General features: G+C 39.7%; 1 protein-coding gene across 2 annotated transcripts; it reads left to right on the top strand.

Annotated features, from left to right (window-relative positions):
* The first annotated feature begins 16,185 nt into the window (after positions 1–16,185).
* LOC146691351 (polycystin-1-like protein 2) lies at positions 16,186–60,698 on the top strand. 2 transcript variants are annotated; one of them, XM_085434728.1, is made up of 40 exons: positions 16,186–16,468; positions 17,043–17,201; positions 17,286–17,471; positions 25,456–25,566; positions 27,899–28,046; positions 31,606–31,835; positions 31,995–32,185; positions 33,704–33,920; positions 34,549–34,691; positions 34,836–35,949; positions 36,731–36,876; positions 36,977–37,138; positions 37,745–37,882; positions 38,144–38,275; positions 38,453–38,577; positions 39,637–39,757; positions 39,880–40,011; positions 40,660–40,773; positions 41,317–41,431; positions 41,527–41,717; positions 41,801–42,031; positions 42,497–42,598; positions 44,831–45,009; positions 45,333–45,479; positions 46,319–46,518; positions 46,611–46,822; positions 47,013–47,199; positions 48,282–48,522; positions 50,272–50,512; positions 50,684–50,780; positions 50,872–50,994; positions 51,177–51,362; positions 52,450–52,777; positions 52,912–53,045; positions 53,252–53,379; positions 54,445–54,605; positions 54,727–54,937; positions 56,112–56,213; positions 56,336–56,467; positions 60,182–60,698. In XM_085434728.1, exons 1-40 carry the CDS (start codon positions 16,186–16,188, stop codon positions 60,383–60,385), a joined length of 7,704 nt encoding a protein of 2,567 aa, XP_085290854.1. In that variant the 3' UTR covers positions 60,386–60,698. The 2 variants fall into 2 exon arrangements, with proteins under 2 accessions (XP_085290854.1, XP_085290853.1); XM_085434727.1 differs by lacking the exons at positions 16,186–16,468; positions 17,043–17,201; positions 17,286–17,471 and adding an exon at positions 22,767–23,030.
* Positions 60,699–71,418: the final 10,720 nt, after the last annotated feature.

Genomic DNA, 71,418 nt, shown 5'->3' on the forward strand with positions numbered 1-71,418 from the left:
GTTGTCACGCGGACTCGTTGAATACAAGTATTTAAGTTAAAATCACCAAATTATTATTGTCATTGTTTCCTGTCGTATGATGATTAGACTTTGATTCTTGTGTGTTTGTGTTCAGAGGCAGAGATGTTTGTCACTGTTACAGACGCACAGTCGTGTCTCTTTCAAACACTGGAAAACTAAATAAACACAAAAATAAAATAAAATAGAAACTGTGAGGATAAATCGATTAGGTTTATTGTAAAATGTCCTAATTTATGCTGTTTACCTTAAAATAAGGGAAAACCTTTTAAATTAAGTAATACTTCATGTTATATTGTCTCTTTTTAAGTGTTTATTTTTAATAAGCAGTACTTGATATTATAATAACAATTTTGTTTTTTTAAGTAAAACTATTTACCTTAACAATGTGTTAAGTTTAATAATCAAATCAGTGATCCTGCTGACTCGCTACTTGATATACTTACAATTGTAAATATCAGACCTGTCAAGCGTTACTACAAGAAGTTTTTACTTTACTTTTGGCACTTTTGCCATGTTTGGTTTTGCTCAAGAAAGAGTTCTTAAATCTATCACACTCATTACAGAAGAGGCTTTGAAGGTCATCTGTACAATGTTTGCTTTGTTGTGAATAATTTAGACACAGTCTTACTGTGATGTAATGTCACTTTACATTTAAACTATAAATGTAAAATAACGTGTGTCTACACTGATGGTTTTACAGGTTACTTGTGTGTTTGTATCCAGTATTCATGCTGTCATTCTGAGCTGCTCTATACTGTGGATGCTGACCAGTGTGTGGGTGGTGTTGCAACAATCATATTCTTAATTTTTCATCTTTTTATTTTTTGCAGTATTTGCAGCTACTCTCTTATTTCCCAGGGTGATGCCACAGCAGTTGGATCCACATATTTGATTTGGCACAGATTTTACACCACACGCCCTTCCCTGACACAAGCCTCACATTCATCGAGGCTTGAGAAAGCTAACAGGAGTACACTAACTTGTGTTTCCCTGAGGCTGGATTCTGTGTGTTGAAGCACAGAAACAGCAAAGAGAGGGTTAAAGACTAATAGAAGTCATTTCTGTACCTCAGTGTATTTTCTCACCTCCTATGATTACATTTCACACTTTTGCATCATCATCATCTCCGACCTGCACGCACACTGTTCTGCAAAGGCTCCTGTGCATTAAGAACACCACAAAGTGACGACAGAAAAATGGGAATTTATCTCTGTGTCTGCTTTGGAGTTTATAGCAGTTGTAAAACACTTTTACATCACCAAGTAAGTGTGAATGAATTATTCTATCAGGAGTAGAACTTCACAGACTAATGTTTAATGCCTTTTAGTTGGCAGATAGGCCTCTAGGAGGAATAAATCATGGCACCGAAGCTATTCATGTAACCACTCCAGTCTAGAGCTTTGACAGCTTTCCTGCTGGGCTGGAAAGCTGACTTTACAGAAACTAGGAGTCAGTCTCTGAGCTATGAGTTTAGACTTTCATTTAAAATCTACCTCCAAACCCAACTCTTCCAAATGCAAACGATTCTGTACTGATTAACATCTAAAATTGTGTGTATGCACAAAAGGCAGCAAAGTGCAAAGGCACTCTTTTTTCAGATTTTTCCAGTCACGTCTACACACAGATCACTTTTGTAGAACTTATCATGAAATCTGGTGCACATGCACGAGTCTCATTTCTGCTCCAATCTTTAGTCAAGAAATGTAAGTAGGCAGTCACTTATGTCACCTTTTGCATATAAAATCATCGCTTGCATCTCAAGTTATTAGACAAATTCAAATTCAAATTCAAATTCAAATTCAAATTTTATTTGTCACGTACACAGTCATACACAGTACGATATGTAGTGAAATGCTTGGACAACTGCTCGTGACCTAAAGAAAACAAAAAAGGAAAAGGCTATGAATACGATAGGAAATAAATATGAAAAATTAAAAAGGGTAAATTTAACTAGGAAGGAATAAAATATAAATTAAGGTTAAAAATGAAATAACTGTACAACACAAATTAGAATGAAGGGTAAATTTAACTGGGAAGAATAAGATAAAATATATAAATTAAAGTTGAAAATAAAATAACTGTACAACAAAATACACAATACACAATATAGAACTATATAAGAATGTATGAAGAAATCTAAATATAAATAAATATATACACAATAACAGCAGCTGTACAAGTATTAACTGGAAATGAAGAATATAGTGACCAGTGTTGTGCAAAAACAATGTCCAGAAAGTCCAGTGTGTGTGTAAGAACCATATGTGTGGGTCAGTACTGTGTGGTGGTGTGATTGAGAGACCGTATTGCCTGCGGGAAGAAGCTCCTCCTCAGTCTTTCTGTGTTGGTCTTCAGGGAGCGGAATCGCTTTCCTGACCTCAACAGAGAGAACAGTCTGTTGTTGGGATGGCTGAGGTCCTTCACGATCTTCCTGGCCTTGGTCCAGCACCGCCTGCTGTAGATTGAGTGCAGGTCAGGACATGGCAATTAAGACAACATCAAAGAAGAAGTGCTTCACTGGAGGAAGGAACGTGGGTTCTGTTTGTCTCAGTTTTGGAAACACAAACAAAAAAATAAGCACTGAAGGAAAAGTGATTCATGATCGACTGTGAAGTTCACTGCGAAGGACCCAAAGACACGAAGTGAAGGAGAATGGAAGAATCCATCTCCACCTATTTCTTTTTTTGATCTTCACTTCATGTTATTGACCTCGACCTGCCTTTTTGCATGCATGAAATCTGCACAAACCAGTTAATGGGTAGAAAAACGCATAAGCATAGCTTCATACATCCATCCCCTGGAAAAGGGAATGAAACCTGAAGACACCTGCTCAACCAGCTGGAACTGCATATGTGAGAAGCTGTTGTACTTTGATCCTAGAGCAGATCTTTATGTAGTGTGTAAAGAGATATGCATTACACTGTTTGATTTTTTTTAACATCCCTGTAACAGGTAGATTCATACTTTCCGTAAGACTATTTGGTTTTTAATGAAGTCTCTAAAGGCAGAGCTGCGAATCAGAGCGTGCTAGGATCTCACACTGCTGAAAAACTGGAGAGCCGACTGCTGGAAGCCCCAACTACATCTGTGCATCCAGTCATGAGGTCCTAATACTAAAATGGTAAGTTTCACACACAGAGAACTAAGGACGCAAAGCAGTGCTGACACACAGGTTTAATAAGCTCTGTTATTCATATCCTAGCTGGAGCATGTTGCTGTTCTCTTCCATGTACTCCATGCACTTCGAGGTATAAGGTAAATGGCGTTAATGTGAGCATGAATAGCTGTTTGCATCTACGCATGAGGCCAGAACATTGAGTGTACTCTGCTTAGAAGTGGCTGTAGGAATAAATGGATAAATAGACAAAAGCTGCTTTTGAGTCTTGCACCACATGCAACACCAAAGGGGAATTGCATCAGTAGCTGGAACGAACCTTGTGCAATCCGCCACCTCCTCGAGCTCATCTGGGAAAAACCATGACATTCCCAAGTCAGACATGATCCCTCCAGTATATCCTGGGCCTACCCTAAAACCTTGCACAGGAGGCATCCTAGTCAGATGCCTGAGCCACCTCATCTGGGTCCTTTTGAGGAGAAGCTCTATTCTACACTCTGCCTGAAGAGGTGACATGTGCCCACCCACCAGTGGGCTCACCACACGCAGGAGGCCCCAGTAGGTGATGGGTGCATGTCGGGCAGCAGTCAAGGGCAGAGGCTCTGCTGAGGCTGGCTACTGAAACTCTATTTTCTGTAGATAATCTATCATAACAAATGCCTCAATACTAAAAATAACCACTGACCTCTCTGATGTCGGACTTTACTTTGAAAAATGTGAAGGTTGCAACTTAAGGGTCAGGAAACTGTCCGGGCCCTTCCTGTGCCAATGACACCTCAAAAACACTTTAAGTTCCCGGATTAATTAATGTATGCATTAATGTGTGATACATACATTATGAACTGATGCATCATTAACCTATTCATATGTTTGAAAGGTACTGTGATGCAGTTCTTTACTATCACCACATGGTGGCCCCCAACACCAGGATAATAAATGACAAACAAATCTAGCAGCAGCTCTCCTCCTGCAGACTTTTAGATGATACAGTTCACTGTTGTCTTTGCAGCTCAGTTATACAGGTGATCAAATTTCATAATTTGTTTGAAACCTTTTTTCTTCTTGACTTTTTGTATCCTTAAATGAATGCATGTCGAATGAAGAGGTACCCTTGAACCCGGCTAAAAATATGATTATGTGATCTGTATTGTCTTGACAGTAGTTTATAGCTGCCACTATCTCACAGAAATTCAGATTTCTTTGGTTATGTATTTTTTCTGTTTTCAAACTGACAGTAATTGTGTAACACCGCTCTTTCAGGGTCCACAGGACAGCAATTTCATGTTATTATGTCAGCTGTATGTCCTGTATATATGCCCCTAATTACACAGAAAAATATACAAGTGAAGCAGATAATTACATCGAATTATAAAGATGCAGTGCTGGTTTGTAATCAGTACTATTGCAACATACTCACTACAGTCAAAAGCACAATGAAAAACAACATAACATCAATTATGTTGTTTTTCATTCTATCCTTAGAATAAATAAATCTATCCTGTCATAAAAACCTTAAAGCTAAACCTCTACAGTATTTTATTATTCAAGGATTTTTCTAATATGAAACACCATTTTTTTTTCTCACTGACTGATGTAAATCACTCGTCTGAGAGAGAACGTATTGATTGTGTGTAAAACTTTAGAAATGAAACAGGATGTACTTTCTTCGTAGTCGAGGTTTGTGCTGTTTTTCATTTCAAGTCAAAGATGTGAAAGTCAAACATCTCAAAACCTGCATTAATGAACTTGAAGACTGAAATGAGCAACGCAGTCCAATCGTGAGTACTTTGGGTAAATTTTATCTCCGTGATTTTGTGTTTTCTTTTTAGACATTTAGCTTCTGATTTGGTCCTCTTTAATAAGTCTCCCTCATTAAATATTTAAGCCCAATCTGATAAATGTTACAGCTTCAGGACTTCATAATATTTTTAAAAAGGTCAGAAGAAAGAAAAATTATTTATATACATATACAGAGTTTTTCAACGACAAATAGCAAATCTGAACATTTCACATGCTTCAGTGAAGCAGTTACGAACTGATAACTTTTGAAACTCATACTTAATTTGCTCGCCTCAGATCCTTACATCAGTCGCAGAGACAATGTCGTGGTTTTCCACATAGGAATCAAAGTACTGTCCTCATCCATGGCATGAACATCCAGATAATCCTCTGTAGTCTTCCATGCAATGGCAAAGAAAGCCAGTGGAACTTTGCTGAAAAGAAGTTCAATGCAAATAATCTGGATTACACCTCTGAACTTGCAGACTACTCCATACCTGCAGCCCCATTAACGAAGATAAAAAAAAATAAAAATATAAAGAAAACATGAAGAGACAAAATATTTCCAATGCTTTAGGCTTGCAACACCTAAAGTGAGCAGTTGAAAGAAGGAAGTTTCTCAGCTGATGATGTGCCGCAAAGTCAGAAATGTCTGTGTTGGTGGTGTGTAGGCTCCTCAAAACAAGTCACAATCTTTAGCTTGAACTAAAAGCCTATCCCAGCTGTCTTAAGGTGAAAGATGGCTGTCAGTCTATTGCAGGACTGACATGTGACATTAACGAGTAAAGATATTAGGTGACACAAACATAATATTAATATTTTTTTTTTTGTCTTTCTCATAGCTAGACAGTCAGAGCCGTCTGGGACATGGTGTAGAACAGCGCTGGGATCAGATCAAGGCCACCAAATGGTCACGTTAGATTTGGTTTCAGGCTGAGGCTGCGTGACTGAAGTCTGGCTCATTTCCACGAGTCCAACACATGAATCATGCACCTGATTGACAGACACCAGCGCACCTGTGCACAACAATTATAAACCTAAGCAAAATCAGACTGCCTTCATACTGATCTACTCAGCTGTCAAACAATTACACAGTGATGCTATAAACTAACTAAACTGAAACAGAAGAATTATGTGGACGTCTGAGCATTGTAAACCTTCACTGCATGTTCCAGGTGGATTTGCATACATTTGCTGCTATAACAGTCTCCGCTCTCCTGTGAAGGATTACTAACAGCCAGATAGTACAGACTGGGATTTCCTTCCATTCAACCAGAGCATCAGTGAGGTTGGGGGCTTGTGTTGAACATTAAGCCATCAGTCTCAGTTCAGCCCAAGGAGATTGGACGCGGTTAAGATCAGATCTGTCAAGTTCATCCAAAGGAAAGAGCAACAAAGTACACACAGCACACACAGTAGAAACACAAAAGCAAAACTTTATACTTTTCACCTTACAGTCCACAAAACTGCTGCAGTGTTACTTTCCTCTATCAGTGTGGGCACATGTCTTTAGCTTTATTTGACTCGTTGGCTCGGTGTATGCCATCTATCTGCCTTAATAATAAAAAGTGCATTCGAATTTCCATAAGAGCGAGTTAGTAAGTCCAAGTCTATATGAGGATCAGGATGCTGAAATGCACTCAAAATACAGCAAAATACAGAAATGAATGTTTGAATTTATATGCAGGCATTCAGCCATGGAGGACAAGTTTGACTTAAGTCTGGTGTATGCTGGTCCAGCAGCTCGTTGTTCCTCACCTACACATGGCTCGTTTGCAGAAAGCTGAGGACCAGGACAAGTGCAACTTTATTTAACCTGGCATCTTTAATTTTCAGTTTGTCATAATTAAAATGTTGGAGCGTTCAGCGCTTTTGTTTTTTTATTTTTATACTATCATCTTCTACTGTCTACCTATTCTTTCTCATATCCTCTGAACCTGGTTTCATGTTTCCTAAAACATGACACGATCCTTTTTAATGTCGCATTTCTGCTTTCAGTCTCTTCTTAACTGACATCAGCTTTTATCTCTGAAACGATCTTCAGCCGACTCAGACTTTCATGGTCTCAGACGCTGGCTTATTGTTATTCCCCTGTCCGAGATGACATTACACGTGGTCATCTAACTGCAGGCACTTTTTCAAAAACTTTCTTTACCCTTCAGCTTTGACCTCAGATCAATCAAGTCATCATTTTACAAGAAAATCTCTCTGTAATTGCTGCTCTCTCTGTAGACCCGACTTTTCCGCTGGCCTCGTCTCTTGAGTTTTCTCTCCAATGAATCTTTTCAACTTCAGATTCTGTCCCCTGACCTCGTACGCTGCTGGCAGTGCAACTGTGAGAAATCAAATATTTTTCAAAGGTAAAAAAGGGGCCAAAACTGGGCAACATTGTTTGTCTGTTGCTTCCTTTTTTTGGCCAAACATCCAGCTCTGTTCAATCAAATACACCAGTAATGAATTTAATCAGAATTTGGGAAACAGCATATCTTAGCATCTTCTTGATACTTTCAGACTGATGATTAATGGTAAGATAAATGGACCCAGAGTATGCAAATCACTAATCCATTCTGGGCTTTGCCAGTCAGTAGGGTTTTTTTTAGGAGTTATCATAAATGTTGGATGTATATGTTAAATAACGCCTTGAATGAGCACTTATATGCAGACTTTTCCATATAAATCAAAATTATTTTGCATAACTGTCATGATCCGATCTTGATATTCACTCGCATTTGAACCAGGTTTTCTAAAGTACTAAATAAGTTTCTTAAGGCCAGATCAGACTCACTTCCACTTTTGAATGATGAGCCAGGAAGCTAGCTATCCTGGAAATGAATGCCAGAGGCAAAGACACAAAAGAACGAATGCACTAAAAATGTCAAACTAGAAAAATATTATGAAACAAACATTTTCCAAGTGCACAATACTAATATAATATGAAAAGGCCATGATTTGCAGTTTATATGATGCTATCATCACATTTCAATAAAGAGAGGTTGTTTGGAAATATTAAATGTGATTTGCTGAGATTCAGAATTCAATTAAAGTATCTTAAAGTATTAGACTCAGATGAATCGTCAGAATCCCAGCAGTGAGAGGAGGTGGGAGAAGACTCCTCAGAGTCTAAATACTGATGAAGAAGAAGATGAAGACTTGGGTTGGCCTCCGAGTGGTGAGGCAGAGATGTGGAGGAGGTTTGTTGCAAAGAATGACAGAAGAGCGCTGAGATTTACAGCACAAAGAATCGATTCTGTTTGGCTCGCAGAAGGCAGGCAAGAAAATGAATGGACCAGAGTAATGATGTCAGTATTGTCAGTGGAAGTGACGAGCAGTGACCCAGGAAAGCACGCAGAATGGGCCAGGATTGGGGGAACTGTTTGTTCCTGAAAAAGGAAACTCTGAATATCACTTTTTCTCTGTTGCTTTTGTTTTGTTCAGCAGCCTGCAGTGATTGCATTTGATGACTCATTTTTTCACAGACAATTATAAGTGCACTGATTGTAATGTTTGTGCAATCTGGTTAAAAAAAAAAGATAATGATAATAATTTGATATATCTATAATTGTCATTTCCTGGTTTCTGAATTACTTGAAAGCTTTTAAAAAAGGAAAGTGGGGCAGTCATCTCTGAAAGCATCTCCCAACAAAAGATCCAAATGTAATCACTCAACATGTCTCAGCATTAAATTGCAGATGTTGACACATATGATATGAATGCTGTGCAGTAGTGATTCAAAAAAATACAATTCTTTCTTAATCTTCCGTATGGCACATAAGAAAAATGCACACTGTAGATAAACCCCAGAGTAACACTTAAACCAAACTGGTAACAGTGTTACACTGTAACCAGGCCCTGCATGGCAAAACAGGAGAGTAGTGTGGGTGTTGACCAATATGGCTCCCTGTAAACTCTTTAAAACTGTTTTCCAAGAGTGTCAAAGAGTTTTGTGCCAAATAACTGCTCTGGGGTCACCAGATTTGTTCATGCACCAGAGTCACTGCAGACCTAGTTTTTGTTATTCTGCTAGATGGGGACTTTATTTCTGGCTGTCTCCAGAATGCAGTGAAAGTCCCTACAGCAATTTATCTGATACAGAAACTGTTTAGCGTCTGTTACTGTTGAGCATTCTTTTAATGTAAGGAACCATTTAATCACATCCTGAAAGCACAGGACACCAGTGCTATCTAAGAGAAAGGAATACGAGTAGCTACACCAGCTCAAACACCATGAAACACAACATATTTGTTTTCAGACCTGAGGGATGTCCTTTATGTGATGAGATGAACTGAGAAAACATGTGAGTTTAAAACCACTTTGGTCTCTGAAGCAGATAAAGATGGAGCACAAAGACCCAGCAAGGGTTAGTCCTCCAGATATGTTTCATTACTGGGAACAGAGTGAAGCACATTATTAAAGTTTTGCACTTTTTTCAGTTAACTACTTTTTAATCACATTTATTTTTAGTTTTTCATCTATGTTAGCCTAATATAGTTAAAGTGCACAATCAAGACCAACACAACAAGAGTCCAATTAAAAAGAACTGAAACTCCAGCGAGATTACTGCTCATTTTTTCACCCCATACAAAAAAATTTAAACAACCGATTTGTTTCGCAGTACCGACAACACGATTGACCAGACAGTCACCATATGATGATTATTATTCTACTAACTGATAGTTTACCATTAAAAGATGATAACTGTACTGGTTCTTATGTCTGTGAAGGTTCTCAGTCATCCAGGTCATCGTAGTCAAAGGAGCTTGCAAAGAAAAGCGTCTGGACTTCTTTAAGTTACTTGAAGACGTTTCACCTCTCATCCGAGAAGCTTCTTCAGTTCTAAGGTCAAATGGTGGAGAGTCCCAGATATGTACTGGTTCTTATATATCTGCACTTTCCTGCTCTAAATGAGCACTCAAAGCACTTTGAACAACTTGCCTCATTTGCCCATTTACACAAGCTATACATTTACACACATTCATGCTCCAGTGGATGCATCGAAGAGTACCTTCAGGTTAGTATGTTGCCAAAGGATATTTGGGATCCAGACTGGGGCAGACAAGGATCAAACTACCAACTTTCCGATTACTCGGTTTCCTGCTCCACCATCTGAGCTACAGATGGCATTTGTTACCTTCAGTTTCTCCACACACTGGGCATCCATCCAAAGGTGGCAGCAGACAAAAGAAAGATAAGATTTGTTATATTTTACATTATTAGATTAATTTACTCATGAGTGTACTTTTATTACTTAGTATTTTAATTACTGTCAATAAGGTGATGTTTTAAACACACACACACACACACACACACACACACACACACACACACACACACACACACAAACTGATGATGGACCACAGCTAATAATCCTTTGCCTGCACAGACCTGAGCTCCCAGTAGCACCAAGATTTGGTCAAATAAATGGTTGGAAACATGGCAAACTCATCTAAAAAGAAAATGCGTATTTTAAAAAAGTTTAGGTCTGAAACAATAAGAAATACCTTTACCTTAGATATCTGGTTTTATAAAGTTTCCATATTAAAACATGTCTTGTTATATATCTGGAGTTTGTTGGATTTTGTTCTCTACCTTCAGCTCCAGGAGTTCCTCTAAGTTAGCCACTTGTTCCTGCAGATGGAGAAAGCAGCTCCTTAATCATCTCAACTCTCAGCTGACCTTTTTCATTCTCTGACTCCATTTTTATCCAGAGTGCCTGTAATTCTACGTCGTACTCTTTCAAGTGGGGAGGCTGAGACTGAACGTTTAGTGTGTTAATTTGTCATATTAATCCCTTTCATTTTGCGATATCGAGAGGCACACGATTCCTCACAACAATGCTTTAGTTTATTGGGCCATTGCAGCACCTGGACTGTTTTCTTTTTCACTCATTCTTCTGTAGATTTGTTGCTGTGCTGGGAATCGTTGAACTGCAGATGTAGTTTTGTCTGAGCTTCAGCTGTCAGACAGATGGCCTCACATAAGCGTGAGAATATTTTGGTATACGGAGGACTTCATAGTCGATTCAATGACTACTACATGCCTAGCTCCTATGGTGTTTTCCTTTTGTACTGTTATGAATTGTATCTATCATTTTATCTACCATGCTAATTAGTCTTACTGAGCATTGCACAGTCTGACCTTGAGGTGTATTTGCTGTGATGTCCACTCCTAGGAAGGTTGGCAGGTGTCTTGAATGTTTTCTAGTTGTGAATACTGTCTCACTGCAGAGTGATAAACTTTAAATAGTTTGAAAATGGTCTGATTAGCCCATTCCTGATTGATGGGCAACAACAATGACTTCTCTAAGATCACTGCTGATGGTTTTCCTCCTTGGCATTGAGTTCACGCACACCCGACTGCTCCAGAGGTGCAAAAACATCTGCTTTCTATTCTATTTGTGTAGCACAAAATTGCAACGGTCACTTAGAAGCACTTTATATTGCAAGGAAAAGAGCCGACAACAATGCAGAGAAAACCCCAACAATCAGACCTATAAGCGAGTAAAGTAAACTAAAGTAAAGTCTTATTTATAGCTCCTTTCAAGACAAAGATCCCAAAGTGCTTCACAACAAACTACCAGAGCATAAAAACAGAAAAAGAGCCGACTGAATGCAAGTCTACAAAGTTGAGTTTTTAGAAGTTTCTTGAAAGAAACTACTGAGTGCACAGATCTCAAGCTCAGAGGGAGAGAGTTCCAGAGTTTGGAGGCCACTGTGACAAAAGCTCTGTCACCTTTAGTTTTCAGCCTTGTATGATGTACAACAAGTCGGCCCTGATCACATGGCCTCGCAGACCTGCTCGGGACGTATGGCAGTCCACTGATGTAAGCTGGTGCTTGTCCATGAAGAGCTCTGCAGATGTTCTATGCAGTTTTTTCTTAGACAAGTGAACAGTGAGTTACAGTAATGCAACATGATTAAATAAACACATGAATAATAATCTCCAGTTCAGAGCGTGACACTATGGTACTTCGTTTGGAAAAATGTTTTAAGTGAACAAGAGTGAACCTGAGATTTGACGGGAACATCGAGAGTGAAAGCAGATTTAAAATTACCCCAAGGCGCCTGAGAGACAATTTAGCAGTTGTTGCAGGGGGACCATAACTCTGTCAGGGGCTCAAACCAGGACTTCCTTTTTATAATATTTTTTCATTAAGTTGGAGAAAGTTGTGAACTATCCAACTTTTAACAGTGTTTAAATCCTGTTCAGGACTGCAGCTTAGAAACATCTGTGGGTTTAAAAGAGATATACCGAATGTCAACTGAGTGGCAGTGATAGCAGTTGTCCTTAAAGGTGCTCAAAACGTGCTGAAGAGGGAGGGGATATGACAGAAACAATAACTAATACCTAGAATAGAAATTTTCTCAAATTTCGTGACAGAAAATAGGAAAAAGTTGCACTGAATTTTTTTTTTTTTAAATATGTGAAAACATGCATGACAGTAGATGACATTAGGCATAAACACCGTTTGTATAATTCTAATGTGGATAAAGGTCAGCATTCTCTATCTTTAGTCCTCAATAAAGTAAGAAGTGTCTCAGACAAGGATCCTCGTCATTTTTTTAAGTAATCTTCAAGAATAGTTTCTTGAAAAGTTCCTTGAAGACATTCGTGGCTCTTATTTGAATGTTGGTTTCCTTTTTATCTTATCTCTGTCAAGATGATTCCACACTGCTTCAGTAATGTTGATGTCCAGGATCTGGGGACTGTCAGTGCTCCATTGCATGCTTTTCCATCCTGGTAGGCTTTTGGTTTTGTTGCACTGGCAGTGTGTTTGGAATCACTGAAAAATAATGTACTTAGTTAACATAAATTCATAACTTAAAAAGGCAAAACATTCAATTCCAAAACAATTCATTTTAACAAAATGTGCAATACAAAAGTCCAATCAGATAAACAAGGAAAAAAATAAACCGGAGAAACCAGAAGATAATAAGAGGAAGTATTTGGGTGCAGGTGGCAGACAGATACATAAGCACTAATAAAGATAATAGGAAACAGGTCAATTAAGATAAAAGCAAGGCTGGGAAAAGAAACAAAGGAGGAAGGTTAAAACGCAGAAATGCGCATTAAAAAATACAACAGGAAGTAACCTTAAACAGGCACAAAAGTCAACAGAATCAAGCAAACAGCAGACGGTAAAAAAAGAGAGACACAAAAACATCGGAAGAAAAGGCCAAGATTAAAAAAAAGAATTACAACTGAAATCATTTCTCAAAATATTTTATTTCTCTATTTAAAAAATAATAACATCAAATCTATCATTTTTGTGATGTAGGCTTCCTCTAAAACTTCTAGTGTTTTTAACACCCAGTTGTCCTTTTGCAGTTTTTTTAAAAGGCTGAACTGAAGACATGAAATGTGAAGCAGGACACGACATTTCAGCTCATGGAATAAATCTGCTTACCTCCACACACAGATTTATGTCATCAGCTGTCGGGTGAAATGGCTTTGTTCCCGGCACAATTGGAAAAATCTTTATTATTGGCTCTTGTGCCCATTTTTACTAAAGTGTTTCATTTCCATTTCTTAGTCTACAGGTTCAAGAACGTCCACATCCATCTGTTATTGAACACGGCCTGCATTCTTAATGGCCAGGCAGTATTGAGCATTAGGCGTTGAGCTACAAAAAGAACAGCAACGCGGGGGAAGACAGAAGTTTTGACATTTAAAAAGCTAATTTTTTTAACCTCCTGACAGCCAAGTCTTTTGTTTGGAATACATTTTACATTTAATTTCTCCTAGTTATTTGAGAAAAACTTGGCCTGATTAGTTCTATTATTGTTCTACTATTCTATTATTGTTTTTTTTTTATTTATTTTCTTTTTATATGGAGACAGGAGGTCTCTATATTTAAGTAAACCATAAAACTGACTGTTTAAAAGTATGAAAGGTCATTAAAGGTAAAAAACTGCAGCTGCTACTTCCCATGTTGTATACAAGAAACAACTGGTTTGTCTCAATATTTGAATTTCAACTTTAGACCCGGTCAGCTGGTTGCATTAGCTTGCTTTGGTGTGTTGCAGCTTAACATGTTCAAAAGTTCAAAATAAACTTCCAGGTTTACCAGGTTGAATTTACCTGCCATAATTTGGTAGGAAAACTTGCTCGTGACTCATTGTGTTTCCATGTTTTCTGTTTGTGTTCTTAGAAGATGATTGCAATAATTGGGTGAATGATAAAACAATAGAACAACCTACACAGAAGACGTTCAAGTATCTCTGACTCGTGGCAGAACCAAGCTCCACAGATCGAATCACTGCAGCAGAGTTGCAGGATCTCATTCATTCTGGAAACAAAGCCGCCCTCTTTTGGTGTTCTAAGTGGCTAAAAGCCTTTTACAAAGCACAGTGGCTGCAGGTGCACATGACTACTGACCACACATGACCAGGATGTAAAGACGGAATTTTAGCTCACAGCAGTGAATCACTACAAACAAGCCTTTTGTAATGGTTCAGTCACGCATTTGTAATGAAAAGCCATCAAGGATTAAATGAAGCATATTAGAAGGACACATGCTAGGACAGTAACACAGATTCACAATGAAAGATGAACAGAAACGAGGGGAAAGAAAGGGGGTGAGGAAGACTCGCCGTAGGTGCAACTGTGGAGAGAAAATTATTTGTGAGGAAAGATGTTTGTGCAGCATCCCAAGTAATATATAAATGTGACTCATAAGAACGTTTAAAAAAAGGCAGCAGCTTAAATAGAAAGGTGATATTTATTGTACCCGACCTTCTTTATAAATTGCAGTTTTACTTTCAAGACTATCTTCCTGAATAAAAAAAATTCCAATGTAAAATGTGCCTCCTTACGGGAATCAGTAACATCCTTGGGAGTTACTCTAAAGTAAGCCTCAATTTAATATAAAATATTGGTGCATCTTTTCAGAAACAGTTCTCGCTTTATTACAGCTGAAGGTCTTTATTGCTCTTTAAAAGGTAACATTGATCAGCCACAATACTCAAACCAGTGGAAGGTAAACCACATAAAAGTGATTTAAGGAAAACCTTGGGTCTTGGTGTTCATGTGTCACCAGCCACAATAACAGCACTCCCCAGTGATAGTTAGAAAGATGATGTGCACCATCACACAGAAAAACCTGCCCAGAAACAGTTTTAGTAAAGGGCATTGATACCCATCCCAGGATTCAGGGACATACCAAGGCACAGAGACAGACAGACAGACAGCATTTCATTTTACATCCTGAAGGATCCGAGTGTCCTGTCATTGCAGTTCTTGAAATTACTGTAACTACAAGCCACAACAGGGCTGTGGATAGCTGGAGACTATAGGTATTATGTCCATTATTCTTGGTCATTTGGTTGAATTCACACCTGCTGTGAAATCAATGACACAATCAAAGTGCAGCGCTGCTCTTAGTCCACCCAATTGATCCAAGCTACTGTGAAAAATATCCTGTGGTTTTCTTGTGTCAAAGACATACTCAGGTTTGTAAAAAAAAACAAAACTGGATGGACAGGCGCTATCAAAATGTAACATAGTTAAGTTTGTAGCTGCTAAATGCTTCAGAACATGCAACTACAGAACATACTGTAACATGGTTTTTAGAGCTATTTGCTGAAAAAGTGTGACAACAGAGTGGAAAATGACTAGAAAGTGGACGAAGAACTATGAGCTGAATGGTTTTAGGACAGATTTGGGATGAAATGTGCAGCAGGTTAATAATTATCTCTGGATTCATCACAGTGAAAAACACTTTCTTATATCAGTTGTAACTACTGCAGAGACAAATATAAAATAAGGTTGACATTTCTCTGTCTTTGTAGAGTGTGATTTTTTAAGACAAATACACACACACACACACACACACACACACACACTCATGTGTACTTTAAAAAAAGTTTCATTAGTGGGTGAAAAGAAACTATTTAACTAAAAAAATGAAGTAAAACATAATTTAATTGTTCGTTTTTCTTTAACATAGCGATGACTCGTTGTGTAAACCTTCAGACTTACTAGGCTTGCATTTTTTTTGTAAGTACTGTGTAATCAGTTTCATATTCCCTTTTGTTCCTGTTTATGTAACAAACGCAAATGCATTCGTTGGTTCTGAAGCTAGTATAGTACGTCAACAGTGTTCTACAGTAACTACAAAAGGGTGTGTGAGCGGTGCTTCTGTCAGACACGCTCAGCTGTAGGATGTCACTCGGTTGTGTTTAAAAACATCAGTTCAGACCTGAAACCTCCAAGAAAAGCTAAAAGAGAACTAGTGAGACTAACTTTTGATTTCGGAGGTGAGAGCAGAACGGATGTGCCAGGCAATTTTGCACCTGCTGATCTTGATGACACTCAGCTGTCACTCTTTGGCTGAAAATGAGACAAATGTCACCTGTCCAGAACACCAAAGGGCTTTCGGGGGCTCTTGCTTCGAATTTGTGGGTATCCGGCACTCTTTCTTCAGTGCTCAAGCTTGGTGTGAGGGGAATGGAGGACACCTTGCTTTTATCCCTGACGAGGACACCCAGTACTTCCTCGAGAGACACATGGACACTAAGGAAGACTTTTGGTTTGGTGTGGCACCATCTGCTGAAGGTAAAAAGTCACACTTGTTTTTATTGTTAGTGGATATTTCCCAGCAGACCTCTAACTGATGACTTTAAATCAAACATTAACAACAAAACGTTTGCATGGACGAACTGTGCATCAGTTCCAAAACTAAACGACCAAAGACGCCTTTTTCTTACTGCACTGATAATGCTCTCTTCTCCTGTGGTTAGAAAATCAATCAGAAAATCAATTCTGTATCTCGGATGGTGGAGAATGCTCAGATTAAACACGGCACAATACAAAGAGCTAGGAAATCAGCAGTCTGACAAATTATGGTAAATTTGTTCCCACTGAGATTTTCACAGCATAGAGAGAAATGGCTTCATATAACACACTGATTGAGAATTCTGCACAAAGTAAAAATATAAAGTACACTAAAAAAAAAAAAAAACTTACACCCACCAGGTTAGTAGTTGGAGTCAACTTGGACCACAGTTTATAATAATAAACTTTTTGTAAGCCCCAAATGGTAACAGAAACTGAATGAGCTCTGCTCTAGATGCATTATTGATGCGTGTATGTTCATCAGTGGGCTTTCATGGCTTTTTTGCATCATCAGGTCATCTCTCTTGGCTCGATGGTTCACCTGTCACATATTCAAAGTGGGTGAGCAGTCCAGAGCCTGGAGCAGCTTGTGGCTACGTCCTGAGAAACTCGGGCTTTCACTGGGAGGCCAGAAACAACTGCAGCAAAAACCGGAGTTTTATTTGCCAGTTTGGTAAGTATTCTGACGAAGACTGTGTTGCACACTGAATCACTCCATACGAAGAATTACTTTTACACTGCCTTGTAATCTTTTCAGAGTCTGGGAGAACCATTGTGTGTGAGGGTCGTAACACCACTCTGCAGTGTGGTTCGGGTCAGGTGTTGATGATAGACGGTGGCTTCTACGGTCGTAAGAGTATTCATTACTGTCGATCCAAGTTCCCTCCACCAGCATCCCCACAACATGAGTGCGGCTGGGCGGACGCTGTAGAATCAATTACAGGTAAAACACGGTCAAATGGCGTCTGAGTGCAGCAACTACAGAGATAACTTCATCATTATTTCATTGTTGATCTTGTAATTCTAATTTATGTGCGAGCGGTCTAATCTGCACAGTGATCATAGCGTCATAATGGTCCCTCTCATTAAACCTGCTGAACTCGGGTAGGAAAACAAACACTGGCGCCTTATAAAAGGTTCTGCATGAATGAAAACTGTGGTGAAATTCTATCCACGTAGAAGCCTTATCTCTTACATCACAAAGAACACACTGTCTCACTGGAGCCCCTTCTTTGTAAAGATAATTGCCCATCAGGACATTTACGTAAGAACGCAAACAACAATGGCTTAAAAGCTTAATTGTCAGTAAAGATACATAGATGATTTCCATCTATCAGAGTAAATATTGACTTTTGAATTTAACTGATGACTGAAGCAGGCGGCCGTTTGTCATCGTTTAACGTTGATTCGATTTCATCCTGTTCGGGCACTGGGAGGACTTTTCAGCACGCATTGTGGTTTGGAGCGCATTCACCTTTTTAAACTGCACATCCAATCTATAGCATCTTTAGTGACGTACAAAATCATTAAACACATACAATAAAAAGCACATTTCTACATATGGATTAGTACCAGGCACTGTCCCACCTTTTATCTACTATGCTGCGGATGTGCCTCAGCTAAAATGACTGACTAACTGCAGACCACCATTCAAAGTATCAGTTTGGAATATTCATGGCTTTCACTCAACTGCAAACAAAAGCCTTTTATCAGGCTTTACTGGCTATTTATAATTTCTACATCCATAAGTCTGGTAAGCCTTCTGGTATTCCTTGTCAAAATTAGAACAACCAGAAACCCGATATGGTCCAATCAAATCATCTTTTTAAAACAAGCTATCTGTGAAAATTTAGTTCGATTTAATTCAATTTAGTTTTATTCCTATAGTACCAAATCACAATAACAACCACCTCAAACTGTATACAGCGAAAACCTCAACAATCACATGAGCCCCAGTGAGGAAGCACTTGGTAACAGTGGGAAGGAAAAACTGACGCAAGCAGTTTGGAGTGAGAGGAAAGAGGCAGGACAAAGACGCACAGTGGAAGAGAGCCAGAGATTAATAATAATAACAACTAATGATTTAAATGCAGTGAAGTGTATAAACAGATAGAGAGTGAACAAAGGTGACTGAAGAAGAAACACCCAGTGCATCATGGGAGTCCCCCAGCAGCCTACACCTATTGCAGCATAACTAAGGGAGGATTCAGGGTCACCTGGTCCAGCCCTAACTATATGCTTTAGCAAAAAGGAAAGTTTTAAGCCTAATCTTGAAAGTAGAGATAGTGTCTGTCTCCTGAATCCAAACTGGAAGCTGGTTCCACAGAAGAGGGGCCTGAAAACTGAAGGCTCTGCCTCCCATTCTACTTTTAAATACTCTAGGAACAACAAGTAGGCCTGCAGAGCGAGAGCGAAGTGCTCTAATAGGGTGATATGGTGCTACAAGGTCATTAAGATAAGATGGGGCCTGAAAATTCAATTCCTCGTATGTGAAGAGCAGGATTTAAAAACCCTTTAGTCTTTGTCTTGATGCATGCTCAATCATCCAGGTAAGTAAATTCCAAAAGTTGATTCTGTTCATCTGGATGTTCAAGGTTCAAGGTTCAAGGTTCTTTATTTGTCACATGCATAGTTATACAAGTATAACACACAGTGAAATGTAGCCTGACATGCTCCTCGACATGTGCAAAAATTGGGGGGGGGGGTGTAGAGGAAGAACATTATATATATATATATATATATATATATATATACACTAGGGGTGCAACGATACACAAAATTCACGGTTCGGTTCGATACTTTGGTGTCACGGTTCGATATTTTTTCGATACAAAAAAAATGTTCATGCCTTTTTAATTTGTCATTTATTAAAATTATAAATATATATTTTAACTCAAAAGTACAGTTTTTAAATTTAATGTTGCTGAAACAAAAATAATTAAAAAAATAAATATATCTGATTGAGGAATCACTCATCTTTGGAAAAGAGAGTTTATTACAGAGAAATGGCTCTTTCCAAAATAAAAGCTATACTATACGCTTCTTCTGGGCTATATTCTCAGCAGCATATTGTAGCGGGTCAGGGCTGTTCGGGGTTCTGTTTGTACAGTTATGTTTTGTTTATGTTGCCATAGTGACGGGTGACGCCCTCTTGCTACGACGGTGTGTCCTTCCGGGGTCAGAGGGCGCCCTGTGTGTTGTTGTTGTTGCTGTGCGGTTGCCGCGCTGAGCAGTTAGCTAGCGGCAGTGTTCTTCTGCAGATGTCAATAAACGGCTGTGCTCCCTGGCTAGCTCACGGGAAGCAAGACCAAACAACACCTCCGTCTCCTCGTTGTCTGAGCTCGCCACATTGGTGTCAGAAGTGGGATGATGGTGGCACCCCATGTTCTGACCCGAGTGACTTTTCCCCCGCCTGTCGTGACCAGCCGGTGCGCCAAAAGAAGGCACCTGGATATTTGCAAAGTGAAAGCAAAAAACAAGCGCAAATTCAAACGCGATTTCAATATGTCACATATTGACAGTGGCTCACCGATGCCAATGACATAATTACCCAGCTACATTTCCGAAAGAATGCAAAAGCATTGACATATATTTTTCCTTCCTACAATAGCCCGACGGGCAGGGCAGAGATAGATTTTGGTAGCCCGACTGGAAAAATCGCTAGCCCGATTTTGCAAGCCCTGTGTTACAGGCATGGCCCTTTAAGGATGAAGCCTGATGGGAAATGTATTCGGGATGTGTGTAGCGGGACTGCCTGGTGTGTGTGTGTGAAGAGAGAGAGCGGAGAAGGGGAAAAAGTAACGGTTAGCTACAGAAGAGACGGAAAGAAAATAAATAAAAGGAATATAATAACTCCCTCGACAGCCAGAGTTGTGTCGGCGATGCTCGCTGTGAGTAAACTGTTTCAGCCCACTGTATGCTGTGTTCGTGCCTTAGAGAAGAAATAAAGTTCGGTGAAGCAGTTTCCTACGCCTCCTTCGATCTTTTTGCTAGCGGAGTTGACCTGTATAGTAAGCTGTTGCCGGCTACGAGTCAGTTACGGAACCTTCAAGTAACCGCCAGAGGTTTCCTTACTACGGTTCGGGGCCGCGGATCTGGCGCGGTAACACCTGTATCTGATTGAGGAATCACTCATCTTTGGAAAAGAGAGTTTATTACAGAGAAATGGCTCTTTCCAAAATAAAAGCTATACTATACGCTTCTTCTGGGCTATATTCTCAGCAGCATATTGTAGCGGGTCAGGGCTGTTCGGGGTTCTGTTTGTACAGTTATGTTTTGTTTATGTTGCCATAGTGACGGGTGACGCCCTCTCGCTGCGACGGTGTGTCCTTCCGGGGTCAGAGGGCGCCCTGTGTGTTGTTGTTGTGGCTGTGCGGTTGCCGCGCTGAGCAGTTAGCTAGCGGCAGTGTTCTTCTGCAGATGTCAATAAAAGGCTGTGCTCCCTGGCTAGCTCACGGGAAGCAAGACCAAACGACACCTCCGTCTCCTCGTTGTCTGAGCTCGCCACATTAGTGTCAGAAGTGGGATGATGGTGGCACCCCATGTTCTGACCCGAGTGACTTTTCCCCCGCCGGTCGTGACCGGCCGGTGCGCCAAAAGAAGGCACCTGGACATTTGCAGGACTTTGTGTGGGGCAATGGGGTCGTCGGGGACGACTGACCCCTTAGGCGGGGGCTATGTAGCGGGTCAGGGCTGTTCAGGGTTCTGTTTGTACAGTTATGTTTTGTTTATGTTGCCATAGTGACGGGTGACGCCTTCTCGCTGCGACGGTGTGTCCTTCCGGGGTCAGAGGGCGCTCTGTGTGTTGTTGTTGCTGTGCGGTTGCCGCGCTGAGGAGTTAGCTAGCGGCAGTGTTCTTCTGCAGATGTCAATAAACGGCTGTGCTCCCTGGCTAGCTCACGGGAAGCAAGACCAAACAACACCTCCGTCTCCTCGTTGTCTGAGCTCGCCACATTGGTGTCAGAAGTGGGATGATGGTGGCACCCCATGTTCTGACCCGAGTGACTTTTCCCCCGCCTGTCGTGACTGGCCGGTGCGCCAAAAGAAGGCACCTGGATATTTGCAAAGTGAAAGCAAAAAACAAGCGCAAATTCAAACGCGATTTCAATATGTCACATATTGACAGTGGCTCACCGATGCCAATGACATAATTACCCAGCTACATTTCCGAAAGAATGCAGGGCTGACATATATTTTTCCTTCCTACAATAGCCCGACGGGCAGGGCAGAGATAGATTTTGGTAGCCCGACTGGAAAAATCGCTAGCCCGATTTTGCAAGCCCTGTGTTACAGGCATGGCCCTTTAAGGATGAAGCCTGATGGGAAATGTATTCGGGATGTGTGTAGCGGGACTGCCTGGTGTGTGTGTGTGAAGAGAGAGAGCGGAGAAGGGGAAAAAGTAACGGTTAGCTACAGAAGAGACGGAAAGAAAATAAATAAAAGGAATATAATAACTCCCTCGACAGCCAGAGTTGTGTCGGCGATGCTCGCTGTGAGTAAACTGTTTCAGCCCACTGTACGCGGTGTTCGTGCCTTAGAGAAGAAATAAAGTTCGGTGAAGCAGTTTCCTACGCCTCCTTCGATCTTTTTGCTAGCGGAGTTGACCTGTATAGTAAGCTGTTGCCGGCTACGAGTCAGTTACGGAACCTTCAAGTAACTGCCAGAGGTTTCCTTACTACGGTTCGGGGCCGCGGATCTGGCGCGGTAACACCTGTATCTGATTGAGGAATCACTCATCTTTGGAAAAGAGAGTTTATTACAGAGAAATGGCTCTTTCCAAAATAAAAGCTATACTATATGCTTCTTCTGGGCTATATTCTCAGCAGCATATTGTAGCGGGTCAGGGCTGTTCGGGGTTCTGTTTGTACAGTTATGTTTTGTTTATGTTGCCATAGTGACGGGTGACGCCCTCTCGCTGCGACGGTGTGTCCTTCCGGGGTCAGAGGGCGCCCTGTGTGTTGTTGTTGTGGCTGTGCGGTTGCCGCGCTGAGCAGTTAGCTAGCGGCAGTGTTCTTCTGCAGATGTCAATAAAAGGCTGTGCTCCCTGGCTAGCTCACGGGAAGCAAGACCAAACGACACCTCCGTCTCCTCGTTGTCTGAGCTCGCCACATTAGTGTCAGAAGTGGGATGATGGTGGCACCCCATGTTCTGACCCGAGTGACTTTTCCCCCGCCGGTCGTGACCGGCCGGTGCGCCAAAAGAAGGCACCTGGACATTTGCAGGACTTTTTGTGGGGCAATGGGGTCGTCGGGGACGACTGACCCCTTAGGCGGGGGCTATGTAGCGGGTCAGGGCTGTTCAGGGTTCTGTTTGTACAGTTATGTTTTGTTTATGTTGCCATAGTGACGGGTGACGCCTTCTCGCTGCGACGGTGTGTCCTTCCGGGGTCAGAGGGCGCTCTGTGTGTTGTTGTTGCTGTGCGGTTGCCGCGCTGAGGAGTTAGCTAGCGGCAGTGTTCTTCTGCAGATGTCAATAAACGGCTGTGCTCCCTGGCTAGCTCACGGTAAGCAAGACCAAACGACACCTCCCTCTCCTCCTTGTCTGAGCTCGCCACAATATTAAACATATCAGGTCCCCATAAGGAGAATCATGTGCTAACGGCTGTCTAAATGACTCGGGTAAAGTTTGTAACATGCATGCTTGTTGTTTTTGTCTGCTTCCACTTGTCTTTGCACTAGGATGATGTCGGCGTAAATGTGCAGTCATATTCGTTGTGTTCCCACTAGTGCTCCGTTATCGAGCTACCCCTGCGTGGGGCTAGACGGCTAACACGTTAACGAGCTAACTGCTCGCTAACACACTAGTTCCCACCCATGTAATTGAGCATTGCGTGGCACATCCAACATACTGTTTTACTTTAGTCCATGACGGCTTACCTTCAGGGTCATACGTCACATGAAAACCAAAATAATTCCAAACGCCACATCTGAATGAGGGTGGGGAAGGTTCAATTTGCCATGTTGCAAGGAGAGCTTAACTTCTGTCTCGCTAGCTTGCCCTGCGCTCGTCCTTCTGATGATGCTGTCTGTGTTGAGTGCTCAGTGGATCTGCGCTCGACAGTGCAGCCTAGGCTGAGTAGTCGAACGCAGATTTACTGAGCGCTCAACACAGACAGCATCGTCAGAAGGAAAGTTGATAAAATAAATTACAAATTTTGTATTGTTCGATACATATGCGTACCGAACCGAAAGCACTGTATCGAACGGTTCAATATCGATACGAATATCGTTGCACCCCTAATATATACATACATATAGTATATACACTGGGTGAATGTGCAGTAGTAGCAGCAAGCAGGTGAATTCTGTACATTAATATGAATAGACATCTGACTATTTTACAGGATAGACAATATAAACATATTTAAAGTTAAAGGAATTGAAATGTACATTGTGCCTTGGTTTAGAGTGTCTGGAAGAGAGTCCTGTCTCAGTCAATTATAGATGATGTGAGCGGGCGGGTGTGTGTGTTTAGGGCACGGATGGCTTGGGGATAGAAGCTCCTCTTGAGTCTCTCTGTCCTTGCCCGGAAGATGCGGAACCTTGTAGCGTTTTGAGTGACGAGAAACTTCTCATCACTCATCCAAGTGACTTCTTCAGTCTCAGCTGACTGCAGGTTTCCAACCCTATAAACAGTACATTTACACAGTGACTGAAACCAGCACCACTGAATGAACCTTCAAGGATCTGGTGAGTAACGTAGTGTACGCTGTTAAGTGCCAGGAGGATTGCCAGGATTTATACATCTGGGAAACCAAACAACCTCTGGTGAAGCGGTTGGCACAACACAGAAGAGCTACCTCGTCAGGCCAGGACTCTGCAGCCTATTTACACCTACGCCAGTGGACACTCTTTCAATAATGAGGATGTACACATCCTGGACAGGGAGGAACGCTGGTTTGAGCGCAGAGTCAAGGAGGCCAGTTACGTGAAAAGGGAAAGACGATCTCTGAATCGAGGAGGGGGCCTAAGGGTACATCTGTCACCATCTTACAATGCTGTGACTGCAGCCATTCCCCAACTCTCTGTGAATGGGACTCATGGCCATGGATCAATGATCTTTGATCAGTAGTTGCTGATCAATGGTCATGACAATTTGCATATTAATGATCATGAAACTGACCTCACAGCCCATTGTTCATTCAGTGGTGCTGGTTTCAGTTATTGTACAAATGTACTGTTTATAATGTTGGAAAGTTGCAGTCAGCTGAGACTGAAGAAGTCACCTGGGCGAGTGACGTTTCTCCCGCTGAAAACGCTACGTCCAGATATACAGAATCAACGTTTTAGGCCATCGATCTTTGGTAAAGCCAAATAGTAGATGTGTACACGGCAAAAAATATACTGGCTATATTCTTGTTTCTTGTTGTTAAATTGGCATAACTAACATTTGCAGTAAATACACACACATTTGGCAGTTTTCGATGATTTTAAATTGGCCCTCAGCATGAATGTGAGCATGTCTCTCTGTGTTAGTCCTGATACAGACTGTCAGGGTACCCTGTCTTTTGCCCTGAGACAGCACCCCTTTAACCTTGAATTGGACAATGGATGGATGGATAATTATGATTAAAAAATGTTACATGAACACAGCATAAACACATCAGTGCTGCTGTTTCTCTTGCAGCCCAGTCATTGCATTAAAATGTTGATATTGTTCATTTCTACAAACCATAAGTATAATCTCAAGTTTATCACAACTCTTTTCATATTTTTTAGCGTCTCAAGATTATGAAGCCCCTCTCTGTGCGTGAGGTTGAAGGGATTTATTTGCCTTTGATTTTGGTAGCTAAGAAGCATATTGTCGTCAAAGCATGAACTAAGATATGAACAGATGCAAAACTTTGCTGAAACCACTGGAGCGTACATGTGTGTGCGTGTGACAGTGTGTGCTAGCAGCAGCTAATCATATTCTTCTGTGATTCCCAGCTCGTTGCCACGGCCGACAGGTCTGCCAGATTGCTGAAGTTGCGAACTCCTTTGCTGACCCTTGTCCTCAGCTGAAGAGCTACCTGTCTGTGGACTATCACTGCAAAGACGGTAGGTCACGGTTCTGTGCTCAGGTTAATTTCATTTTTTTTCCCTCTAAAGTGGAATCACACTTCCTAAATCCATGAAGGGCAGCGTGTGTCTGTTCTTTTCTATCCCATCTGTTTAATTTTCCCACTTAGAGTACTACATAGAGTCGTTAGGAGCCAGTAAAGTGTTAGAATAAGATTAACTATGGCTGATGATGCTTGATGCAGGCGTTAGAACCCCAATTAAAAAATGCTGCCAATCTAGCTCTCAAAACATTGCCAATAAATTTCTCTCACACTCTGTGGCTTATTTCACTTCTGGTGAGTGTGAAGATAAAAATATGGCTTACAAAGATTTGAAGTTCTCCCACTTGTTTAACCACGGAGAATTATTAAAACAGCGTTATTTACCTCAAATAGCACAAAGACAGTTGTAAAAATGTTTCAGAAATAAAACACTTTACTTCATAGTAGGAAGATTAACATAACTTTATCATTTCATGGAGGTCTGAGTTTGTCTCCATCGGTAGCGACGTCTCGCCTGGCAGATCCCGATGTACTAATGACAACTGAAGAAGTGAAAGAAAAAAAGGGGGGCGGGTGGGGCACGAAAATGAGAACGAACATCTTGTAGAACTGGGGGGTCATATATAGATAAGACCCAGAAGGGGTGTGTTTGGAGCCTTGGTCCCGCTCCTGAAATTCAGATAAATTATCTCCAATTGTTTCCAAATTTTTGATGAGCAATTTAAAGTTTTACTCAGAAACAGGAGCACAATCTCTTCTCATCACTCTCATACTTTACTGGAGTTCTTGGACAGAACAGATGGATTGTTAATGTTAATAGCAACGTAAAAAGGAAAAGGACTAGCTGTACTGAGGGTTTTTTTTATTTATTTGGCAGCAGCAGCTGTTCAGGTAAATGTCAAACAAACAATCCAAGCTTCACACTGAAATTCATTTTATATGTTTCACTGACAAGTTATATTATAGGTCAAACTATCAGACACGGTCTGCTTCTACAGTGACCCTTATCTCAACATCGGTAGATTCAAAACGGAAAGATTCCTCAGAGACGTCGGGCCATTTTGACACGATAGCATCGCGCAGCTGCTGCAGCTGCACATCTGTGATGTGAACATGTTGTTCACCACATCTAAAAGGTGCTCCAGTGGATTGAGATCTGGTGACTGTGGAGGTCCTGGGAGTGCAGTGAACTCGTTGTCATCCTCAGGACACAAGCTTGAGCTGATCTGACCTTTGTGGCATAGTGTGTTAACCTGCTGGAAGCCACCAGCAGTAGATGATACACTGTGGTTACAACAGGATGGTCACCAGTGATTCTCCGGTAGGCCTTGGCATTTAAAGGATGCTCAGCTGGTACCAAGGGGCCCAAAGTATGATAAGAAAATATCCCCCACAGCATTACCTGAACTGCTGACTCCATCATTTCAGGTTGTTTGCACCAAATTCTGATCCTAACATCTGAATGTCACAGCAGAAATTGAGACCTATCAGACCAGACAGTGTTTTTCCAACGATGAGCCTGTGCAAACTCTAGGCTCAGTCACGTTACCTGTACCTGACAGGAATGGCTTATACCAGGGGTGTCACAGATAAGGCTGGAGGGCCAGAATTGGCCAGGCAAAGATGACAATCTGTCCTGCTGGAAGGCTTTAGGAAATGTGACAGAGTACATAGATTTTGAACTCTTGGCTGTGTTGTCATAACGTTTCCTACTGATAAAGATGCAACTCCCATTGGCAAATACAACACCGAAGTGTTTAAGCAATAGAGAAACGATTAAATGACAAAAAGGTTCCAGTTTTCCCACTATCTACTTTAGAAAGTTGAAACTAAATCAGCCTACTGGCATCTTTGAAATAAAGTCAAACTGGGAGATTTGTGCCCCAGCAAGATCTGGAGAAGCTCACTCAGGTCTTTAATTCGTGTAGAGTTTAGTACTGGAGTGCTGTTTTTGGAAACACTACAGTTAGCTCAAAATGCGACTGAACTCCAATTCTCAGCTCCCTGCATTTTTAATTTAAAGTAATTTCGGTTGTTTATACATCATTAAATGGCATGGACCCCAGAAATATATATATGATCAGTCCCAACAAAAAAAAGTACAAACCAATCTATAGTTGACAACAAAGGCTGCATTTCCAGTTTATTTCTTTGGGCTGTCTTCTTATTTTTTTGCTCAGATCACATTAAAATCAGATCATGCTCCTGCATTAAATAACCTCTATGGTATCTGTGCTTCTATCTGTTGAGATCTTGTGCTTGTCTATTTTTTGCTTGCTGGGCTACAAGCGCTTTGTAACATTTCTGGTCATCCTCCCACACCACAGGGCTCGCACTGTCAGTTACTCCCACCGCTGTGGTTCTTGGTGACGTCAGAATCCACGTGAAGTGGCTTTTACATTCACCCCTGACAAACTTTAGCTGCAGAGTGAACACAGGAGATGGCCATGTAATTAATTTGAACAATCCAAAAGGGTGAGTATCAACATTAATAATCTTTAGGTTTTTTCAGCCATGAGTTTAAAGAACATTTTCTGCATTATTTTCCACATGAGGTTAGTTATTTTTGTGTAGGTGTCAAAGTTTTGTTTTTGCCTTCTATCCTGCTTTCTTGTTACTAAGTTTTGCACATCCTTGAGTCCTTTCCTTGGCATCCTCTCAGTGCACTTAGTCCATCGTACCTGAGACACGAGCAGAGGAGATGAGGATGAAAAAGGAGGAGCAAGGAGTCAGTGCAACTGGCACTTAACATACTGAGACAGTTGCTCCAGGCTGCTATTTAAAAGCAATGGCAATACATTTATGCGGCACAGCTGCTTCCTCTGCAAAGCAGTTATTTCTTCTTCGATATGGAAAAAAACCCCTCATTTTTTGTGTAGACTCCCAGTTTGAGGATAGTTTGTATGTTACAGAAGTGTAGCACTCCTCATTCACGCATCACGGCAGGAAAAAACAAGTTTTGCAATATACAACTGTAGCTCCTCGGACAAGCCTCCTCTTCTGCTCAACAATGTGAGAGAGCCTTCAATAAAATAATCAGACTGATTTCCAAGTCACAGGCGGAAGGATAGGCTGAAATAGGCTCCACCCTGATTTGGACAAAAGGAGGAAAATGAATGGAGGGATGACAGATGAGACAAAGATGCACAAAGTAGAGAAATTAAAAATTTCCCCATCATTCCTAACACTGTGTCAAAATCACCTGCCAATTGTCTTCAGTCCATCTGGCGGGGGAATTCACCAGATGGACTGATTACTCTACTCTGTTTCCAGTTTCCAGCTCGCCAACACCCAGCTCACCTCCTGTGATTCCCAAATGCATCCCATTGGCTTTTTGTGCTTTTAGATACTACATTTGTGTGGGTGGGTGTGTGGGGCTGTCATATAGAAATGAACATCTGTTAGATTCAAGCTCATTCGTAATCAGTTAATCAGTGGTGATTAAATCTGTATTTCCTGTTTTTGGAGGGCACAGTTTCAGTTTTGAATCCTGGTGTCTGTGGCGACAGTCACTGCTGTACTGGTAGTAATGCCTTTTACGTCAGCCGGCAGTAATTTGTTTACCAGAGCTGACAAGGCGCACAGCAACAGAAACATTACAGCATCTAGAAGTAGGATGCAGCCTAGGAACCATGCCAGAGAAGGTTTTGACGCTTCAGCTATAAAAGGCTCAGCACTTAGAAGAAGCAATGCAGTCTACAAAATAAATAAAAAATCAGTCAACAGTTGAGCGTGTCATGAGCCTGCGTCAGCATTGTTTGTGTAATCGGTCTCACTGCTCTGACATGTGACAACATGAGCTTGGTGAAAGTTTAACAAAGTTCACTATGAAAGTGTGAACCACAACAATCTATTATATCTTTAGCTGGATCTGCTACATCTGTTCACCACACAATCATCACCTGTATCATAGTGAATGTGCAACTTATTTCATCCTTATGTTGAATTTAACCATGAAATGTAATGATACAAACAGGCACACCGCACTTCAGTTGGACCATGCTGCTATCAAAGTCATTTGTACAAAAGCTGGAGGAAAGTTGTGTAGGCCTACCATCTCCATCAGCGTTATAAGTTACCTGAATCTGTAAACCTTAAGAACAGGTCACATATTGATAATCTGCAAGATGTCTTATTTTGCAAGGAAAGGGATGTTTTAAAAATTTAATGTTTTTATTTATAAATGTTTTTTGAATGCCTAATGGAAATTAATAAGCGAGCCACTAGATTGCATACCTGTTTTTAACGGCAGCCACTTTCAGTAAAGGTACTGGGAATAAATGCAGGAATGATCAGCAGATGTAAGTTCAGTTATTTTTGAAGAACTGCATTATTCACCCAATTTCTCCCATTTAAATCGCCAAAAAAAACCCTAAAAATTTTATTAGACGTTCTGTGTGTAATGTCCAGAAAACCATTATGATATACTCACAGGCATTAGGTGAACTTTAATTTAATTTATTTAGGACAGTGCATGTTAATGAACATAAATGTAAAATAAATTACATGAATGTAAACATGCCAGATTATAGCCAAGGGCTAATTTCCATCTGTTGTCCATAAAACATTAAAAGTACTCACACATACACACCGTTCTATTCCCAAATAAAACATTAAAACTATACAACTTATACATGATCACACACTTGATTTGTCCATAACCAGTTTTTAACCTGTGCCTTAAACAAGTTGAATGTCGAGCATTCTCTAAAGGATTGAGGACTTCTATGTTATATCCTTGCGCTTCTTTGCAGGAAAGCACTTGATTAACGATCACAAGATTGAACGTCTCTGTCAATTTACCCCAAGGAGACTGCGCAAAAATAATAAAAACATTCTACTGTAAGACTCCACAGGTCTCAGGCCACATGCTAACGTTCATAACATTAAAATTCATGACAGAATAATTCGAAGAAGCATGGCTGGCTTTGAAGGGTTGCCAGGAGAAATCATCTTCTCTCTAAAAGAACATGGCAGCACGGAGTATGTTTGTACAAACTGCAAAATTTCAGAAACAATGTTCTTTGACCAGATGAGACCAAATTGGAGATGTTTGGCTACAATGCACAGCCACCCATTTGGTAGAGCCCAAACATATATCAGCATATCAGGACCTCACACCTCCTACCAGCTGTCAAGCAAAGTGTTGGAAGGCTGACGATTTGGGCTTGTTTTGCACCCATGGGATCTGGGCACTTTGTACTCAGCGAGTAGCTGGTGAGTCGCTCCAGTCTGCAGGTAACTGTGGCGATCTGCAAGCAATCCATGGCAACCTCGAGAAGATTTTTAGTGCATCACCCTTTTTCTGACAGATTTTGACTACCAGCAAACTCACCCTGGAGTCAGGAATAGAGATCTTCCTGGAGTGACCCCTGGTTCAGTGTTGTTGTTCAGTTGTGAACAAGCACATGCAACATCTTTTGAATTTGCACTTACAACTAAAGTACCAAAGTCTTTCAGTGATATCAGACAACATTTTGTTAAAGACTTAAGAGTCAGGGAAGATTTCATTTTTCAAAATCAAATCAAATCAAATCAAATCACGTTTATTGTCACATCACATGTGCAGGCACACTGGCACAGCACATGCGAGTGAAATTCTTGTGTGCGAGCCCCACAAGCAACAGAGATGTGCAAACACAACAACACAAACGAGCAAAATACAAGAATGGCCAACCTGAAACTAATAAATATATGTACAATATATAATAGTGTATGCATTTCTGGATGTGTATACTAAATATTTTCCTACGTGTGTGTGTGTGTGTGTGTGTGTGTGTGTGTGTGTGTGTGTGTGTGTGTGTGTGTATACACATTTTTACAAATTAAATAGTAAAAAAAAAAAAATAAATAATAATAATAATAATAATAATAATTTTTATGACACATTACACCATTACACTGGGATTAAAAACCATTTGATGCTAATGGCTGTTTGTTTAATTTGATTTTGATGCACTTAATGGTTGTGTGGCATATCTGAAATAGTGTTACTCAAACGAACACGCTGATTCCTGTTTTTGAATTTGCTCAGGTTGGAGAGCAGTGTGGTGCACAAATACACTCATCCAAGTACCTTTATTGTGGCAGCTGAATGCACTTGCAGTGAAATGCACATTACTGCTCAGAAAATAATTACGATTCAAGAGCCTGTTGCAGAGATCGGTGTTATCAAGTGCTATGCTGGAAACCTGTCTTTTTATGAAACCAACTGCAAAGCCCTGTGTGGAGAAGCCTTTCATATTCAAATGGAAGTAAAAGCAGGTAGGTACCAAAGTGAACCTAATATCAAATAATTAAGTTGAAATTTTGATATCTCTACATAACAGCATCGGCTTTAGTTTGAGCATATATTTGTTTTTTTCCCGAAATCATGTTTGACTTTTACTGTCACTTAAGTTTTATTTGTTTTCTATTCTTTAGGTACGAATGTGACCTACAGAATCAAAGCTGATGAAAAGCCGTTGTCCGGTTTATCTGTGGTCAGAGGAACTGAACCCCAGAACGTCACAGTAACATCAGAAATAGTGACGCAGCTCGGGTCTGGCTGCCACCATCTGACACTTTATGCGTCTAACACGGTCACATTCCTTGAAGTGTCCAAAGACCTGCAGGTACAGTAAATCAAACTAATAGTCTTCTTTTAGTACAACAGTAACAAAAATAATGATGTATCATCCCCAGGTTTCTGTTGAGCATGGTGTTCATATGAATAAAGAATTTGAGTACTGATTGAAAAATTAGACTGTTTAAAATTATTAATTAAATTTAACCTTTAATTATAAAACTTCTTTAAGATAATTAGGGAAATATAACTGGGAAGACGAGAACATCTCTCTCAATTTAATTCACAATTATTTCTTTTTTTTTTTTTCATACCAACTATGAATTTAAAAGTCTGCACTTTCATCCTGCTGTCCCCATTAAGGTAATCAGTCATTTTAAGTCAAGGAACATAGTGTGAAAATGTGCCTTTGATCTAAGTTTAATCAAAATTAAACCACAAGGTCTGATGTCACTCAGCTGCCAGCTAACCTCCGTAAACAGGAAGCTCAGCTCACCTGCTCTTCTTTGCATGGCACAAAAACTCTGGAAATATATTGGAAGTTTTTGTTATGGCCGAGAGGGCCAGGCGGTGAGTGTGGACTGAAATGCAGACACAGAGGGAGGCAAAACTGGAGTGAATACAGTGCTTTATTTACAGTGCGTAGTTTAATTACAGAGCAGGAAATAATGTAGGCTATGGACTGTGAAGGCTAAGAGGCCAGACTATGGAACATGGAGCTCAGACTGTGCGCTATGACTAAATGGTAAATGGCCTGTATTTGTACAGCGCTTTACTAGTCCCTAAGGACCCCAAAGCGCTTTACACGTCCAGTCATCCACCCATTCACACCCTAGACTAGATGCTAGATTTTGTGACCAGATCCTGGGGAGGGAAAGGGGGCAGCGGCCTGGGTGGAGGTACACAGAGTCACTATAACGAGAAGAGACAGGCAGTCAGTGGCAGTCTAGTGAATGTCAGTCGGTGGATTCAACTATGATGATTATGGCTTACACATAGCAGGTGAAAGTGGCATGCTAGAGGTCCAAGGAGGGTCTGGAATACACTTGTAGCAACAGGCCTGGCAGGGAGGTGGGCAGGCGAAGTGCCACGATTGAGGGGGTTACAACCAGATATCAGGAAACCAGCATCCAGACAGAGATAGGTGCAGTTCAGTTTGAGAAGCGTAACGCCCAGGCAGGTAGTGCGTTAGCTGTAGATCTGGCAGAGGTCTGTTGTGAGCGCTGGTCTTATATGCTGGTGACTTGATTGGAATCAGGTGTGAAGGCTGATTGGAGTCTCCGCCTGAACGTGGAGCCCAGCAGAGTGGAAAAACCCCGCACTCACCCAGACCATGACAGTTTTATTCTTCTCATAGACAGTCACAATTTAATATGTCAAGATTTTTCTTTATCAGACAATTTCTTACTGAATTAAAATGCTTTGTAGAGTATTTTTAATGTATCTTTAATGTATTTTCATAGTAAACACTAATTGCCAGATTAATGTGTTATCAGATTAACGTGTTATCTGCTTCTGTTATCTGATTAATGTGTTCCTCTGCTTTGTAATTCTGCTTATCCCACAGGTGTGTGTTCTGGAGAAAATAGTTGGACTTCAGGCCTCTGTGTTGACAGCGGGCGATGAATGTTTAGATTCCCCATTTATTATTTTTGATGTTTCCCTTGTACGAGGAGAGCCTGTGATGCTCTTGTTTTCTCTTTCTGGAAACAATGGCTTGTTCACTGAAACCAGACAAATGAATACCAGAAAGGAAATGTTTGAAACTGAAAACCCAATTCAAGGTGAGCTTTAAAATGTAAATGGTAAATGGACTGCTTCTTATGTAGTGCATTTTACCCCTCAGCCATAAAAGGCTAATTGAAGGTATTGTTGTCGTTCTGCCAGGTGGGCGGGCATCATGAATACCAAAGATTGTGAATGTGATAACTCAAGAACAAAGCAACATAGGATGTTCAAATTAGTGTATCTATTAAAAGTCTCAGACAAGTTTAAATCTTGGTGACCTCAACCTCAAGGTCAAAGATCAAGTTCTCCAAAAATCTTGTGAATGATAATCTAAGAATAAGGCGATATAGTATTTTGAAATTGATAACACAGGTATTCCATAGTGTTAATGCATCTCATTTTCTACTCTGCCTAGGCACTCTAAGTGCTTTACACAACTTACTTACAACTTACAACTTATGTTCATACACATTCACTCACATTGATGGATGCATTGGGTTGGTATCATGCAGACTGGAGCTGCCAGGGATCAAACCACCAACCTTCTAATTAGGACTGTAGATGACCTGCTCTACCTCCTGAGCTACAGCCACCCGAATTTGATGTCAGTCAAAATGTCTGAAACATGAATATTTACAGATTCTACTGCTGATTCATTGATGTTTTCCGTGTGTTTTTCTACAGGTTCTATAGAAGCAAAACTCAGAGTTTGGAACATCTTCTCCTCTCTTGAAGTGGTGCTGAATATATCTGCTTCTTGTGATAAAGATTTAGGCTTTAAACCCAGCGATCAAAATAACATTTTGTTTGGAATGAACAACAGACGGGTAATTACAGAAGTCCATCCAATTTATAGTTGTGTAGTTGTACTTCTAATGTAACTGTACAAAATAATATTTTAAGTAAATATTAACCCTCATCCTCACCTTTGTTCTACCTTACCTGACATTTATAAATGCTTGTGTTTTCAGAGAAAGAAGCATGTTAGAGTTGGCAGAGCTCTACTGACACTCACAGCTAACCGTTCAGCTACAATAACTCAAAGAGATGGAGGGGAAGGAGACTGCGGAAACGACGACTGTGGAAAAGGCAACTGCAAAAAAGAGGGAGGAGACTGTGGCAAATGCGACTGTGGAAAAGGCGACTGCAAAAAAGAGGGAGGAGACTGTGGCAAATGCGACTGTGGAAAAGGCGACTGCAAAAAAGGGGGAGGAGACTGTTGCAAAGGCGACTGTGGAAAAGGCAACTGCAAAAAAGAGGGAGGAGACTGTGGCAAATGCGACTGTGGAAAAGGCAACTGCAAAAAAGAGGGAGGAGACTGTGGCAAATGCGACTGTGGAAAAGGCGACTGCAAAAAAGGGGGAGGAGACTGTTGCAAAGGCGACTGTGGAAAAGGCGACTGCAAAAAAGGGGGAGGAGACTGTTGCAAAGGCGACTGTGGAAAAGGCGACTGCAAAAAAGGGGGAGGAGACTGTTGCAAAGGCGACTGTGGAAAAGGTGACTGCGAAAAAGAGGGAGGAGACTGTTGCAAAGGCGACTGTGGAAAAGGCAACTGCAAAAAAGAGGGAGGAGACTGTGGCAAATGCGACTGTGGAAAAGGCAACTGCAAAAAAGAGGGAGGAGACTGTGGCAAATGCGACTGTGGAAAAGGCGACTGCGAAAAAGGGGGAGGAGACTGTTGCAAATGCGACTGTGGAAAAGGGGGAGAAGACTGTTGCAAAGGTGACTGTGGAAAAGGGGGAGGAGACTGTTGCAAAGGCGACTGCGGAAAAGGCGACTGCAAAAAAGGGGGAGGAGACTGTTGCAAAGGCGACTGTGGAAAAGGGGGAGAAGACTGTTGCAAAGGCGACTGTGGAAAAGGCGACTGCGAAAAAGGGGGAGGAGACTGTTGCAAAGGCGACTGCGGAAAAGGCGACTGCGAAAAAGGGGGAGGGGGAGGACCTGATTGCGGAACGGATGGAGATGGCTCCAGTGGCTTGTCATGTAGCATATCTCCACAGAGTGGAACAATCCTTGATGCTTTTGATATAACTTGCAATACTGAAAATCCCTGCTCTAACTGTCAGTATTGTTTCAGCACTCAGAGTAAGTACTTCTGAATCAGCAAAATCTTTTAAGACACTGATGTAACTAAGTTTAACAGTGGCATTTATTTTCCACGTTGTTTTAACATGTGGGGCGATTTGTCCCAGCGGTAAGTTGTGTTTCTAAAGATCCATAGAAACACGGGGGTGGCACTGTAGAACAATCCAAAGTGACTGATCCCAGGGATGAGTTAGATCCTGAAATATATGTACATATTATAGAAAGAAGCATTCCTTTCAAGGCCTCACTGTAAAGTCACTCTAAGTAAAAACTGGCACAACTCACCCCACTTTCCGCTACTGATCAAACGGCGTTGCCCAATCTGCAAACGACGTGGCCAATAGGAGGCTTCTGCAGCTACAGCCTAAAAACACACGCATTTACTACCAAGTAAAACAATAAACATACGGCACAAAATAACATACCAGAAATCGATGGAAGGCTTCCGGAGAAATAATCCACAGGTGATCTCCACAAAAACACGAGTAGCACCACTCAACCAAAGTGTAGCCCATTCAGACTGAGGCAGTAGTGACATGACTCCTACCTGTAACAGCTAGGGAAGTCAGGTGACAGAGGGCTCAAATGCGTACAGCGACAGGTGAGCAAGTGAGGGATGCAGCTACTATTATCGTAGCACCATATAATGTGATTGGCTAGTAGTGTGATTAATAATCCAATACTGAAATATTCATAATATTCATTTAGCTACAAACACAATGGAGTATATTTCACTAGAAATCTAATAATGATAGAAACTCTCTTGTTTGAACCTTATCAGGTAAGACTCTGCGATGCAGTCAGAGCAATGAAGTAAAATTCATCTTCCTTCCTCTCGGAGACAGCAATTCTAACTACAAACTGAATATACTGGCAACTGCAACGGGTGAAGGCCAAACAGTACTCAGCACCACTATAACTGCACAGGTATGCCACAAATAGGATGCATGTACTGACGAGAAAAGATCCAGAGTACGGAAATGCTCTGATTTTGTAGTACTGTGAGAAAATATTTTCTTCTCATCAGGTTATGGATTCAACTATGAGCTTAAGCTCAATAGAGAACATCTTGGATCAGCTAAAGGCAGAAGGCCAGCTGTCACCAGAAGTCGCTGGACAACTCTTCAGTTCTGTGGCCAATGAACTTAACGACCAATCTGATCCTGCAGGACAAGCAGATAGGCAAAAGGTAGCAAATCTCATCCTGTTTAAGGATAGGACCAGTGAAGAGCCTTGTGCTGCCAGCAGGGCTAAGCAAGCTTTTAACTTTTAAGGCCTTTACACACCGGATGGGTTAAAATTTTTTCAGGCTCACGTATAGTTAATGCAGCTGTTAACATCAACCGTGTAATTTTGCAAAAAGAGTCTGGACAGCTCCACTGACATCCTAAAATATGTACAAAAACAGTCATAATGCAGTTATGAATCAAACCACCAAATTTTCTCTGTTGCTTCTTTGTTGTGAGATTTGGATGAACCCAGAATCTCCATTTCTTCCTTTTGTTGTTGTGTATTCAGATTGCAGTCAATGTGTACAGGCCTTTAATAGGGCATGCTTTAGGAGCCGCCCAACAGTTGATTCATTCAAAGGAAGTTTCTGTGTGTAATTTTACATCTTTTTGACAGCTTCTCAAGAAAACACAGGTCTAATTTCCAAACTTAATCAGACAGGGTGGATGGAAAGGAAAAACCATCTCTGTGAATCAGGAAATGTTTGAATCTGAATGAACAACATTGTTACTGTAAAATTCTAATATGTCACTTTTTTATGCATTTATTTTGTTGGTGTCTGAAGCTTCGACAGAAGATGCTGGACATATTGATTGCTATAGTAAATGAAAATCTCAACAAAACTCTACAAGACGTTCAGGTGTTAGCCACAGCACTTGCTTCTCTCGTCAAGAAAGGGACTGAACTCAATACATCAGCACAGGTACTGTAGAGAAGTTCAAAAAAGGAGGAATCCATCAGTAAGGACTGTAGACATCTCTCTGCAATGCGTACCGATGTATTTTGCTTTCACTGTAGCTCCCTTCTTAATGGGAAGTAAATGTTTGGTGGACAGGGCTTTTTTAAAATTAAAGGTGGGACATGAGGACCACATTTTAAAGCTTTTGACAATTCAAAAATGTTAATATCTTCATAATTTCTCCCAAATACATGTCTGTGACTGTGAGTTAATTTCCACCTTCAGGAAAGGGCCGCATCATTGTTCGCAACCCTGAGTTCATTTCTCCTCCACATGGATCTAAACGCAACTGAAGTCTTTGCCACAGCCAACATTATTGTGGAGGGCATAAGCAACATGCTCGACTATTGTCCCAGTGTGAGTCTTATGAGGCCGATACTGATTGTGTTTATTTCTCTGGGGAATCGTGGTAGCTTTTAATGTTAGATATGCAAATCAATATCACTTCCCAGCAATATCTGCTGTCTCTTCAAAAAAAACCTTTTTGTATTTAAAATCAGTTTTATTTCTTATTCTAAATGTTGTGTGTTGCAGAAAATCACCTCAGATGGCCTTCTTGGGGCCCTGTACAATATACAGAGTGCGATGTTGGTCTTTATGGAGCTCAATGAGGACTCAAGCATAATTCAGAAAACGCACGTTAAAGTATTTGTCAGAAGGTAAGTTTCACTTCGAATGCAAGACAAAGTTATCAAACAAAAATTAACCACATGTCCCAGAAATTTGAACTGGAAAAATCTCACTGATGCTGGTATACTAAAAAGCTGAAGCCTACAGTCACCTGTCTACGGATGGGTGACAAAATAAAGGAAAACCTGCATAAACCACATGGAAAATTCAGCAAATACAGATGTTTCAAATTCAAATTCAAATTTTATTTGTCACATACACAGTCATACACAGTACGATATGTAGTGAAATGCTTACACAACTGCTCGTGACCTAAAGGAAAATGAAAAAGCTATGAATAAGATAGGAAATAAATATAAAAATTAAAAAGAGCAAATTTAACTAGGAAGGAATAAAATAAAACAAAATAAAATATAAAAATTTAAGTTAAAAATGAAATAACTGTACAACACAAATTGGAATGAAGGGTAAATTTAACTGGGAAAGAATAAGATAAAATATATAAATTAAAGTTGAAAATAGAATAACTGTACAACAAAATACACAATACACAGTATAGAAATATATAAGAATGTATGAAGAAATATAAATATATATATACACAATAACAGCAGCTGTACAAGTATTAAATGGAAATGAAGAAATATAATGTCCATCTTGTACAATCCACATTTGTAAGTGCCACATTCACATTTTCCACATTTTCCATAAAACAATGTTGTGTGGCACCTATGAAAGCGCTGAGGAGTGACTATGTCCTAAAAATATCCGTTTACTACAGTAAAGGCAGAATCTGTGACAATCCAGATTGAATCCAGTTTTGTTTTTACAGTGGCTTATTATACTGACAACATTATATAGTAAAAGGATCTCTTACTGAGCCTCTTTGAAGTGACAGTGGTTCACATTTATGTCCCCTCCAGTTGTTAACATAACTACCATAACGTGGTTACAAGTAGCCAAGTCGCAATGAAAACACATTTTACTTTGTATATTAATAGTTTATTGATTCCAGAGCTGTTAAACTTGCAAACTAATATTTAAGAGAAGCACATGTTTAATGTGGATCTCCTGATCTTTTCTTACAGAGTTTTACCAGCAGTCTTGTACACAGGCTCCGTAAATATTACCAACTGTACCTGCATCACATTTTCTCTCCCACAACTACCCACTACCATACTTCCTTCAGACAAACCAGTGGATGTGCGAGTACGTCAATACCCATGTGCCTATGAGTGTTTGTGCTGTGGATATGTACATGTGTGTAAATCAATTTTGCTCAATCATCCTAACGTCTAATGTCTGACCTGATCTTTGAATTACACTTTCAGATGCTGAACTTAGATGTAAACCCATTTTGTTGGAAGGTGGGATGGGACATCAGCAGATTCATAGGTTATTTATCCCTCACAACAAAAGAAGGGTCTGTTATCCCTGTGGAAAACTTAAGTAAGGATATTCAGGTCAGTGTAGCAACATTACAGCATCCACACTTACTGTTTTCAATCTCCTTTTGAGAGGACTTGTTTCTGGGGACTTTTGAGAAATGCATATTAAGAATAGTTTTGTGACAGAAGTGAAGATGGTGAATCTGTTGGCCAGAATTCCTATCAATGGCTAAAACACTGGCTAAAAAAGAATCACAATAAGGTCATGGAGTGGCCTAACCAATCTCCAGAATTTGATAATCTAGGGAGAGAGCTGAAACTGTGAGTCACCAAGAAGAAGCCAAGAAACCTGGAGAGTTTAGAGAGTTTCTGTAAAGGGGACTGGGCTATAATCCCTCCCTAGATGTGAGAGAAGGTGGTGACCACCTACAAGAAACATTTTACTGCTTTCAATTTCTCCACCAAGTGCTAAGTCATATTTTACTTGAGGATTAAATACTTATGCAAATACTTTCACTCAATGACAAAAAAAAATTATATAATAGAAAAGGGCCTGATGTAATTCTGGGGAGGGATTACTACTTTTAAATAGTAGTACAATTAATAGTAGTAGTAGTACTAATTAATATGTTACTTGCATGTAACTATTTTACAAGTTTAAAATATGTTAAAGTGGCTACATTTTGAAACAGTGGATAACTGCTTTCTAACATCTGACTTCAGATCATGTTTCCACGGTTTGCTGGAGAACAAGTGAACACCACTATTCTGGACTTGGGGAACTTCAGCACAACGGTTATTGATATTCCTTCAGCGAACTCTACCCTGGTTCTAAAGGTTCAGTGACTTGTTCTTTTATGTCGACTCCTGAAATTAGAAGAAGCAAACATGCTTAGTGGACAGTTATATTATGGTTACATTACATACAGAGGCTACATTCTGTTCAGCGTGACTTTTGCTTGTGACCATGCTAACATTGCTAACTGTTAGCAGAAAGTGTAGCTACAAGACAAGGCTAAAGAAAATTTTTACATGGCAGTTTTGCATTAAAAGATCAGCTATTGCAGGTCATCTCCTGGAGACCACGAATATATGTACCAGTTTCTGACACATTTCATCACCTACATCAGAAGAATCTTTATTTGATGTAAATTAATGTCATAGTGATTAACCGCTGACAGATTGTCATGTCAAATATGTAGAGCCACGCTGTTACCCTCCCTAAAACTTCATATCTTTGCTACAGTGTAGCACTATGATGACTGCAGCCAATCATAGTTTTACTAATTATATTCTTTATTCTTTCATGAAGGAAATTCATGATTTTATTTTAGATTGCGCATTCATAAGATTTTGTCTTGCATGTCCAACCTTTTAAAGATGATGCCTTCAAAGGTTCCTTTACCCTTCAAAGTCCTCCTTGGTTATAATGACTACCCTACTGAGACAAATTATGTAGCGGCAACAGAGATGCCTCAGCAGGGAGCCACACAAGGTAAGAAATGCCTTTGCTTAATTGTGGTGACAAGATTTTTTCCACTTCTAATGTGACTGAAGTGAGATTTGACTGTGTCTCATGTGCCTGCACAGAGGAGAAATACACATGGCTCCTGCACCCTGAGGATTTAAAGGGCAACACTGGAGTGCATTATCTTGTTGTGAGACCCATAGTGGGCCCAGGTATAAAATCTATAAATGCCAGTTTATCAATTACGCCCATCACAACCTCATGTCAATTTTGGAATAAATCACTACTGGACTGGAGCAAATCTGGATGCAGAGTAAGTGCAACATTTCAATCTGCTACACGTACAGTGAGGCGTTGCTTAAACAATAATGGAAATATAAGCTGTTGTCTTTCAAGGTTGGTGCCAATACCACGCATTTAGAAACCCAGTGCCTCTGCAACCACCTCACCTTCTTTGGGAACTCCTTCTTTGTCACTCCCAACCTTGTCGACCCGTCACGCACTGCTGAGCTATTTGCAACCTTTGCCGATAATCCTGTGGTTGTGTGCTTCGTCGCGGCACTCTTTTTGGCATATCTCTTGGTCCTCGTGTGGGCAAGACGAAAAGATATTCAAGACACAGTCAAGGTATTGCATCTCTCGTGGACTGAAGAACAGATTAAAAATAACAAAAGGCTTGTCTGTTTCCTAGGAGTATTATATATCTTAAAAAAAAACACAACAACAACTTATATGTTAGTTGTTCTGAGGTGTTTTCTGTGGAAACAGTTGTGTTTGAGGCTCCAGGGGACGCTTGATGTTGTGAAAACCTGGAGGTGTATGAGTTAGAGAATAAAGAAAATAGCTAGAAAGACTTTGTAGCTCACTTCTCATCTGTTTGATCCTTGAAGCTTAAGGTCATTTCAGCCACTTCTAAAATACACACTTGTATCTCTCTGCATCTTCTATATTCTTACATGAACTCTCTCTCTGGATAGATAGATAGTTTCTAGATAGATAGTTGAACGCTAATATGTGAACAGCTTTTCTGTTTGGGAATAGCGTCTCCATCTCATGTCCATATAATATTTTTGCTTGTTGGCTGAATAACAGGTAAAGGTGACAGAGCTGGAGGACAATGATCCAATGGATGAGTATCGCTACCTGTTGAGTGTCTGCACCGGGCATCGTATAGGAGCCTCCACTTCCTCTCAGGTACATGTGTTCAGTCAAAGTCACACTTATCACAAAGTTACTTTAGACTTGTGGAAACATCATGAGATGCACGTTCTCTGTTTTCAGTCTGCTTATCAGCAGCTCATCTTTTTACAATTTCACCACCAGAGATGGGCAGTAGCGTTACTGTAATCCGATTACTTTTTTCAAGTAATGAGAAAAGTAAGGGATTACTATTGCCAAAAAAGCAATTAGATTACTGTTACTTCTCCCATAAGCACCCTGCGTTACTGCGTTACTAAACCGTGATTTTGTTTGTGAGCGTGTCTCACGACAAGGACGTACAAGCGTGCGACGTCCGTGGCAGCAACGTCCATGTGCAGATCAACAATGAATAATATGGAGTGCAGGAGAGAAGGTACGACCATGCGGCGTTTAAAGCTTGGAAGTACTGGCATTACTTTGAGTTTGATTCTGTAAGTGACAAAAACATTAGCGTTTGCTGTTCACTCTGCGTGGAAAAAAAAAACTTCTTTCTACAGCGAAAAATTAAACATTAAATCTGAGCAAGCACCGAGCACACCGCCACGGGAATGTGAAATTCACAGAGAAATCCCCGGATCCTCCCACTGACATGACTGCTGAGGCACCGGGCAAACCTCCACCCGCCCCACTCCTGCTAAATAGATGAAAATAGATTTAAGAGCCACAGGACCCAGTGCCGCTGAGTCTTAGATTTTATTTGAAAGAGTGAGTGCAAACACAAAACATTATTTTATTTTATAAGCTGGAATATGCAGAAAATAGGTTTGAATGTTAAACACATTTCACAGAGAATATTGCATATAATTAAATTTTTGCTTGATGCTTAAAGTTAAAAGATTAAAACCAATAAAACACGTTTTAAAGAGAGACTTTTTCATTTGATTACATTTTACATAATGATGGATTATGCAGAAAAAGAACTGGGCTGAAAGGTCTTTCGCTTTATTATGTATTGAGGTTGTGTCTCATGTTTTTATAAACTAAGTAATAAAGTAACTAATTACTTTTGAAAACAAGTGATCAGTAAAGTAACAGGATTACATCTTGGAGAAGTAATCAGTAATTAGTAACTAATTACTATTTTCAAGTAACTTGATCAACACTGTTCACCACAAACAAGAACTTTTTCATCTGTGTTACCCAAACACACAATACGCCATTCAGCAACTCTTCATGTTTCGCTGGCAGTGAAACACCGTGAAGCACTCAATAACCAAAGACTTCTGGGGTTGCTCCATCAGCTCCATCTTAAGGGCGAGTTCTAAAATAGGCTTGTGAATACTCAGCTTTCGTTAGGTGGTGGGCTTCATACACCTGCTCTTTCTGCCGACACATTAGGCCCCATAATATATGTGTTTTTTTAGCATGTTCTGCTAACACTAAGCTACAGGCAGATTTGCACTTGGGTTTCAGCACATGCTCTGTACTGATCACTTAGGCTGCTCATCTCATCACTCGTATTTTCTGTCTGTACTAACTTTTCAGTGATTTTTTTTTCTTTCAGTAACTTTATGTGAAAAAGTACATTGTTTGTGTCTTTTCTTTTCTGTATTCCCAGACTGATGTATGCAATTACATATTAAAGAAAAGGCACATGCACATGCTTTAATATCTATCTCATCAGATAGAATAGAAGAAGAAGAAAGTTAACGAGAGTGGAGCTTAAACATGCATTTTTTAATGTCCAACCGGTGGCAACTCCTCTGGATGGAAAGTAAAGAAACTAATAAAACAGACTGTATAGAAGTATTTTGGTAAATTCTTACTTTTCTACTTGTTGCTAACATCTTACCAGTTTTGTAAATGATGGTAAAACATTGTGTGTCTTAACGTCGGGGATGTTTTTCTTGCTGTTAACACTGACCTACGAGCTTGTTAGCATGTTAGCATGTTACGAGCTCATGTTTAATGAAATTCTGTAACCTGTTTCCTAGCAAAATATAAATACATGCACAGCACTGTGTGTATCATATGCACTGCACACAGACTCTCACACTTACACACAGTGAAATCTTAATTGTTATTTTTACAGTGGTTATTCTAACTGTATGAAACAAACAAAAATTGATCAAGTCCGTATTTCTATTACTATTTGAAGTTTTCCCTAATATATTGCCAGAAACAGTTTAAACCAGTACTAAGGCGCTACCATTGCTCTCATATATGGAATCAGAATGGTATTGTTTTCAGTTTTATACTTTTCATGCACAAAATTGATTATTTTAGGTGACAGTTACTCTGCTGGGCACAGAAGGACACAGCGAGCCTCACCACTTGACAGATTCAAAGAAACGTGTGTTTGAAAGGGGAGCAGTGGACATGTTCCTGCTAACTACGCCCTTCTCCCTGGGAGACCTGCAGGGCATCAGACTATGGCACAACAATTCAGGAAGCCATTCTGCCTGGTAGGAAAAAAAGAAATGTCACAACCACACAAAAGAAAGGCATCTCGACAATTATGGTATTTTCTGAGTCATTAGAAACATACTGTTTGACCAAAAACACCACAATGATTGGACATTAAGGTGAATACAGTGTGAATCCGGTCCCAATTACACTGATCTTAAAGATAATTATTGTTGCTTTTTTAAGGAAAACATGGTCTTTAAATGCAATTCAGCTGTCATTTTAAGTAATATGTCTTCTACTGACTTTTGTGGGTGTCACGTGGAGCAAAGCAGAGGTCACATGATTGCATCTTGCATTTACATTGTTTGCCTTTTCTCAGGTATGTAGGCAATGTCATGGTGCAGGATTTACAGACAGAGGAGAAATGGCATTTTCTATGTAATTCCTGGCTGTCGGTAGACATTGATGACTGTTCCCTCGATAAAATATTTCCTGCTGCAACAGAGATGGATCTAAAAAGGTTCAGGTAAGCGCAAAGCCTGGTGGTACGTTTGGTAGCAGAATTACACGTACAAGCACTCTGTCTAGAGGCTGAACATGAAACCCAGATTGGGAGTACTGATCAAATGCAAATTCAATCGAATTCATGGTTTGGAGTTCCATTTGGATAATGTTATGTTTGCAGCAGGCAGGGTAAACTATCATTTTTTTTTTTTAATGAAATTCACTTTCACAAAGCAGCAGCCAGAATTTACTTTTCAACTCGTTGAAAAATCTACCAGTGCTTGTGGACTTTCACAAGGCTACCAGAAAGAAATTATTAGGCCCAGGTATGATTAAAATGCAAGGTGGAGGGAGAGTGGACACACTGGACAGAGGATGCTGAGCTGCCAAGCAGGAGAAAAAGAAGAAAACAACAGAGAAGATTCATGGATGATGTGATAGAGGACATACAGTGGGTTGGTGTGACAGAAGAAGCTGGGGATAGGGTGAGATAGAGGCAGATGATCTACCATGGTGACTAAGGGAACCAGCTGAAAGAATAAAAAAATGTGACTACAGAACAATTTATTGTTTTATTTGAATTTAGCTGAATTTCCAAAGACGAAATGAAACCCAGTAAAAGCTGCCACTTTCTTCTCATCCCAGTTGAGTAGCTAAATATTTGGTTTAAGCGCTGATCTGGTGATTTAGTGGGGATTATTCGCTTTTCTTTAGGCTCTAAAACCTCCAAATGCTTCAGATCTACAATAGTGTTTTACAGGAATTAGAAAAAGATTAAAATGTGATGCTAATCCATCACTAATTAGCTGTTTATGAAGGTTTAAAACATTTGATTTTTACAATGTTGCTTTTATCTTTCAGTAATTTGTTCTTCACAAAGACAACAAAGGATTTCAATGACGGACACCTCTGGATTTCGGTGATCAGTCGACCACCGAGCAGCCACTTCACCTGTGTGCAGAGAGTGTCCTGCTGTTTTTCTCTGCTGCTCTGTACCATGTTAACCAGTATCATGTTTTATGGGATCCCAAAAGATCCCTCTGACCAAGTAATGGACCTAGGTACATCAAAAATGTATTGCCATTAAATTTACTTTTAAAAAAGTGTAAAAAAGTCCAAATCTAATTAATCTATTTCCCATTTGTATTTTCAGGAAGTTTTGAGTTTACTTGGCAGCAGTTCATGATTGGAGTTCAGAGCTCCCTCATCATGTTTCCCGTCAATATCCTCATAGTCAGTATTTTCAGATTCACTCGTCCTCGGGAGTTTTCTTGTTGCCAGCGCAAAAAAAAGAAAAAGAACACACAAGATTCTTCTGCCACAACGGACATGACTAACAGAGTGTCTTTAGATGTTATCATTAAGGTAGGTGTTTCCTGTTTTTGTGTTTCTGCATTTAATATTAAGGTGCTGCTAAACTGGCACCCAAGCCTTATGACAAACCTTTTTGTACGTGTTACAAATACTGATGGTTTTGTGGGTTTAGAAGAATTTCTCTAATGTGCATACACTTCATTTGGTATCAAAATTCGGTATTGAATGTGCTTCCCCTTAGGACATCACAAGAATTGCCCACTCGCTCTCTAAGACGATGAAAAGCAACGTCGCATGCAAGGAGATTAAGTTTGTACCTGGACAAGAAAATGATGTCAATGCTATACTTTCTGTGTTGAAAGACTTAATCACACAGAATAACACAGCTAGTGAAAATATCGAGACAGAAACACAGCCTCAGCTATCAGGTGAGTTCTCGTGTTAATAATTGATCATGATCAACCAAAAGTGCTGCAACACTGCCCCAAACCCCCATCTTATTTAAGTTTGCGCGACCTGCCCGTTAAGAACATATTCTTGGGTACTTCTATATCAGTTTCAACATTATACTGTTCAGAAAAACAAAACTAAAGTTGAAGCACGGACATCGTGACACACTGGAGGAGATCAAGTGGCCACTGAAGTGCAAGTAGCTTTCTAAAAACAAGAGCAAAGTTACAGGGAGCCAAATCTGGCGCCTGCTGATGAATGATTGTGCTGCTGAGGCCAAAATCACCTGCCTCTTCAACTGTGGTGCGTGCCACTGAGTATCAGCACACACCACACTGAAGCAGTGTACAGCAAATCTTCTCGGTTTCATGGCTCTTTACGATGTTACCTTAGAACACGCTGACTGTCTGAGCCTAGAAAATGAATTTATGGTGAATGCTGCATCTTCCTCGAGCGATGCTTTGCCATTGGGGTGAGGTCTACTGAGAAGTACTTTGGTTTGAAGCCGGGGTCAGTTGGACACAAATTTTTTACATGTTAACTCTGCACCACATACGAGTGCGTAGAATAGGATTCATGTCTTCGAGTGCCTCTGGATACAAACCAGAGGGGAGATCAGCTAACTCGACCTTTGGACTTTTCACAAGTGTAGTCAGACAACTTTATGATCACAGCTCTCGCATTAAGGGTCAAATTAGTACTTACATATCAGAAGGTCTCACAAACAGTTTGGTGTCAGTTCTTTTGCTTTTAAATAACATGCAAAGCAAATTTAAGTGGCGTGCTACAAATTTGATGGACGTTGTTTTTAATCAGCTGTTAATTCAAAGAGGCATAAAAGATGAAAATTTGCCTGAAAGGACGGACACTGCAGAGTTCTGAAATCATTCAGAAGATACTTGCTTATATGACAAAGTGGTTGTTTGAAACAAATAAAGACAGAATTTGAAAACGCTGCCAACAATCACATTTCTGCAAACAAAGCAATTTTTGCTTTCTGAACACATCATATCATGTGCTTCCTTGAGATTTCCAAGTAATAACATATGTACATTTTCAGATAGCAGCGCTTATCCAGCATCGGCAGAGGGGGTGATTCAAAAGAACAGAAACAAAAGCCAGTATCTGTACAGACAACTGTGTCGCATCGACAGTGAGTTGAGTCAGCTGGGTCCCTCAGGCTTCCCGAATCCACACAGCTACAAACAGGCGCTGCAGCAAGTCCAGAGCACGAAGGAGTTGCTTGAAGATCAACTCGTTGCATCCAACAGAGGCGTTCCAGATGAACCCACCAACAAAACGTATGAAAGTCACTCTGTAAGAGGACCGCGCTGGTGCAGTTAGATGTCACATCCATCTAGAACATTTTATTTTATCTTGGAGGAATTAACTGCAGTTATAGCTGCTGTATGTCTTTGTTTTAATTATTATAGTCACTGCAACGCTTTTAATTGATAAAATTAAAACTCAACACAAAGACGGGGGTTGTTGAGGCACTCTGAGGATAAAATCATATAACAAATTTGTTCTCGCAACAATTCAGCAAGCAAAACACACCAACGTGTATCGACTCAAAGTCTTCCTCAGGGACTGACACATGCACAGCCTAGATTAAATACCCTGGCTCGCACTCAACCAGCACCTGTGTGCAAAGTATTTTAAAAAGACAGACGTCCCTACATATCAAAGCAATAACAAAACCTCAGCAATGTTCTGTAAGAATTATCAAAGAAACTACAAAAGCAATATGAGAAAAAGGACCAACAAACACCATTTTTAAACTCACAGTAAATCAAAATTGAGCACAATTCAATCATTAAAATACGTTGAGCTAGAGTACAAAATTTCACTAGTCAAAATATGCATGAGCCTGCACAGTAAGCTATTAAAAAACTTCAAAAATAAACAATAAAATCTATGAGAGTTTCAAGATTGTGACTTTAAATTTTAAATCATCAAAATGGGTGTTCTATGAGTGAAATAACTGAAGTCTAATTGCTGATCTGCAGAGGTAGAAAAAGTGCCAAAGTACAAGTACAGGTTCTTAAAAAAATACTAGTAAAGTATTAAGTACACTCCAGAAAAAGCTGACTCAACTTCTTTACTCAAGTAAAAGATGAAAAAAAAAAAAAAATAGGCTCTGAAATGTACTCAAAGTGAGAAAGTAAAAAGTAGCTCTTTGAAGCACATTTATATCAAGTATTTTTATGCAAAGCTAAATGAACTTTGTGCTATTACTCGATCAGTTTCAGATGATGGATCTATGTGTCATCAGCTCAAATTCAAATTCATCTCTGCTACATTTCATGTAACCTAACTCTGAGCATGAACCTCTTCTTCCTGTTCTGTTTTCCTCTTTTCCCTTTATGCTCGCTCCTGCAGCCAGGAATTGTGCAATGCTCCAGCCCACTTTAACCCCTGACTATAGCGTGATGAATGATGCAAAAAATATGAGTTATCAAAAGCTTTTGCTTCTTTGATCTCTTTGTATGTGTAAAGCCCCAGTGATAGATACAACAGTAGGATTACTTTTCTGTTACTGTTTCCACCATTTAGCCTCAGATCACTCAGATGTTTGAAGGCAGCTGTGAAATAAAAACTTCCCTCAGTTGTCTTAAACCTAAAGTAATGAGCCTGGTTTGAAAATGTGAGGAGTGAAAAGTATAAATATTTGGGTAAAAATGTAGAGAGTAAAAGTTAACAGCTGAACACAAATACTCAAGTACTTGACTAACAAAATAGTTGTACTTCCTACCTCTGCATTATTGAGCATATTCAATTCAATTTTTCAGTTCAGTTTTATTTATATAGAAGGAAATCACAAAAGCAGTCACCTCACGGTGCTTTATATGGTAAAGGCCCTAAAGTAGTATAATATGGAGAGCAGTACTGATTTAAACATGTATACACGATGTTAGGATAATGGCCTATTACTTTGCAAAAACATTTTTACTCGTTGCTCTGTAAAGTTACATGTTAATGCTATTGAAATTCATATTGGTGAAAGGAAATGTAATTTTACTTGCTGTTCTGTCGCTCCGTGTTTACAGGGCCAGTCCGTCAGACAGCACTGATGGCGATGGCGGTGAGAAAGAAAGGACGTGCTGTCACGGAGGTCTACCCTGGTGGTTTATTTTTTTTGGCTGGCTGCTGGTGATCGCAACCAGTGTCGTATCAGGCTTTTTCACAATGCTGTATGGCTTGAAATTTGGAAAACCGCGCTCCATAAGTTGGTTGGTATCCATGGTTATTTCCTTCTTTCAGAGTGTCCTCCTTATTCAGCCGCTGAAGGTGAGAAGAACATTTGTCTGTTATATACATACCCTTAAGATTTCCTGCACAGTTAAAATTTCAGTTACACAATTTTCTTATAATTTAACGTTTCTAATATAGATAATTTTTTGTAAATTTAAATATTTACTCGAAATAAACCACTGCATTTATTCATGCCTCTCAAAACAGGTGCTTTGTTTTGCAATCTTCTTTGCTCTTGTGATTAAAAAAGTCGACGAGGAAGATTTTCAAAATGTTCAATTTGAAAGAAACCACAGAAATATCGGTAAAATATCAAGAAAAACTCTAGAAAGCATACTTTCTTCCTCTTTTGTTTAAATACTGAACATTTCTTTGGCAACAAACTTCATCCACAGGTGAACAAATGTTTGTGCGCTATGGCAGTGTTTATGAGCCGCCGCCTCTGGCAGACGTAGAAAAAATGAGGAGGAACAGGATGCTGGAACAGAAAGCCTTTGCTCTAATCAAGGAGATACTGAGTAAGTAGACACACAAAGAACTGCGAATTAACCTGATTAAAACAAATTGAAGGAAATCTTCATCAACGACAGAAACTGCAGAAAAAATATAATAATTTTGACTACAACTTATCTTCCAGGGATGTTGTAAGTCTGACCTGAAATTAATGCTGGGTTTGACTTAATCCCCCTGTATGTTTCAGTCTACATGGGGTTCCTGTGGATGCTGCTGCTGGTGGCACATGGCCAGAGAGATCCAAATGCTTTTTACCTAAACACACACATTAAACAAAGCTTCTGTGGAAACGCCCCAGCCACCATGGCAATTCAAGATGTATTCAACTGGGCCAAGACATCTCTACTCAGTAACCTCTTTGGACAATATCCAGGTAAATATTTGTTACAAAAAGGACAGTCAAACAGGACAGGGCTTCGCTTCTATCTCTGTTGTAGACGTTGCCAGTTACTGGCCACCTCCTCTAATCTGCAGGCTCAGTAGACTGTTATCAAAGGACTATGGGAGAAATGGTTTTGCAAAGAGCAACAAAAGTCCATACAAGGATGTTATCAGAGTGGAAGTGGAAAGCATTTGATGACTTTCAACAAGGAGTCATGATTTCTGACCTAAAGCTGTTTATTCTGCTTCACTGTGTAGTTGTGTTCTTACTTTTAAGGGTTAGTGTTGAACCTTTTTTAGAACGTTCCAATAGCAGAACATACAGAAGGGATATAACCATATCTACACGAACAGGTGAATTCGTTCGAGGTTCGATTCGATGGTTTGTTTTGTTATTTCATAAAAGTTTTAGAAGACTTTTTTGTTTATTAAAGCAGAACACATGAACAGATTAATCCAGCTTTATGTCAAAGCAACTGTTTTGTGTCAAGTGTCATTTCATTAATATCTGTGTATTATTTTAAATATTGTGCCTTAAGTCTTCACTGAGATTGCAGTGATATCAAATCTGAACTTTGGTGCAGGAAGTACAGATTATTATTATCTATTATTCTATATTTCCTGCCTCTTTTTTACATGTGCCCTTTTATCCCTCAGCCGTTAAAGGTTGGTGGAGTACTGCTGTCACCCTGCCAGGTGGTCGGGCAGGCAGCGTGGACACCCGACTTTGTAAACACGATAACTTGAGAACAAGATAAGCTAGGACTTTCAAATAGGTGCATCAACTAAAAGGATTACACACATTCAGATCTTGAGGTGAAGGTCAGAGGTCTAGTTTTTTTTTGTAATCTTGTCAACACAAGACACATGACAGTTTTCCCAGCGTATGTTAGAGTGCTTTGACTTGAACCTTTTAGCTAAATCTATAAATATATACATGCTACACAAAGGTTTCTCATCCTGAACTGCAATGATCTTTGCAGCTGGGCAGGTGCGTGTAGGTACGACCTAAAAAGACCGTAGCCTACTCAAATGAAAAATAAATGACAATAAGAGTGAAATGTAAAATACTGTTCCAGGATTCATCACTGATGGAAACTCGAAGCTTCTGGGAAATGCACGTCTTCGTCAACTGAGAGTGAAGAACTCGTGTGAGATTGCAGGCCCCATGCTAAAGATGGTGCCAGGCTGTAGCGCTCCATATTCATGGGAAGCGGAGGACATGGGCTCCTACGGACCTGGCTGGAACACGTCTGTTGGAAATAACATCTCTGCAAGCATTTCCAGTCCCTGGACGTACCAGACACACTCTCAACTCAGAGCTTACCCCGTCTGGGGAGAATTGGCGCGCTACAGAGGGGGAGGCTTTTCAGTGGAGCTCGGCCCAGATTTACAAACTGCAACCAGGTCTCTACCTTAAGAAAAATCGAAAGAATACCCAAGATGCTGTGTTGTCTGAGAGTTAATAGTCTTCTTGGTTGGTTTTAAAATGAACATATGGAATATATTAACAACATTAATTCTTTAATATTTATCCACAGCACCCTCGACTATCTGTTCAACAATATGTGGTTCGATGTTTACACGCGGGCCATCTTTGTTGAGTTCACTGTTTATAATGCAAATGTGAATCTCCTCTGCATTGTCACGCTTTTGCTGGAGTCCCCTGCTGTAGGTAAGGAGAACTGTAATGCATCTAAAGCTTTGTTAAAGAAGACTCTATAGAATGGATAACACATCAGACTTTATTACTTTTCATATGTAACTCCAATCTACATTTATTCCCTTTTTACACCTTCATACTGAGAACTCCGACAGCCTATGATTGAGATCACATTAAGCTGTACGCATGTAAGTGAAGTCTTCTCTCTGACTTTGCAGGAGCCTTTCAGTTAAACAGTGAAATGCAGAGTGTTCATCTCTACCTGCCAGGTGACGGCCTCCACATCTGCATTATGACCGCTGAGATCATTTATATGCTTTTCATCCTCTATTACATGTTCAATCAGGTAAATACAAACATTATTAATACATAATGGAATCTAGTTCCAAATATTGTTTTCTATGTATCCAGTTAAATAGACTAACTTCATTTAGCCAATGAGGTTTAAACAAACTTAGAATGGCATCATCATCACTTTTTGGTTTCCTGACCATTATTTTCCTGAGAGTGAGCAGTTACTGTTTGTTACTGTGATCGGCAAGAATTAGTCTAACGTGGATTAACTACGAGTGTCGTGAGGCTGAACAGTCAATGAAGCCACTCTGCATGTTTCTATTAATCATTTTTTATTAAGTCGTTACTGCCTGTTAATCCAGAAGCAATTAGCAGCTAAATCAGAGCATGTCAAATGCTGTGCAGCTCTACTGTACTGTAATTACGAGGAAATTACAAAGTTGATGCTGATATAATAGCATTAATCTTATTTGTCATTCGTAATAATCCTTTTGCTTTTTAGTGCATCACTGAGTCACATGTTAATCACGTCGTTTCACTTCATTCAGGCTCATTGTGATCGTGGGTGTCGACCATTAACTGTAATTTCTGAGCCAATAAGCTCCTATTGTGTGCCCTTTGTTGCAGTCCCTTAAGATTATTATGGTGACATAAGCACACAGCTTATTTTTCTGTATCTGTCAAGATGTCATGTAGCTACACCCCCTCTGAAATTCACCTGGAAGTCCCAAAGACTGCATGTTAAATTAACTACAGTAAGAGCTTTAGACAACATATAATCTCAATTATTAAGGAGCCTAAATATCCATAAATGTGCTATTTTTATCTATCTTTGTATTGCTCTCTCATAAAGATTTTTAGGGTTAGATAAACAGTATACAGTAAATGCTTATACTTAAAAACCTCTTATGTGAGCACTGAGACTTTCATTAAATATGATCAGATTATTTTCACATGCATTTGGACATCATGGGACAAATCAGCACTTTTATTTGTGCAAATTGTCAACATATGTTTGGTGGTGTTCCTGCTAAAACCTCAACAAATGCATGAGCATGCAGACAACCCCCTGCTGGATTACATAAGAGCTGTTGCTCTCACTTCTTTTCCTGGAAAGGGGAAATTAATGAAGCAGCAGCGCTGGCTTTACTTCAAGAACAAATGGAACCTTCTGCAGCTTTCTATCATCCTGCTGAGCTGGAGTGCCGTGGCCGCCTTTATCCAGAGGACTCTGATCACGAACCGTGATATAGCATACTACCAAAACCACAACGACAAGTGAGATTAACGTAAAACTCTGCTTTAATTTTAGCTGTTTAACTGCAAAAACATGCCTCTCCCATGCTTGGTGTTATTTGGTGGGTTGTTTTTTTACTCCACATCTTTCCTGTTTTTATAGGTTTGTCAGTTTTTACCAGACAGGCACATCAGAATCACTTTTTCAATATCTGATGGCTTTCCTGGTCCTGCTCGCCACTGTCAAACTGTGGCACCTGCTTAGACTTAACCCAAAGATGAACATGATCACAGCTGCACTGCAGCGAGCCTGGACCAGCATAAGCGGTCTTCTTCTGATCATTGTGATCATGTTGCTGGCTTATTCCATTGCAGTAAGTATCTGGTTCCTTTGACCAAATCTTGACTCCTCGCAAATAAATAATTTTGTATTTACATGGACAAGAACAGAACGCTTTTTGGTGGCGGTCGGGAGGGTTATTAATTACAGCCTAATCTTAAAAGTAGAGACTGTGTCTTTCTCCTGAATCCAAACTGTAAGCTGGTTCCACTGAAGAGTACTCTGAGGTCTTTAAGATAAGATGGGGAATGCTTGTTCAAAACCGTGTATCTGAGGAGAAAACTATAACACTTTGGACAACTTGAAAAGAGAACTTCTCTCAGATTTAACGGTGCTGCTCAGTCAAAGCAAAAAAATGTTCTCTAAAGCCTTTAATACAAAGATTTAAAAAATATATCTATTCTGAAAATTAATTAAAAAGATTAATTTATCTTAATAATTTGAGAAAATACACTTTTTAGTAAAATAAACAATGTTTTAAAAGTCAAGAACTCAACTCTTTGGAAACACTGAAAAATCTGACTTTGTCTAATCCAGCGGTCCCCAACCCCCGGGCCTCGGACCGGTACCGGTCCGTGAGTCGTTTGGTACCGGGCCGCGAGAGTTGAGGCTCAGGTGCAAAATGTATGGTTTTCAGGGTTTTTATCGGTTTTCAGCGTTATTTTGTTATCGTTTTTATCGTTAACTTGGTTTTCCTGGGTCTTTTCACGTGTGTTATGAATAAATCTTCTTTTTTCGGTACCGGTACTAGTTTTATTTTGTTGTATTTATCCGCGACACCTTAAAGGCCGGTCCGTGAAAATATTGTCGGGCATAAACCGGTCCGTGACGCAAAAAAGGTTGGGGACCGCTGCTCTAATCAATATAATTTAAATTAAAACCATCCAGTAGTTTGATAAATTACATAAAAGTCCAAAACGAAAGGACAGCTGATGCTAATCTTTTCCACTGTGTGCATTAGAGGACTTGAATAGTGATGAGCGTTGACTGGAGAGCCGGGGCAGGTGGTGTTCATTATATTTGTAAATTTAAACTAATTCATTCTGTTATAGTACAGTGTCATTATGCTTTAAACGGTGCGTGAAATACCAATCAAGTAACCTCACTCCATTATCGCCGAGATTATTTAATGAAAATTGAAATCCATGATGGGCAGGAATGATCTCAGCGGTCCTTCTGCTGATCTAATGGTAATTTCTCTCCTTCAGTGTAACGTGATTTATGGCTGGAACCTATCCTCTTATAAAACTTTCATGGATGCTCTCATGACTCTCATCGGTTTGCAGATAGGCATCTTTAACTATGATGAGGTGAGAATGATCGTCTCAGGATTTGCACACATTAAGTCAACATTTTTCTTTTTCTGTCATTTCCAATTTGGTCAGTTAGTTTCAAAGTGGTAATAACATCTAACTGAGGCACTATCTTCTAGGTCCTGGCCAGCAATCCTGTGCTTGGTGGGTTACTCATTGGTTCCTGTATAGTTTTTGTGACATTCGTGGTGCTCAATCTCCTGCTCTCGGTGATCCTCGTGGCATTCAATCAGGAGCAAAAATACCACAAGGTAACAAAAATCAGGATCATTTTTCTGTGTTTTAGTTATCCTCACCATACAATTTTAATCATTCAGTAGCAGTTGAGTTGTTCACGCATTTTAAATGTTACTGAATAACTCAGCTGATATTGTTGCTCTAGAGGAATAAAAGCTGAGCATTGGCCCAATGGACTTTTTAACCAGGTTTTTTGAGACAATATTGGCGAGTGAGAGGAAAATAGGAAAAGAAGTGTACCAGTTCTCAAAATAAATGGGATGAGAGGATCTGTTGTAACTACACAGGGATAACGTTGATCACATAGGAGAGTTGCTGAAGCTAGGTTAAGAGGAGAAGTGATCATCGGTGAGCAGCAGTGTGGCTTCATGCCACAAAAAAGCACAGGTGCCTTTTTGTGCTTCACTGTGTCTTTGTGGATCTAAAGAAATGTATAGATAGGATAAGTGGAAGCGAATGGATGGATGGATGGATGGAACGAACGAACGAACGAACGAACTTTGGTTCAGACTAAATCAGAGCAGCAAGGAGCTGCCATGAGGAACACCTGAAAAATAGGCCCATAGATGTGAAGGAGGATGTTCAGAGGGTTGATGTGTCACAAGAGCATAGAAGCGATAGGCTGAGGTGCCAAAAGAAGAAAAAGAAGTAACATTTGCTTATTTTCAATAAACTCTGGTTCCCAGTGTAAAGTGTACCCAGAGAAAAGATGACATGTCCTACAAAAAGCTGCAGGTTTGACACTGTCAGTCTGTTCTTGGCACTTTTTTTCCTGTTGTGTGATTTCTTAAGTTTACTTTGCAAATATCCACATTTTACTCCAGCTGTTTCCAGGCCACAGGCAGCAACCATCTCCCATTTCTTTAAAAATCTAAATGCAACAAAATTTTACCCAGTCATGCACCTCCTAAGCACATGGGCAAACTTCACTGAAATTTAAGCTTAAAAGCCAGACGAGTGCACCTCACAAAATCATTACATTCAGGTTTTGAGTGGACAAGAAGCAGACTTCCTTATTATCCAATCAGAAGTCTCTGTGTGTGAGTTTTTAACAGTAAATGAAATACAAACCGCGCTGTAACTCGCAAACTGAAAGGTTGAGGAATTAAAAGTCAAACTCAAAATATAAAACACTAAAGTCATGAAACCAAACTGGAACAGCCACAAATTCCTAACACTTGGCTGTGTTGCTTCCATTTTTATGGGTGTCAGTTATGTAAAAGCAGAGAAGGCAAACGCTTTGTCGTGTCAGTAAAGTGCACCATGATCTCGTAGAGTAATTATTAAGAGAATTTGCTTCTGTGACAGAACATTTATTCATCAGCAGAGACCCGACAGCTAAAAGACGACAAAAAAAGTGAAGTCAGTTTAAAAGTATGATTGTGAATGTCTGAGAAATATATATTTATGATGCTAATTAGCAATAATTCCTGTAAAAGGTTTCCTTGTACTCTAGTTTAAGCTACAATTTGCTGTCCAGACTGTTTGTTGGTATTTGTTAGACAGAAGCAGCCTGCTGTGTGCACTGATGGGATTGGAGATAATGCTGATATTGTCAGGCAGGAACCGTCTGCCTCGCTATCTGAAAATGCTAAGATTACATTTCTAAAGTTGTCACTTTGTGAGTAAGACAGCCCATATGGTTCCTGAAAACACAACTTAGTCTTTACACAGAAGTCGAGAGCAGCAGCCAGTAGCTTTAGGTAATGACATCAAAGTATCCCGTAATCTGTGAGTGCAAGAGTGAATTTTATTATTTCCACCATCGTTCATGTTGTCTGCTTCCTGTCCTTTTTGATAGAAATGTGTATTTATCTCAGGAAGAGTACTGACTTCTTATTCAGGAAAGACTGTGAACTCTGCAGCTTCTGCTTAAATGCACTGAAAAAAATGCAATTGAGTGGTTGTTACATTTACAAAAGTCTAACTTGTGATTTGAAGAAAATAATTTCATGTTTCTATGGTGAACGTAATTAAATCATGTAGGATCTGCATGAAGTTCAACAGCTTAATTTGTTCTTGTTGAGATGACACGATAGGATCTAGTAAGAGTTTCTCACTTGTCACGAAAGTCACAAGATCACATGAGATTTCAAACTGCAGGAAAATCGTTGGAGTTATAAGAGGCAGACAACTATAAACACACCATGTGTGCTATTGCTAATTATTGTGGTTTAACCTGTCAAGGATAAAAAGGTACAGAAAATTCTGCATCAAGCCTTGAAATCATAGCTTTCCTACTTTTGCTAAACCTCGATTGGTGGCGTGGTGGTTAGTGCTGTGGCCTCATAGCAAGAAAGTCATGGGTTCAAATCCACAATCTGGCTAGTTTGCAGTGGGTTCCTTCTGAGCACTCTGGTTTCCTCCCACAGTTACCCATAAGTGTGAATGTGAGTGCAAATGGTTGTTTGTCTCTATGGGATAGACTGGTGAGCTGTCCAGAGTGTACCCTCCTCTTACCCTATCACTTCTCGGTTATGCCCCTGCAGCCCAGATAAAGATAGAAGGGTGGAAGTTGTTGTAAATCCCTTCACGTCTTATGTTAACCAGACTCTAGACCAGGGGTCTCGAACTCCAGGACACATCTAAAACCTGCAAGTTTTAGATGTGTCCTTGATCCAACACAGCTGATTTAAAGGCTAAATTACCTCCTCAACATGTCTTGAAGTTCTCCAGAGGCCTGGTAATGAACTAATCATTTGATTCAGGTGTGTTGACCCAGGGTGAGATCTAAAATCTGCAGGACACCGGCCCTCGAGGCCTGGAGTTCGAGACCCCTGCTCTAGACTTTGTTGAACATTGAACATACAACATGTAGTATTTAAGTGACCAAGTAGTATTAGGATAAAAGTTAGTGAATAGTGTTGGAATAAAGTGACAAAAATGTGAAGGATTAAAATATTCCAAGACCTCATCTTACGTCATCTAAACATGTTTCAATCATGTTTTATTGACACAAAATGCACAGGTTTATTGAATATGAATAAGTTGTGTTGCTGTAATTTAGTTGTTTAAGTTTCTGCCAAAGCAAAACAATTGTATGCAACCACTGTCCACTATTGAACCCGACATGTTCTTTTTTTAAGTGCAATGTTACATAACTGCAATTATTCAGATTAACTCAGGGCACTTTGGAGGGTTGTGAAAGCTTTTAATGATCTATTTCACTGGTGGCAATTAAGAGACATTACATAATTCAGTAGTCAGTGATACTTGTTTGCACAGTTTAACTGAGACAGCTAAGAGAATGCAATCAAATCTTTCACTAAGGATTCCAGGTTAAAAATATTCTGCAGAATCAAACTGACCAAAAATTGCCTCCAGGCCAGCAGGCTGTTTCTGCCAGTTCGATTTCGACCTGAGGTGTAATTCTCAGTGTTAATTAAAGCGTTCTGCATTCAGACAGTGTCCATTCTGTTAACTTTTAATGGTTTTCTAAGTCGCTGAGTGGGACTCCTAAACAGGAGTCACAGCAACAGTTCAGTTCCAGCATGGTTTATTTATTTATTTCTATTTTTAAAATATATGCTTTTACAAAGGGAAAACATTGATGGAAGTGAGGAAGCACAGCGGTTTTATTGTTACAAAGTAACCGTAGGAGCTGAACTGTACACCCACATTTTAGGATTCGTATTTCAAACTTGCACGAATATGTGCAAATGGTCAAAAGAGCTCTCGCCATCTGCAGTACTTTATTATGGATTTTGAATCTGTGCTTCCTTACCCAGCCTTCTGAAGAGGAGGAGATTGTCGACCTGATGCTGATGAAAATCTACAGTCTTTTTGGCATCAAACGTAAACATGCAAAAGACACCCGGGAGTCCGACGTGAGCGGCGGATGTGGCTTGGCCCAAAATAACAGCAGAAATATCTTAAGCACTTCTCCTGATTCCAACATTTTTCAGATGTCTGACAAATACGTAAACCTCTAAGGACGTACTGTACTTTTATTCCACGGTGTTCTCTCCTATCCTTTTTTCCCTCTTCTCGAGAGCATGCTGCACTGTTTTGTGAATATGTGTAATAGCTTATCATAACACACAGAAATACATTATTTGTTGAGATAAATAAGATGTTTAGAGCATGTTGGACTCAGTGTTGTTTTTATTGCAACGATGATACTCAGGTTGCCAAAAACATAAGAACTATATGAGTATTTCATACATATATTGTAAGTATATAGTTTGTATGTGTCTCGTAATCATACAATCAATGTTTCAGCTTTAAAATAAAGAGAAAAATGCATTCATGTGTGTGATTCATGTGTTTGTGTCTAATAACCACTGTTATTCATTTAATATTCCCCAAACAGCTTTGATTTCTCTAAAACACGCTGTCCTTGCAGGTCGAGCTTACTGAAACTGGTTTGTTCACACAGTATCCACAGACACTGCAAAATAGATGAGAGTCCATCACCAAGCAGATCGCAGCCAAACACACGCAGGCATCATTAGAGAGGCTTCGTCTTTTGCAGACTGTCAGGTTCTGACATCAGTGATGGATCTCATTTCTCACTTGTCATGTTTGGATGGTTTAAAAGACATTTTCATGCACTTTTGAGATATTTAAATTCCAACCACTTTTCATGAACCTAACCAAAAAGTTTTTGGTGCATAAAACTAACCAGTAAATTCAAGGTAACATAAATTAGGCAAATCAGAAAAGCAAAAGTCTTAAATGTAACATAAGCTGCAGGGTCAACAAGACTCAACTTCCACTCAGCCACAACAGCTTTAACAAGCCAAAGTCAGGCAAAGATCATTTTAATATTCAACTCAGAGCTGCTAAACATGGTTCAGGTCCGTCTTCTCTATTCTTTTTCCATATGAGGGTGCTTTGTCACGCTGACCCAGAAAAAAGGAAGTATGTTTCTGCAGTGTCACTAAGTGAGAAACATTAACAGATGTGTGTGAGTTAAAATGTACTAGAGCGTGTGCTTTGAGCCACTGTGGACGTCAGGTTGTGTCTGAGAGACACAATGTTGGATTGTCAGCGTATAAGAGCACACTCGATCATGCAGCAGCGAACAGCGCAGAGGTCGTGACAGTTTCTGGTGGTTTTGAAAGTCAAGCATAAGAACATGCTGAGCACCCTTGAACATTATGAAAAATGAAAGTTAATAGGATTACCTTCTGACAAAAAGCTTACACAGTGTAAAGACAGCTGTTCACGAGGACTTTATAACCAACATTTTGAGAACCCCAAAGTGTACATCAAAGAACAAATCTCAGCAATTACTTTCTGAAAATAAAACTGCAATACTCTGGAAATCATGCAGGGTTGTGCAGGTCACATTCATAGATGAAGTCTAGGCCTATTATATGGCAAATTCTGCCTCTGTTGACATCCTGCAATCATCCTGGGTCCAGTAACTAAAGCAATTCAAATAGGTTCTCAACAACTTAGCAAGCAGTTTGCTGACTGTTGCATGGGAGATGGGTGGTCTCGTAGGGTGTCTTGCATTGAAATCTACTGCAATGACCCGGTTACTGCGTTCACCAGATATCAACACGATTTCGATCCACTCCTCACGTGCTAACCTCTTCGACATGTCAATGGCTGTGAACAAAGAGAAACTTGTAAATAACTCATGAAAGAATAAAGTTACGTTGAAACCAAGCACACCATTGTTTTTCTTGTGACATTACCAATAAGTTTGATGTGTCACATGGCCCTCTTCCTACTGAAAAAACAAAAGTTGGATCCAAGATGGCCGACTTCTAAATGGCCACCATGGTCACCACCCATCTTGAGGAGTTTGCCCCCTCACATATACTAATGTGCCACAAACAGGACTTTAATATCACCAACCATTCCCATGTTATTACAGTGTATCCATATAAATGGCCCACCCTGTATATTTATATGTGTTATTTCATTAAAAAACCTTAAATTTAACCCACAACACAGTAAAGTATTGTTTCCAAAGTACTTTTAAAAGCATGTCCTGCCACTCCCATGACAAAAATAACTAAAATGTTTGCTGATTTTGCCCAAAGATGTTTATTTCCCCTCAATCAAAAGACTGCAACACATATTACCTCATAGTTCTGAGGGGACTTGGACTCAGGGTTTAGAGTTTTAATTTCAACTTCACTGCACTCCGTATTTTCTCTTTGGTTCTTAACTTGTGTTACATGCAGTAAAACTTTACCCTGAGGAGCCAGGGTCAGTAATAGAAGCTTGATGTCTTGAAACACTGCTTTGAAGCGTGGTTCAAAACATCACATGACCATGGCTAATTGAGGCTTTGGTGCATTTCATGCCAGTTTCAACATTACCTGCTGCTTCTGGGCAGGTGAAGTTCCAGGAAGCCAGTGTCCATCCCATTTTAAGCACTGTAATAAGAAGTTAATGAAACTACCATTTCAATTTATTACATAGTAACACATGCATATGTATAAAAAGAAATACCTGATGTCTACCTGATTATTACCTACCTGATTATTTTTACCATGTATTGTAAAAAAATAAATAGAGATTATTCATTCACTTAAACACCAGAATCCAAAGTATAATTAAATAAATATGGACTTATTCAGTGATGATTATAGAGAAGATATAAGGAGTGAGAAAAAAACAGACTGATGATGAGCTCCTCTGACTCATTTCCGTAGAGATAAAGTGGCACTGCACTGTAAATTCATTAATTTATCTCAAGAGAAATCGCCTCTGCTTTCAGAGAGGAAAATAAAACAGGCAAGTATTTTCAGCTCTAATGCCCGTCTGTTCTCTCTTCTCCATTTCTAACAGAAAATGTATGAATAATAGTGAATTCACCCTCAGGTTAACCCATTACCCACATTTTGTGTGTGTGTGTGTGTGTGTGTGTGTGTGTGTGTGTGTGTGTGTGTGTGTGTGTGTGTGTGTATATATATGAAAAAATTGCTTTGTCTGTCATTGTTTCACAGATTAGCATTATCAAGACCAGACAATATCAAAAGTGGCCTTTAGGTGTCACTGTGGAGAAGGTTGTCGCATTGATACAATTGTTACAAATGCTACAATATAATTCTAGCACAAATGCTTTGAATGTGTCTGTGTTTCACAACACCGGCTCGCTTTGCCCGTCACTGGCCAGCCTGCACCTGGCCGCACTCAGCAATCAGCCACCAAATAGTATAAAGGCTGTAAGAGCTGCTTGGTAAGTAAGAGTACAAACTGGCCACGAGGGTGGAGACTTGTGGCAGTGAGCCATGTTAGTTTTTGACCTTGAGTCTAGTTTTGTTGTTGGCACTACTAGTGAATAGTTTACAAGCATCAGGAGGGTTTCTTTTGTTTAACCATCCTTTTCTTTTGAGGATATTTGCATCTGCGATTGTCCTTTTCTTTAGCTGATATAGCAGCATAGGTCTCTTTTTTGTTGGGACCTTTGTAATAAGAGGATATTATTTATATAAACTACTCTGTTTGGCTTCTTTCTTTTCCTGGCACTTACTATTGTTGTTCTCCTCATCCCCAGTCAGCTTGTTGTGGTTACATTTTCATCCTTGTGTTACGACTCGCATTTCTTAATTGTTCTTTATTATTTTGAGTTTCAGTTTTTAGGATAAAATAGGATAAGTATACTTATCTTCACTATTACTGTGATTTGCTTGCCTCCACTTAATGAAAACTGTTCTGAATTTCTTCTTCTTCTTCTTTTAATTCACCAGTGCAAAACCTGTTTTTTTGTTACAGTAACACTTATACAGCTAAATTAGAATGTGTAGTGAAGTGTACTACACTGTCTAATGAACTAGTAGCTCAATCATAGTCTAGTCTGATTATTGAGTAGTGATGGGGGGGTGTTATTCCGAACTTCTGAAGTGACGTGTATCAACCTTAAATGTAGTTTATTCTCTGCTGTCAAAGCCATCTTCTTCCTCACAATCCTCATTTTTGGGTAGCATAGAGCAGTGTAAAACAGGAATATCACATATATCATGATCATGCGAGTACATATTTCAGCTCTGTTTTCACAGGAATCATGGGTGTGAACCAACCTAAGGCTGAATCCAGGGGGAGCTTCGCTCCTCTTAATAAGACACGGACTCCCTTGGACACATGATTTGTGAAAGTTTGAGGGAGGTGAGGACTCTAAAGTACTGACAAATGCTATTTTTACAATGTATTTCTTTTCTTTTCTCGGTATCTTCATCATTATCATGGATATATAAATTAGGCTGTTATTGATGTATTATCCATGCATAAGTGTGATTCATCACTAATTCATTTAATAAGGATACCAACATGCATGTTGTTTTTTCCAAAGAGGCTGACTTTCCTTCTCGCCTTTGTAAAAAAAAAAATAGAGATGAATGAAATGAACCTCCACATTAATATTTTAAAAGTGGTTTGAAGGTGCAGGGTTATTTATTTTACATAGGAGGATGTTTCATGTCTTCTCTTAATTATATTATTCATAATCCTAATACAAAAAAGAATGGAAACATTAAAAGACAGTTTTTCAGAAAACAGATATTAAAGGAATAAAAATAGAGTAGTGACTCAGTTTTCATTTCAGGATCCACAAACAAAAAGACCTTTTTCTTATCATGGTCAGGATTTCATTTTCTTTCCTCTCCTTGTAAAATTATTCTTATTATTCTTATTATTTATTTATTTTTACCAAAAATACTTATGGCCAGCATAAACAGTCTCTCCCTCCTCACTGCTCTCCGTGCCTTCCTGATCCTGAAAGTAACAGTGTCTTTTTCTTTTTCTAATTTTTGTTATTCACATTCATTCCAGGCATGATGTCATTGTTATAGTGATTCAGCATTGTTTTATATATATATATATATATATATATATATATATATATATATATATATATAACTATAAGCTTTTCGGAAAGGAAAGTCTGAAGCCTAATCTGAAAAGCAAAGAGGATTTCTGTCTCCTGATGCTCCCAATTCTTACTACCGTTTCTGAAGCCTGTTTAAATTGAATATTTACTGCACTGTGCATATGTTTCCTTGCATTTGTCACACATAATACATTCCCTTTCTTTCTCTCATTCTTTGTGTGCTCATGTTTAATCTGGGAACGGGGCTTTAGTCCATATAAAGCGCACAATCTGAGAGAGAAAGGCCTCTCTCATCTTCACTGTGCCTTCTGTATTTTATCGCCTGTGTCAACTGCCAAGTTGCAAAACCAGGCTGAACTACCACAGCCTCTGCTCCCATTTGTTATAGAATTATGATGATTTATTTATGTATGTACAGTGCTTTTAGAGAATCTTTGCGAAAGACCTCAAGAAACTTGAGTTCAAACATCTAGTTCAGTTTGATAAGTGCCTTGAAAAATGCCTCTCAAACTGAAGATAATTCTCGGGGGCTAAAATCGCAGTTTTGTGCTTTCATATTTTTGTTAATGGGTTACATTTTGCTCTGGAAGGGGTGCTTTCCAGTGTCTGAAAGAGCAAACTATCTGCCTCCAGATTAGATCTCATCACACAGATATTAGAATGACTTTGATCTTTACATCTAACTCTCTGGGAAATAAAGAAAAAAATGTCTAGACTGCTTTCTTTGGGTTTATTCTGACACCTTTGAACTGATGGATTTTAAATTCAGTCCACTGTTACCCATGAGTGCCTGTCTTCTGTGCCCAAACTGATTTTCAAGCAGTTTCACATGTTCCTGTCCATCCAATAGAGATTTATGCAGCTCTTTCCCCGGCAATTCACTCACAAATGTGTTTTTTCACCTGCTAAATGGCACTTTGGCTTATACAAGCAGTTGCTGACAAAGGCGTGTTTCATTTTAAAGATGCAATCAGAAGCAATTTCTGTTCTCTTACCCTGCAGAGAAAATAGCATCTATGAGATCTTCCACAATTGCACAGCCATAAACGTCTTTAGTGTTTGGTGCATTATAGCTGGTTGTTAAATGTAAAATCTGTTGTTGCCAAGTTTTACTTTGTTTTGTAATGGAGGGAGAAAAAGCAGGTTGGCTTTCTCCCATTGCTCCTGCTGAAAGGTTTTTCAGTGACTTTACATATGTTCATTATGCAAATCTTTTAAAATGCAGTCGAAAGGATAAATCCAACTTGCCCTGAAAGCGTAAAGCAGTTACACATGATTGGATTTTTCTTTTCAGTAATTTTTAGCTTGTAATTTCAAGAAATTGTCAGAGGATTGAGCCGGTGGGCTGAAATATTGACTAATCCATATGACTACATGTCATCTCATGTAATTTTTAAGAAAAAAGTAAAGCAAAGGGTGTGGAGAGCGGTGAGACAACATATTTTTCAGGCATTTTGAGTTTTAATATATTTTGATATTCATTGTTTATGTTTAAGTCTCATTTAGTTATCTAAAGCTCATTCTGTTTTGACGTATTTGTTCTTTGTTTATTAGATTTACCTTGTGTTTTCCCCCCTGTGTTTCATGTCTGCGAGTCTGCACTTGGGTCCACTTCACTCCACACAGTCAGCTTCGCACGATCTGATATCGTCGTGTTGTTCCCAGATCATCATACTAAATGTTGTTCCAGGATCAACATTGCAAGTGACAAATCAGAATGTTGTGACGTCATACTTTTGCGACTTCGGGAAAAACCGCCGTAAAACAAAAAACTGTACTTAAGCTGCGAGAAACCGCCTCTGTCCGCCGATCAACGGACCCTGACCTTAACCCTAACCCTTTAATACAGCGGTCCCCAACCTTTTTTGCGCCACGGACCAGTTTATGCCCGACAATATTTTCATGGCCTTTAAGGTGTTGCGGATAAATACAACAAAATAAAACTAGTACCGGTACCGAAAAAAGAAGATTTATTCATAACAGACGTGAAAAGACCCAGGAAAACCGAGTTAACGATAAAAACGATAACAAAATAACGCTGAAAACCGATAAAACCCTGAAAACTATACATTTCACACCTGAGCCTCAACTCTCGCGGCCTGGTACCAAACGACTCACGGACCGGTACCGGTCCGAGGCCCGGGGGTTGGGGACCGCTGCTTTAATAAACAGTAAGCAGAATTGATATTGTCCTTGCAACATTGGAATTTCATAAATGCATGAATGGCTTGTTGCGCAAAAGAATAACGTCACAACAATGTGATTGGTCACTTGCAATGTTGAACCTGGAACAACATTTTCATGATGATCTGGGAACAACACCAACACGAGGATATCAGATCATCCGTCAGCTGTGACAGAATGCCTGTTTCTTTAGGCACTGGTTATAGAATTGAACATTTATCAGGCTAATCACTACAGAAAGCCAAGAAAGAACCTGCTGGTTTGGATGTTTACATATCTGACACAGGACTGGGATCCCTAAAGCCTTTTGTAAGACTGTGCTGTTCTGTGCATGTGACACTGAAGCTAAAAGCAAACATACTCACAGTGATGATCCTATCATATTGATGTTAAGTACATGTTTTTCTAATTGCTAATTAGCTTAAAACGCAAAGTAATCCTGAGGCTGCAGTGAATGCATTTAGTGTTCATAAACCAAAAGACTGTAAACATTTTATTTCTGACCAAGTGAGATGAAAAGTCATATTTGCCAGAGTTCATCCCGAGTTTGTCTTTATCTCGTCTCACTCTGACCAATGGTCATGACATTTTATTCAAATTAAAGAGGTGAAAGTCATAATAAAGCATTTTCCTTTTATGACTGATTATTGAATAGGTGCTTTTGAGACAGACAGAAAGACAGCAGGATCTTTTTCAGAACACCGCACTGTGTTGTGCAGTCATTTAAGAGTTCTTTTGTTTTTATTGTCTTTTATCTGAATTGAAATAAAAACTATTAGATTAGAAGTGCTAAACAACATATTTCTTACAGGATACACAGTATAGATATATTAAGGGCAGTGTGATGCTTCATCGAGCCCATAAAACAATCTGACACCTCCTGCATTAATTTCAAGGTAGAAGTGACACCAAAGCATGATCTAATTATTCAAAGAGAACAGAAATATAAGTACTAGAATGTTGCTCCTTATGTCAGCATTCTGTGCCACTCGTGCTATTTCTCTTTTAGCTGTGGGAAGCATAATCAGCATACTCCTACAAAGTCAACAAATGGGATCTACTCTTGAGATATATTCTAGGTAATTGTTGTTTATATTGTTGGGGCGTGAGCAGACAAAGTGCCTGTCATGGGGCTCCCATGTTGCTGTTCTATAAATAGTTCTGTTTAATCATGTTGTGGTAGAAAGGCAGAAAATATTTTATTAGGAAAACCTGCTACTAGTCTTGGTCAAGATGGCAATTATTCATTCAGGATTGTTGGAATAAGAGCAGTGAAGCAAAAAACAAAAGGGCGGAAAGAACTAAATGCTCACATTTAATGATATTGAAAATCTTTTTTACATACACTCACCACAGGCACACATTTCATGGTAATGTGAAGATTTTAATGATTTCATTTTCAGGTTCAAATGATTGTACACTGTCTTTACACCTTTAATGCTTTTTAAAGATTACGAATTGCTATTAATTACATTTTTATTTTCTCTAAACTACACACATACACTCATAAACTCACTTAAATCTTTTACTAAGTGGTGCTTAAGGTTCTACGATGTGCTTTAACATGACATTGACTGCAACTAGCATTTTCTCTTTGCCAGCATAAAAAAATGTATTTGTCATGTATGTGTGACCACTTTGCCAAGAGGTGGGAGACAGCCAAAACTGCCACCATCAGATATGAGATAACTGGATAGGATTATCAGGAAGAACCCAGGAACCACTAAGGCTTAAATCTGCCGAGAACTGGAAACTGCTGGAACAGCAGGGTCGCTGTCCACTGTAAGTCAGTTCATCTCCATGGACTGATATGGTGCGAATTATGCTCCAAAACTGGAACATTCAAGATCAACTGAAAGCTTGAAGCTTCCCACACTCAAAAACTTCTCCTTCCTGGGGAAAGATTTTATGGGCGACCGTGGCTCAGGGGGTTGGGAATCGCATCTGTAACCGGAAGGTCGCCAATTCGATCCCCGTACTCTGTCCTGGTCGTTGTGTCCTTGGGCAAGGCACTTCACCTACCGCCTACTGGTGATGGCCAGAGGGGCCGATGGCGCGATATGGCAGCCTCGCTTCTGTCAGTCTGCCTCAGGGCAGCTGTAGCTTCAACCGTAGCTGCCTCCACCAGTGTGTGAATGTGAGAGTGAATGAATAGTGGCATTGTAAAGCGCTTTGGGTGCCTTGAAAAGCGCTATATAAATCCAATCCATTATTATTATGGTCAGATGATTGAAATATTTGGTCACAATGATAAGATGTATGTTTTTAGGAGTAAAGGTGAGGCTTTCAAATCTTTACTGTCACTACTGAAGCTGTCAAGCATGGTGGTGGTAGCATCACGCTACAGGCGGTTTAGCCACGAGTGGTACTGGTATATTGTAGAATATAATACATAATGTAAGTATTGTATATTAAAGGACGAGGGCTGCCTCTAAATTCTTCAACTAGATGGTTGGAACTTGGACAGAACTTGGTTTCTAACAATGATCCCAAACACACATCAGAACTGGTTTTGGACTGGATAATGCAGGGAACCATTAAGGAATGGTCATCTTAAAATCCAGAGCTTAACACTTCTGAAAATGTGTTGAAAATTTGTGGACTATATTGATTGATTGATTGGTAATTTATTTCAACATGTGAACAATATACAAGTACATTTAGAAAAGAAATAAGAGAGAAAAAAATACTATACAAATTACATACAAAAAAACATTCTGATTAATTTACATGTTGAAAGGGAGTGGGAAGAAGTATACACTTATTTAATCCCACCCCTTTGCCATAAATTATCAGTGAATATTTAGTCAGCTTCCTTACTGATATAATTTGTAATAAAAATAGTGAACAGATTTCTGATATACTATATACTATAATATCACATCATGAATTTTTTGTATTGGCACTGGTACAACCAATTTAGATAAACTCTACTGATTCTACCAAGAAGACTGATCAAATATCCAACCAGAAACTAGTTGATGGCTACCAGTCTGGTCATCTTGTAAATAGAATATCTTGAATAATTCAAAAAGGATCCTGCCTCAATGGATGAATCAGTGCTTGGTGTACAGATATCAGAAAACTTAGCAAAGTACTAATTTAAATTATATCTTTTATCACTTCATTACTAGCAGCATCTCACAAATATACTTTGTTGAATCTATGAACACTAAAGTCATGTCCTTAAGATATCAGGAAAAAAATCCAGCAAAGACGTGAAAGATGCTGGTCCTTCAGTTGATCCATGCACTGTTCACTGAAGCCTCATTAGAAACAGAGTTAAGGCTGTAAAGAAGGAAGGAAATAAGGGAGAAAAGGCTGAGGTATGCCAAATTACTCAAGAACAGCGCATGGACTGACCTTCAGGTAAAGAGACTGCAGACTGCTCCTCACCTGGATGAGTGAGTACACATTTATGATGGGATGATGAATCCAAAAGTTTAATTCTTTGTCAATATGATCAAAAGAAATCAGGAGAGGAGCTGTGAGTGTGTACAGCCAAAGACATTTGTAAAACATTTTAGAGGTGTTGAGATGCATTTCAGCCGGTGGTGTTGGGAATCTTTGTCAAAACTGAAGGACTTACAGCATGTTAGATTTCATCCGTCGATACCATCTGGAATGCATCTGATTGTTAGTGGTTTATAATAATTAGCCCCCAATAACTGCCAGTGCAGTGAAAGCATACCGAGCCGTGGATTGGTCTCCCCAGAGCTCGGACCTCAACATTATTGAAGCGGTATGAGATTATCTGGACAGAAAAAATAACCAAAAGACAGCCAACATCCAAAGAACACCTCTGAAGCTCCTTCAGAGAGCCTGGAGAACTGTTCCTCACTGTTCCTCAAGACCACTTTAAGAAATGAAAGAGAGCTGCCTAAGAGACCTCAGTCTGTGCTGAAAAACACCAAATATTGTCTTCAAAGCTCAATCTAAATGTGCAAACTCTGTTTGCCTTATATGCTATATTTCCCTATTTTTCAAGCA

Source organism: Copadichromis virginalis, linkage group LG16 (assembly GCF_057382275.1).
Source record: "Copadichromis virginalis isolate Kocher_CV1m ecotype Utaka linkage group LG16, C_Virginalis_male_GT1.1, whole genome shotgun sequence".
NCBI classification, from domain to species: Eukaryota; Metazoa; Chordata; class Actinopteri; order Cichliformes; family Cichlidae; genus Copadichromis; species Copadichromis virginalis.

What these genes read in the sequence shown, in the direction of transcription:
- LOC146691351 (XM_085434728.1), top strand. Translation starts at nt 16,186, where the DNA reads ATGTGCCAGGCAATTTTGCACCTGCTGATCTTGATGACACTCAGCTGT. An exon ending in TCAAATGGAAGTAAAAGCAG is followed by an intron (nt 31,836 to 31,994) that starts GTAGGTACCAAA and finishes TCTATTCTTTAG; the next exon opens with GTACGAATGTGACCTACAGA. An exon ending in TCAGGAAGCCATTCTGCCTG is followed by an intron (nt 45,010 to 45,332) that starts GTAGGAAAAAAA and finishes GCCTTTTCTCAG; the next exon opens with GTATGTAGGCAATGTCATGG.